A 64,955-nucleotide genomic window follows, 5' to 3' on the forward strand; every position below is an offset into this window, starting at 1 on the left:
TATTACCTCGTCAATGCCAGGTCTAGGTGCACGTCCTTCTTGTCCGGGAGCTCGAAACCCCTCACAAGTGCCGCTGACAAGGGTCCTCGCCGACCTGGAGCTCACAGCTTGGACCAGTCCAAGACCACCAAGGAGGTCGACGTCCGACACCGACGTCAGATCAGCTAGGACATCCTCTAGATCGGGATCTACTAGTCGAAGCGTAAGCTCCGCGTCAAGGAGGAGATGCGGTAGCGGCACAGCAAGCACGACACCAACACCAAGCCCAGGGACGAATGTCGTGTCCGTTGTTCGGCTTCGGTAACCACCGCGATGACAGAGACAGTGGTCCCATCAACCCCGAAGACCATTCCTACAAAGTCACCTAGACGAGTTCCACTTTATGCTGATCCTACGTCCCTCGGAGAACTTATATGCCTGCTTGAGTTTTCCAACGTAAAAACAAAGATTAGGTGATGATTAAGGAAAACTTGTATGTGTGTTCAAACAAGAGAGGAAAACATATTTTAGCTGGTAAGTCGGAGATTAGCCCCCTTGTGTGGCAAGAGGATCCTTCTAATTTTCTTGTGGCTGTGTTATCAAAGTGTTTTGCCAAAATAAAACCACCATGAAGGTTTTCCCTCAACAAAAAAAAAGAGAAAAACATGCACGTACGCACATTAGACTAGCAAAAGGGCCCGTGTGTTGCAATGAGAAAAAAACTCATAATCTCCAACGGCCATGACCACATTTTCTTGCATCACCGAGATACACTATCACTCTCAATTTGTGAAATCATGAATAATTTTTTAAATCATAAACATTTTTTTAAACTCGTTAACACTTTTCAAATTCGTGAACACTTTTACAATTTTTTGAATATTTTCAAAAATTTAGAAGAAAAAATGAATTCATGAATATTATATATTATTTTCAAATATTTTTTTAAAATCGTGAACATTGTTTTAAATAATATTCTTGAATCGGCAATTTCTAGAATTGATGAACCTATTTTTGGAAATTAGTGGAACAATTTTTGAAATTCACGAACATTTTATTTGATTTAACGAACATTTTTTGAAATGCATGATCATTTTTTGAATCAGCGAACACTTTATGAATAAATAAACTATTTTCGAAGACACAAACGGTTTTTGAAATTTTAGGATGTGTTTCCATTCCATGAACTTTTTTAAATGTGTGAAATTTTTTATCACTTATAGGTGGTACCGGTGGGTAATATTTGCAATTTTGGGTGCAATTTAGGTGATGTACCAACAGAAGCTATAACCCATTTATTATTAGATACAGACTAGTAAAAGGGCCCATGCATTACAATGGGAGAAAAATAATATCGTAATATCCAATGGCCATGACAGCATTTTGATGCATCACCGATAACACTTTGGCAAACATTTTGTTCAATTTCTTAATAACTTTAAATAAATGAACTTTTTGAAAAATCATTGATTTGTTTTATTTCCCAAACATTTGTTTTCAAAATGGCAAATTTTTTTAATATGCGGATATTTTTAAAAAATTATGAACATTTTTTGAATCCACAACTATTTTATGATTTATAGAATGTTTTATTTAAAATTTCCAAGTTTTTAATTTTCAGATATTTTTTGAAGTACCAAATTATTTAAAGTAACAAAAACGGAAAATAAAAAAAGAATTTTAAAAAAGGGCCCCCGGGACATGGGCATTCCCAAACGGACGCGTTGTGTCTTCTCCCAGCACGCAGAGGGAAGTATAGGAGGCCCCTACTGCATGGACTGCCTAGGCAGAGGATTCCCCTATGTGAAACATTTTTTATACTTATAGATGGCATTAGTGGATAATATTTTGCAACTTTGGGGGCAATGTTGGTGACATATCGTAAGAAGCAATAGCCCCTTTATTATTAGTTATATAGATTGGAGACCGGGTAGAGACAACCTCATAAAAACGAAAACATGTGTAAAAAAAGATTTAGTCTACATACCTAGGTCTCATAGCCTATTTAATCCAATCTTGAAAGTAGAGCCGGCGGCCATGGCGACCTTCTCCTAGAGATCCTCGGTCGCGTCAAGGATGTGGCTACTCTCTTCCGCTATGCCATTGTCGGTCCCTGCTTCCTCTGTCGCCACTGTCCAGAGGATGCGGGTGACTCATCGTCCTCCTACGTCAGCTTCTTCACCCAGGGAAATCGCCACGGGAAAGGGGACCCCGCGCCTTTTCCATGCCCGGAGCTATGGCCTTGTTGTTGTGTGCCTCCAAGTCGAAGCACACGGCACCCCCGGCTATCCGTACAAAACCATCTTTCAATTGGCATTATGCAACCTACTCGGCGGCACATGCGTCATGCTTCCTCCTCTAAAAGGGAGCCCAATCTTTTACGATCATGATTGTAATGGCTATGCCATTCTAACCAGCACGGGTTGTTGATCTAAAGATGATTGTCATCGTCAGTGCTACCGAGCAACTCATCTTTCTTCAAAGTGGTAATCATTAGCTATAACTGTGATGGCTCGAGGTATTGTCTCAATGACTGCTCGTCCAACAAAGAAAATTGGAGCATGGGTACCAATTGCTACAACAGTAATGCACAGTTGAACCACTGCGCATTGTTTAGCGATGCCATTGTGTGTTGTGGTGTGACACACTGGATATCTCATCATCATGGAGAATGGTGCCTTCATGTCATCAATCGAAATGCGCACACCGGCCAAGTCTCCTTGACGATGCGCCCTTTCAGGGTGAACTTCAACCCCACCAGTCATGCATTCCTTACTTCAGGCATCAACGGAATGCTATCAGTGCTCTGGATGCAAACGGGAGGTCCCCAACTAGAGATGTGGGAACAATGGGAGCACCCCAAAAACATGAGCGGTACTTCAAAATGGTTATGTACCGGAAAGATCGAGCTAAGACGACCCGGTAAGGACAATGAAGGAAAAGAACTGTGTGTCTTGATAAATAAGTGTGGCACAATGCTCATCAGCGACAACTTGTCCCGTGTTTACACAGTCGACCTTGAAACCGAGGCGATGGAGGAGCTGGTGGATTCACCTCACACACACTCCATGTGCCATTGGTATTCCATTCCCTTGGACATTGATTGGCACACGTTCTTCATTTCTCGGCTTACGAGGTATAGCTAACCATTCTCATATATATACATTTTTTGGTCTATTTGGCAATTTATGTTGGGTAAATTACCGTGCCAGAGGGTTGATGAACCGCGTTGTTCCGGTTCAACTCGTTCTTACAACATTGAATGTTTGGGTGTTAATCATGTTTTTTTTGTATTTCTTAGAGTCCCCACGTGTCCCCTCTCATCTACTAGTGGTGAGACATGCATCTCCACTGAGGAAGAGGCGCAAGGGCACCGTAAAGGGTAGTTACACGGTGGCATATAGAAGTAGTGGACGACATGGTCTACGGAACTAAATTCACCAAATGAAACACGCAAAACTCAAGAGTATATTTCTTTTGTACGATTTGCTATGTTTAGACTTGCATTTCCGAAATCATCAACTTTAGCTAACTTTTAATCCGTAGTTTATATACGGTGTTACGTGAGTCATTGGATGTTGAACAATTGCTTAAAAAGGGGACCAACATAAAAGCATTCCTGCCAACCTATAAGCGGATATACTCCAAATATATCTTTTATGCTTTGAGTATTTCGCTGCCAGTATTTCCCTAGACCTCAACCACCAGAAGCAGTTGCAGATCATCGATGTAGATACTTAGGTACTCTATTGAAATCTAGGAAAAGTTTCAAATAAGTGAACATTTTTCTCAAAATCTATAATTTTTTTGCAAATCTGTGAACGCTTGGGCCGGCCCAATAGGCACCTGAATGGGCGATGCTGTCGCCTAGTTGGGCCAAGGCCTAAGCATTTTCTTTATTTTTTATGTTTTCTTCTATCTTTTGGTTAATTATCTTTTTTCTATTTTCAAATTTATTATTCATTTTTAAACCTGTTCAAAAAAATTTAAAAATTGTTTGGAATACCAGAAAATGTTTTATCTATGTTCTGCAATTTCGTAAAATGTTCTTGTTTTTCAAAAAAAAAAGTTATCAAATTTAAAAATGTTTGCATTTCGATTTTTTTTAAAAGAAGTAAGTTGTTTGCAATATTTGTTCAATAATGGTATGAATTGTTGGGGTTTATGAACAATTTTGGAAAAAGTGTTCAAGTTTGTAAGATTTTCATACATAATTTGAAATTCCAAAATTGTTGACAAATTTCAAGAAATGGTCGGGACATAAGAAAATGTTCATGTTGATTGTTAATGACGGAAACTGCAAATAACACAGGCATACAAATTAGGAAAAACTACATGCTCACGGATGCACCGGTCTGGCATAGTCTGGCACACTCCTCTCAACTGGTGTTTTTTGGACAATGGATAAATGGCCCCAACTTCATAATGACAGCCTGACATGGATATATGAGGCATCCATGCTAGGTTTGAACGATATGTGACACCATATGCAGGTTGTGACGTCCGACCATTAATCTGCCTTTATATACGGTGTTAGTTGAATCGTCGGATATGGATGAATGGCTTAAAAAAGGGACAAGCATAAAAGTATTCCTGCTAACCAATAAGCAGATATACTTGCAAAATTTCCCTTTTATGGTTTTACTATTTCGCTGCTAGGATTTCCCTGGACCTCGGCCACCATAAGCCGCTGCACATCATCGATGTAGAATTTTAGGTACCCTATTGAAATTGTACAGTTTCATGGGAGCAATTATTTTTACACCGGAGTTTGTAATACGGTGTGAGGTGGAGATGTGGATTCACTGAACGGTGGTGATCTGAGGGACACCCTTGAGACTGGAGGACTGGTCAGGAAGAAGTGTTCGCTGGGACGGCGCTCTGTTTGCCTATGATGTGAAGTTTCTGAATGTTCTACCTGAAGTTTCTGAATTTTCGGCCGGACATACTCTGAAGAAAAGTTTGTGATAGAAAAAAAAACGACCACAGTGGGAGTCGAACCCACGACCTTCTGATCCGAAGTCAGACGCGCTAATCCACTGCGCTATGCGGTCATGATGTCAGCTGTACGTTCAAAGTCAATAAGTGCACAGAAATGTTTTTAGAAGTCTAATGGTTTTAGCGATCCCAAATGAGATATCTGAAACAAGAACGTACTGCTCCGGATCATAATCGTTCAAATACACATACACATGTCAAAGTGCAAATTCAGAATGCAAAAAGGGAACGAACAGTGCATTCTGAGGTCGATGCACAGCTTGCAAGAGGAAGAGTCCAAAGCATACATTTTGCTTGATATGCAGCACTCGTGGGCCAGGCTAACCCACCGGTTAGCTAACACAATTAACAAGCTTAGGCCGGCGGTTAGGTAGCAGTGTAATTTTTAGTGGTGTCTTTTGCTCTGTCAATTTTTATATATGTACCTCGAGCTGCTGATCGATCGATGGGTCCATGGATGGAGCTTTCCGAGTGATGGAGCTGTGTACGTGGTACCAGTGTAGTTTAGAGCAAACTAAAGTAGCCCGGTGTGCAAGTAGTAGTATATTTTTGGGCATGGACCTACTACCTGTATTGCCTTGATTTCCCTGATCCATCCATCTTATCGTATCAATTAATCATGACACCTCCACCCAAATCCACCAAAAATATCCTAGCTAGATAAATCCCTGTGAAAGGGAAACAAGTTTGTTTTTCTATATCACAGTAAGTTTTATAGATATTACGTTGACGTCGAATTGTTTTGAAGTTGTGGCCGTAAAATTCCATGGGATTCCGTATTAGCCTGATCGTATTTTGTTTATGTTAACACATGGAATTAGACTTTCTTCTTCTTGCTGCTCTTGAGGTACTGCATGGCTAGTGATGATTTAAATCATCTTTGAGGGTTTAGGTGTCTTGGCTTCTGCACCATGCAGCTGCTAGTGATCGATGGAGAGAATAATATATATACATATATATATCAAAAAATGTGATACATCTTATCTTTGCGGTTGATCAATCCATTCATCTAGAAAAATGTCCACAGGAGCAGAAATGCAGAATCAAAACATGAATGCACCACTCTCCAATAAATAAACAATGAAAAACATGCCAACACCAGGATAAGTTCGAAAACTCATGAAATTTGTTGGCAACTTGAATATGGCAAGTGGTTAGCAAATATACATTTGAACCGTAAGTTGTTAATCAATTGGTGTCTTTTGGCTTTTGCTATGTCTGTATTAGGTAGGAAACCGTGCGGAAGCTACTCATGGATGGAGCTTCCTGACCGACGAGTGTTGTTGTTTTCTGTACATTGGCAATCGCTTTGACAGCAAGGTAGTCATGTAGAGCCCCTCTCAGTGTGCATATACTACTACGTACAGTACTATCCAAAGGAGTAGTATATATATTTTGGTTTCGGACCTACTTTAGGCTTTGATTTTGCTGGTCGATGGATCGATCTTATCGTATCAATCATGACACCTCCACCCAACCCAACCAAAATCAATTAAGAAGCACGAATGAATTCCCTGCCGATCTCTCCGATAGGGAAATAAGTTGTTTTTCTCAATAATATATGCAAAGTTGACGTTGAATTAAGCTTGGTGGCCATGAAATTCTACGAATTCGTCATTTGTTTACTGGTACCTACCTTTGTCGTCAACTTGGAAGAAGAATTTCGTCCTTCACTGCCGCACGTCGATGTGCATGGCTAGCTAATGACGTGTCTTTGCTTTTTCGAGAAAGATGAGGTGTATGTGATAGTGGTGAGAAAGAACTCTGAGAAAGAGGATACTTATATAAGCATAATCCAAAACCAAAAATGTCATCTTAATCTGAGAAAGAGGATAGTTATCTTAATCTGTGGTCGATCGATCGGTCTCACTCCCAGCGGAACAGAATCAGAGCAGCTAGCACGGCTCTCCACTAAACAATTACAGTATAAGCAGGACGGCACCACCAGGATATGTTCGATTCTACACTTTCTTCCCCCACTCACCTTTAAGTTTCCCTTTTGTTTTCTCTCGATATTTTGGTTGCGTTCCTCCCTACGCGTGGCTGAATGCACCATCTAGCAGTAGTACTCGTATGCAGTATGTTTCGAAATTCAGACAAGAAAGCAGAGCAAGGTAAAAAATAAGTAGCAGTAGTAGTACTAGGAACTGTGGTACTCCAGTAATATATCTCAATTCAGAGTACAAGCATATGGGTGCACATGCATGCCAAGACAAGGAGCTTCAATGCCGTTTCTTTTCAAGGAAAAAAAAAGGAAGAAAATATGGAGCTATTGGCAGCCGTCCATCTCGCTCGTGGTTCTACTACGTACTTCGATCAAGTGATCCGCCATGGACGACCACTGGTTGGCGCGTTCAGAAGGAAGCTGAGGCCCGCGGGGGGCACGGCGTCGACGGCCAGAACTGGGCGGGCTTGACCTTGGAGACGCTGGTGAGCACCCCCAGCGGCGTCACGTCGCCGACCACCGTCACCTTCTTGCTCGGGATGTCGATGTCGAACGACGTCACGCCCTCCATCTTGGCGAGGTGCTTCTTCACCTTGCCCGCGCACCCCTTGCAGTGCAGCGACACCCGAAGCACAACCACCTGCGTCGTCCTCGCCGCCGCCGTCGTCGAGGACGACCGCGCCAGCGCCGCCGGCTTGTGCTGCTCCTCTTCTTGGACGGCCGTGATCTCCGACGACGACGAAGCAGAGGAGGACGTCCCCGACGACGAAGACTCTGCTTGGTGCCCAGTCGACGGCGGCGCCTCCTTGACAAAGGGAACCGGCAGGGAGCCGTCGACCGGGAACGCGTCGATGAAGGACGGCGGGTTCGGCTTCCCTTCGCCACCAGGGAACGCGTCGATGAAGGACGGCGGCGGAGGCGGCGGCAGCGCGAGGACGTCGAGGTCGTCGGACTGCAGGCGGGAGGAGTTGAGGAGGAACCTGGAGGAGGTGGCCGGGCTCACCAGCCTCTTCTCTGAAGATCTACTGCCACTGATACCGGCAGCAGCAGCGGTGGTGCTCTTCTTCTTCTTCTTGCTGCCGTGGCCGTGCTGCTGCTGCTGCTTGGGGTCGTCGGAGGACGCCGAGTCTTTGGTGGTGCTACTGGTGCTTGGCCTGGGCGGCTTGGAGGCGGAGGAGCGGTGCGGGTCGCGGAGGCGCGGCGAGTGGCGGTCGATGGCCCGGCCGCTGCTGCCGACGACGGCGCCGGTGCCAGTGGAGGCGATGATGTTGGTGGCGTCGGCGGAGGTGCAGGAGATGGAGATGGTGGGCAGGCCCAGCCGCTTGTGCACGCCCTTGAGAAGCAGAGACGCCATGGAACGAAGCAAGATGGCCGGTCTCTGGGTTGGGTTGGTGGTGCTGGTGCACAATGAGATGAAATGAATGATGATTCTCTTCTTCTCCGCGAGAAAGGAGCTTTTAAACTTGGGGCTTTGGAAGGAAGGAAGGAAGCGGCCAAAGCAAAAGCCAAAACCGCTGCCAACGAGTGTGCTCTGCTTCTTGGGTTGACGTGGGGCATGTACGTGGCGCAACTGCCGGTCCACGTGTGCGTGTAGCTCCAGCATATGCATGCATTTTTTTTAAAAAAAAGGTTATCCCGACCTCTGGGATTCATGCATTTTTTTTTAAAAAAAAGGTTATCCCGGCCTCTGGGATTGATAATGCTCGCATAGAGCTAAAAACATAGAAACGGATAGCCACAACCGACAAAATAAAGATAAATAGGTGACGAAACACCTATCCTATTACACGACCGTCATACAAATCGGTTAAAGATAGTCCTAACGGATAGACCGAGTAGCCATATGCTCCCTAGCATTCATGTGAGTGAGTAGCACATATGGATAAATGCAGTGGAGCATATGCATGCATGCTACGATCCAGCTGGACAGTTTCGGACCGTAGTGAGTGAGTGAGTCAGTGAGTGTGCTACTGGCCACTAGCTTCACCTACCGAGTGTACCTACCAGCCGGACAAGACCAGCAGACAGAGCTGTGCATCTGCATGCATACTGCTCACTGACATCATCAGTCGGCAGATACATGTCCTTTCTGGAATCAGCCCGTTACTTGGCGTAATTACCTCGATCGATCGTGTAATCAGCAGCAGGAGGGTCTAATCTGTACTTGCCGTAAATTTTGTTGATTAACGCGAACAAGCTCTGAAGCTGTCTGCACTAGTTTAAAGGCGACGCAGCTGAGATGGCATACACAAAGAGAGATTCGCTAAATCAGCAGAGAGATGAATTGATGCCCAAAACTAGCCGCTGCGACGGATCCCCAAAACTACCTTCAGTGTCAATGTTGTGTACTGCACATGTTCGTCACTAACCTTCAGTGTCAATGTTATGTATGGCATCCGATGTTCATGTTCAGATACGGCTGTTTGTATCATTGTATGTACTCTCCCGTGTTAAAATAAGTATCGTTAATTTAGTATAACTGTAAAGTTTAGTGTAGAATAATATCCGGGACTGCTTACCCTTCACTGTAAGCCTGAAAATTTAAGAAAATTGTGTGAATTGATTTCCTCAGGTTCGTACGTTCCTACTCCCTTCGTTTGGAATTACTTATCGTAGAAATGGATGTATCTAGATGTAGATACATCCATTTTCGAGACAAGTAATTCCGAACGGAGGGAGTACCAAGCAATTCAAACACAATTAGCACACTGCACACGCACACAAAGCCAAAGGAAGAGGCCCTGGAATAAAGACACACGTAGAGAGACCGAGAGCGAGACATCGATTTGTGCAGCTTCGTCGGGTTACTCCTCATCGCCATCCGTCCATCGATCAAAATCGTACAGAACAAGTCAGTCAGAAGAAGAATAGGAAGAAAGGGACCCGAATATATTCGACATTTGCTACAACAGCCGCCACTCCTTCTTCCTCCGTAGTCGGCCGGGAGAAGGAGAAAAGGACCTGAGAGGAGCACGATCAACTTTCCTCGTCGTCTGCTGTAAGAAACAACTACACATGTCATCATGTCACTGTCCGCCTTTTATTTTGTTGACATTTACACACGACCAGCGAGGAAGCAACGCAACGATCGATTTGGTGCAGATCACTCTTATATATTGACCGACTCACTGCTGTTGACTGGTTTGTCTAACGTTTTCGTTTTGTGAAATGCATGGATTGCATATTTGATTGTACCACTACAAATTGCGGCACTACTCATTAGTCGTCGTCGTAGTTGGTGTTCCGTTATTTTCATACTACTGAATAACTATTACAACTAATCATGACTTGTACCAAGCTCCATCGAACTTGCATTGCTTTTAACATTTCTTTTATTGAAAGGTGCCAAAAGGAAAGCTCGCATGAAACAAAGAAAAGTCGCACTAAACATGAACCACGTGTAATGCCGAGCTAGATGCATGCGTACCTGAAAATAGGCAGCGGCGGGAGACGGCTAGAAAGGAAGAATACACCAACAAATTCCAACGAAAGGTGAATTTATAGTGTTGCGATACATATATGTAGGTAGAACATGCTAAGCATAGTTGGCTGGCACAATGGTCTAATTGATACCTTAATTTGTGCGCCGCAACTAGCCGCTTCTTGTCCAATATGGAAGATAATAAGCCAATTACTGCATCAGTACCTAGGCCAATTTGGGCCACTTAATTAACTTTCTGGTGTAATCATGGCCGGCGGGCATGCATCCTCGTCCGGAGAAGCTGCACTGAAACAATGACACGCAGACGCAGGTGTACTGTCTCCTTAATTTCTGCATCTTTTGTGGACTAGTATAGCCTTTCCAGATGCAACTTTTTGAAAAGAAATTTTGATTAAGAGGGTGCTTGATACGTTTTAGTCCCGTGACTAAAAGCAGTGGGACTAAAACTTGCTAGCTAGCCTCATCCATGCTTGGATACAAATACTACTAAAGAGACTAAAATCAAGTTAATGAGCATTTATTATCCTTCAAACCCTCCAATCCAGAACTCATCTGTGTTAAAGAAGAGGAGTTAAATGAGGAGAGAGGGACTAATTCACATTTTAGTAGGGGTACCCCTGACTAAAAAATTTAGTCTCAAGACTAGTTTTAGCCCCTCTTTAGTTAGGGGTGCTTGGAACTTTAGTCTCTTAAAGAGACTATTTTTAGTCAGACTAAAATAAGTCCCTTGGATCCAAGCACCCTCTAACTTATATCTTCATGAGAAGCTGAAATTGGTTCAGAAGGTAAGTAAATTAAAGTGACTCATTATCATACGGAGAATGTTGAGAGAAGGGGTGGTGGTAAGAAAAGTGAAACATAAAACCTTACATTCTTTTTAGCTAGATATATAGATATAGATATAAAGAAGAGATTTTTTTTCCCTTGCATTTGTTGTGCTGCCAAAGTGTGCTTTCCTTACATTGTCAGATGGTGTTTATTCTTGACAATCTACTCACTACCAATTAGTACTGGCAGTATCGAATAATATTTTGGCTGCACTACGGAAACAACCATTAAAATCATTTACATCCAAAATGAAAACTGAAATATCTTCAGCACCATTTGGGTTATACATATTTTAAAATTCATCATCAAATAACCTTTGTAAACGGTACACCGAGATTAGAGTACATGTGTTATTCAGCGGACCCTTCCATTTTATAAGTATGTTAGGCACAATAAAAAGTTCTGCTATGGGAGTATCCTTGGTGCATGCAGTCCTAGTTCGATTAGTCAACTGAGAAACGGGCACGGGTATGCAAAGCATCCTGGAAAAACCCAGCGCGTTTCTAAAAAGCAAGCTATCACTCCTATCTCTTTTCGTGTGGTGATGAACCCTTCAGGAACATTTTTATGGAAGGAGCTTTTTCTCTCGCGTGTGTATGCATGTTTGTTTGGTCCACACACACACCACGCGGCATGTATACGTTTGGTAGAGGGAGCCACGACCACAATGGGCTCGAATAGAATCTGATGCTTCCTACCGGGGGCACTTTCTTTCATTATTGGTTTTGTCATACAATGTGCGCACTGCTTTTCCGTTTTCTTAAAGAAAACGTGCACATTGCTTTCTGAAATTATCTGGAGAGTTGGAGGGCACCTCATTGCTTTATTTTTATTTAATTTAACTCCTAATTAGTTTTTATTTTGCGGGGATCTCCTAGCTAGTTATGGATTGGTCGTCTTTTACAGGCATGTGGTTTCATTCATCCGATTTGAAAAACTGAAAACAACACGGGGAACAAAGAGCCCTTGTAAAACTAAGTGTTACTTCCATAGTTCCATTGATCCTCTCCGCCCTATTGATGGCGGAGAGGGCAGACGCCACGTCTCAATAGCACATCGTGGCAGTTAATGGCAATAGACCACGTGCCAACTTTCTGCTGCCATTAACGCAACGTTTTCCTGCCTCTCGCCACCTTTCTTGACACATTTCACCGGCCGGCGCCCGCGTCTATAAGAAGACCGTCGCCATGACCAAATTGCTCATCCTCTTTCCCTGCTCCATGCACTTCCATCGCAATTACCATGGCTGAATAGTTCACCTCCACTATGACTAAATAGCTCATCCTATTTACCCACAACCTCCACATCCCTTCCCATTGCCATTGCGTAATAGCTCACCGTGGCTATGCCTCTTTGCCTTCATAAGCGGCCATATTGGATGCCTATCTCGGAGGAGATTTCCACGAAGCAGGATCCCATCGACTTCTTGTGAGGTTATCCGTATCGGAATCCGAAAACTTGTGGCATCAGGTATGATTCTCATTGCGGCTTCAACCTGATCCTGCATCGCCAGTAGGGAGCTCACCCACATAGCTCTCTTGGGACACCACCTGCTCCCCTGCTGCATCGCGTAATGGAGCCTGTCAATGTTAAAACCGGCGGATCTCGGATAGGGGGTCTCGAACTGTGCGTCTAGGCGGATGGTAACAGGAGACAAGGGACACGATGTTTTACCCAGGTTTGGGCCCTCTTGATGAAGGTAAAACCCTACGTCCTGCTTGATTGATATTGATGATGTGGGTATTACAAGAGTAGATCTACCACGAGATCAAGAAGGCTAAACCCTAGAAGCTAGCCTATGGTATGATTGTTGTTATTGTCGTCGTCCTACGGACTAAAACCATCCGGTTTATATAGACACCGGAGAGGGCTAGGGTTACACAGAGTCGGTTACAATGGTAGGAGATCTACATATCTGCATCGCCAAGCTTGTCTTCCACGCCAAGGAAAGTCCCATCCGGACACAGGACGAAGTCTCCAATCTTGTATCTTCATAGTCTTGGAGTCCGGCCGATGATGATAGTTCGGCTATCCGGACACCCCCTAGTCCAGGACTCCCTCAGTAGCCCCTGAACCAGGCTTCAATGACGATGAGTCCGGCGCGTATATTGTCTTCGACATTGCAAGGCGGGTTCCTTCTCCGAATAATCTGTAGAAGATTGTGAACACCAGGATAGTGTCCGGCTCTGCAAAATAAATTCCACATTCCACCGTAGAGAGAATAATATTTACACAAATTCAATCTGCTGACTTATTTCGTGGCGCGATGTCACACCACAACCAAGCCTTTACTTGAATAGTTTTTATTATACCACCTTAGCGCTTTTAGCGAAGCGGTTTCCTTGGCACGTCTTGTCGAAGCAGAGATCGTGCTCCCCTTATTCCGGGATTCTCATCAATACGGACGTGGGTAACCCAACCGCGCCATTGATTGCGGCGCTTGGGAGAAAAACGAGTTTTACCAGGCCGGTGGGGACGCATAGTTTCGTCTGCCCATATATAAGGGGATAAGGATCCACCTTTTTACCTGCGCCTTCTTCCTCCTTTGCTTATCCATCTCCGCGCACTCGAGCTCCAGCGCCCAAGTCCGCACATCTCGCCTCGACCTTCTCCAGCCATGTCCGGAGCGGGAGGCAAGTGGATGGCCTCCTCCGTTACGGAGGGGCACATCGAGAGGCTGCGCGGCGCCGGATACCTGTCCAGCGACATCGCGCACCGGCTCCCCAACAAGGGGCAGCTCATCCCTAGCCCCAGGCCCCATGAGAGGGTGGTATTCCTTCCCCATTTCCTCCGCGGACTGGGCTTCCCACTTCACCCTTTGTCCGGGGGCTCATGTTATACTACGGCCTGGATTTCCATGATCTGGCCCCAAATTTCATCCTCAACATCTCGGTGTTTATCGTCGTGTGCGAGGCTTTCCTCTGCATCCAGCCCCACTTCGGCTTGTGGCTCAAGATCTTCAATGTCAAGCCGAAGGTCGTGAAGGGGAATCAAGCGGAATGCGGAGGCGCCATGGTGGGCAAGATACCCAACGTTACTTGGCTCGAGGGCGCCTTCGTGGAAACCATCAAGGGGTGGCAATCGGGGTGGTTCTACATCACCGAGCCGCATGACCCTAAATGGGTAGCGGCCCCCGAATTCAGATCTGGCATCCCCACATAGCTCACCTCTTGGAAGGAGAGTGGCCTGACTTGGGGCGATTCGGAGGAGCTGACCGGACTCCAAGACTGTATCCAGAAGCTGGTGGACAAGAAGCTCAAGCTTGTCAACGTCGTCCAGGTCATGCTCATCCGCCGGATCCTCCCGTGCCAACAACGGGCCTTTAAACTGTGGGAGTTCGATCCGGCTCAGCACCGAACCTTGAGCGGGCTCTTCGACACTAGGTACGAAGATGCCTGGAAGGTGCTTTTTAAGGGCGTTGAGGCCCCCGCATCCGCTACCGAAGATCGCGGATTCCGCTCGCAGCGTCAGGCTGACGAGGTAAATGATTTTACCCTTTACGGGATACTTGTTTTTCATAGTTTGACTCTATGCGGGATCTAAACTCCCTTTCCTTTGACAGGACTGGCTGAAGAAGGCCGAGCAGACTAACTGTCCGGCCCCCTTGCCAGAAGACCCAGTGGATGGCCACATGGCGGGGCTGTTGGTTCCGGCACCCCATGTGGTGCCGGAGAAGAAGGCCAAGAAGGTGTCCGATGACTCCGAGGCGGACTCCTCCCCCGAGGATGAGGAGAAGAAGAAAAGGGCCTCTCCCCCAGCGGGGGGAGGGAAGAAAAGGAGGACCTCCCCAACGAGGGAGGCCGAAGGGTCCAAGAAGGGAAGAACTCTTCCCCCGGACTGTTCTGCCAACGCCGGTGACGACGACGAGGATTGGCCTCCGAGGGCCAAGCCCCTGGCGAGATCGTAAGTATCCGGACTCCCGAATGACTTCATAATTTTTCTTTTTGCCACTTGGTGTCTTTCTAACGCCGCATACAACCCTGCAGTCGGCCCAAGGACGATCTTCCCGCTTCGTCGAGCGGGTCCTTGGGTTCGTCGGATGTGAACAGCACTTCACTTCCAACCGCCTATTCTCCCCGCGACGCTGACAACGTCGAGGTGGGATCCCAGAGAGGGACCCATCCGGAGGAGGAGGACCCGGAGGTAGCACAGGGCGACCTCCCGGACTTCGTGCCGGACTCCGCACCGGAACCTGCAGTGGTTCTGGAGTCCGGCAGGCGGCCCCTTCGCAAGAAGGGCAAGACCGTGGCGCCGGCGGCCTCCGTCCAACTGGAGGCGCCGGATAACTTGCTGGAGGCGCTCAACGGCGCTTCCATCGAGGAGGAACACCGCACTGTCATGAGTGCGGTGATTCAGAAGGTCCAGCTCACCAAAAGCGGGCTGACCGAAGCCTGCAGCAGCCTTCTATCAGGCTTTGAGGTAAGAATGTTAATATATGTAAAATAGTACCGCATAGACAGTAGCCCCTGATGCTCGGTTCGGTGTTCGGAAAGAAAAGCCGGACTGAGGATCTAAAAAGATGTACGCAGGAGTCATAAAAAATATGTCGATATGGGATTGCAAGCTACCCTGCTGATCTCTGCCGCCGCAAGTGCGGAGGTCAATGCTTTGAAGCAAAACCTCGAGCGGTCCGAGAACGAGCTTGGCCGTGCCAAGAAGCAACTCGAGGACAAAGAAGGTGAGTAGAACCTTATTAAAGTTGTACCTTACAGAAAAGGATTTGGTTGCAAAAAGAATGACAAGGATAATGTGGGTATTGCAGGGGCCACAAACGAGGTGGCGACCCTGAAGGAGGCAGTGTCCGTGGCCGAACGTAATGCGGCCGCGGAGCGCGCCGAGCGAGAGAAGCAGGAGGCGCGGGTGGCGGAGGTACGGCAAGAGCTCGAGGCTCTCGTGGAAAAACATGAGAGTTTGGAGCGTGACTCGAAGACTCGAGAGTCCGAGCTTGCATCGGCTCTTGAGAGTGCCAAGCCGCTAAGGCCGAAGCCTACAAGGCCCTCCAGGAAATCGAGGCGTTGAAGAAAATAGCGTCGGGTAAAGCATTTTTCATGCAAAGCAAGCATGTGGATGTGTATTACGTGTTACTTACCCGAATTCGGAGCTCTCCAGGAGCGTTCGCAGATCTGCCCCGCAGCGTGTCCGATGTTGCCGCTTTCTACAAGGCCGAGGGAGGGAGCTCGACAGAGAAGGTCTTCTGGTCTCAGTATGCTGAGGCCGGACATCAGGTTCCCCTTAGCGACCAGCTGAAGCAGCTGGTCGAGCTCCACAAGGTGGCCGAACAGGCCATGAAGGGCCTCATAGTTCGGCTGTGGCCCAATGAGGCCATGCCTGGGAGCTACTTCGGCCCGGTGCGGCAGCTGGTGGATGCGTGTCCATGGGTTGAGGTCATCAAGCGATCCGCCTGTATTGAAGGTGCCCGTTGGACCCTTGCCCGTGCTAAGGTGCACTGGGGCAAGATGGATGCTGAGAAGCTTGTGACGGACGCGCCACCGCCGGGCAAGGAGTATCGCACGCCCGAGATGTATTATAAGAGTGTCCTGAAGGGTGCCCGCACTATTGCGGGTGAGTGCTCCAATAATGTAATATTTGAGTAAACTCGCATTTTGTTATCCTGTGTGCAGAAAACTTTGTTCATATGCGCTAAGCAACGCTTGTTGATTTAAAATATTACCTTCTGTGCGGCTGTTTATCAAATCTGAGAGATGGCAAGTCGTCGGCTTCGGCCCCCATGCCACGAGTGCTGGGTGTTCGGTATAAATTTGAGCACTCTTGTTCCCATATTTGGGTCCATCTAGGGAGGCGCTCAACACGACGGACTAGGCAACCAGACTTATAATGCTTGAACACTCTCACTTAGCCATAGAATTCTATAATTTTAAATTTCGGCGAAGCCCCTAGTGTTCGGAAGGACGAATTCGGGGCACTATCCACGCCTGGGCCGGACAGAGCCGGTTCCTCGCTCTAAGCGGCATAAGTCTTTAGGGACTCGAAAAAACCTCTCGAACAGCGACCGGCTCTCGCCTCATCATGACGGTCAGTTTTAGCTTTCTCCACTGAGGCGTTAACCCAGCTCAACTGGGGCGCAATCGTAGTGGTTCTCCCAGTGCTACCTTAGCCGATACAACGGAACGTAAGGTACCAAAACATGGGAGCCGGGCAAACCCAACTATTGACCCAAGACATGATTCGAAGCTGATGCATATAATGCTATAAGTTCAGAGTGCCGCACTTGTGAAAGTGTTCGGACTTACCACACCATGATGTGGGGAACATAAGCCCCTGGTGTTTTTAGCCGTACCAAAGTGTACGGATGCAACATGTCGTAAATGAACATATGTATAAGAAAGAAATGCAATTATAAGCAAAAAGGTGCTGCATTATTTTATTCAAGAAGTACTGCTATGAATGCAGAATGATACAAATAGTGCGATAAGCAAGGGACGGGACTGTTAAACATGTCCCCCTCCAGGGGTAGGCTGCGGAGTGGTGTATAAAGCAGATTAAATTCTTGTAAGGGAGACCACCTGGATATTCGTCACAGCCTTTCTCCTTCCCTGGTTGTTGCATCGTGAGTTCGGCCGGTCTACTGCCGGACAGGGCCTCTGGTAAACGTAGTCCTGTGGGTAAGGAAAAAAAGAAAAAAAGAAATGACACACTTAGGAGCCCCTGATGTGGTTGAGCCGCATTCTGGGCCTGTCGTGGTCGTGCCCCTTCTCCTATGCCCATGGTATCTCCAGAGCGTAATGATGTACGCGAAGGACCAGTCTTGCAATCTTGCGAGGGCTGGGGTTTGGGTCGCATTGCTACGCGTGCTCGGAACGCGCCAGGTGGTCTTGTTGTAGGTTACTGCGGGCGCGTTTGACTGTGTCCGGTCGCTTAACGGCCGGACTCGAGAATTGCCTTAAGAGGCTACATTGTACTTCTGCTGCGAGAGCCGCTGTATGTTCCTCCGTTCGGAGGGAGCGCTCGGTGTTTCCGTTGACCGTGATGACTCCTCGAGGGCCTGCCATCTTGAGCTTGAGGTATGCGTAGTGCGGCTCTGCGTTGAACTTTGCAAACGCGGTCCGTCCGAGCAGAGCATGATAGCCGCTGCGGAACGGAATTATGTCGAAGATTAATTCCTCGCTTCGGAAGTTATCCGGGGATCCGAAGACCACTTCCAGTGTGACTGAGCCCGTACAATTGGCCTCTACACTTGGTATGACACCTTTGAAGGTCGTCTTTGTGGGTTTAATCCTTGAGGGGTCTATGCCCATCTTGCGCACTGTGTCCTGATAAAGCAGGTTCGTGCTGCTGCCGCCGCCCATCAGGACTCTGGTGAGGTGAAATCCATCGACGATTGGGTCTAAAACCAATGCGGCGAATCCTCAGTGGCGGATGCTGGTGGGGTGGTCCCTTCGATCAAAAGTGATCGAGCAGGAGGACCATGGGTTGAACTTCAGGGCGACTGGCTCCATCGCGTATACGTCCCTGAGTGCACGCTTCCGCTCCCTCTTGGGTATGTGGGTTGCGTATATCATATTCACCGTCCACACTTATGGGGGGAAACCCTTCTGTCCTCTGTTGTTCGGCGGTCGGGTCTCTTCTTCGTCATCGCTATGCAGCCCCTTGTCATTGTTTTCGGCGATTAGCTTGCCTGCCTGCTTGAATACCCAACAGTTCCTGTTGGTGTGGTTGGCTGGCTTTTCGGGGGTGTCGTGTATCTGGCACGAGCGATCGAGTATTCGGTCCAAATTGGACGGACCCGTAGTAGTTCTTTTGAATGGCTTCTTCCGCTAACCGGGTTTCGAGCCTCTGAATCCGGCGTTGACTGTCGTATCCTCATTATTGTCGCCGTTAATGCGGCGTTTATTCTTGTTGCGACGTGACCTGCCATTGCGATCCTTGGTATCCGGACTGCCGAAATTTTTGCTGAGGTTGTTGCTGCGAGCTAGGCAGCTGTCCTCTCCCGCACAAAAGCGGGTCATGAGTGATGTGAGGGCTGCCATGGATTTCGGCTTTTCCTGTCCCAGGTGCCGGGCAAGCCACTCGTCGCGGATGTTATGTTTGAAGGCTGCGAGGGCCTCCGCATCCGGACAGTCGATGATTTGATTTTTCTTAGTTAAGAACCGTGTCCAGAATTGTCTGACTGATTCGTCTGGCTGCTGAATTATGTGGCTTAGGTCGTCAGCGTCTGGTGGTCGCACATACGTGCCATGGAAGTTATCAAGGAATGCGGCTTCCAGGTCCTCCCAACATCCAATTGATTCTGCTGGCAAGCTGTTAAGCCAATGCCGAGCTGGTCCTTTAAGCTTGAGTGGGAGGCATTTGATGGCGTGAAGATCGTCACCGCGGGCCATGTGGATATGAAGGAGATAGTCTTTGATCCAAACCGCGGGGTCTGTTGTGCCGTCATAGGATTCGATATTCATGGGTTTAAACCCTTCGGAGATTTGATGATCCATAACTTCGTCTGTGAAGCATAGTGGGTGTGCGGCGCCTCTGTATTGGGCTATATCGCGACGAAGCTCCAACGAGCTTTGTCTATTGTGTTCGGCCCGGCCGGACTTACTGTGTCCGGCGCGACGGTTGTCGTCACGTATCATGGGGCGCCCAGGCGATCCGTAGATCGACCTTGATTGTCTTGCCTTATCCTCCAATATATCTCGCAAGTCCGGAGCATTCCCCTATGGCCTTGTGCTGCTCGAGCGGTGCCGGGGTACGGTTATAGTGAAGGGCCTAGAGGCCTCTCTGTCGCGGCCACGAGGTGGCCGGTCAGCCGTATTGTGCTCTGGTGATGCAGGTTTATATGCCTCCTCCTCTAATCAGGGGAGCAACTTGCGTTTGGGGTAGCTTTTGGAGGGGCGTTCGAGCTCATGCTCTTCGGCCGCCAGGACTTCTGTCCATCTGTCGGCTAGCAGATCCTGATCAGCTCTAAGCTGTTGCTGCTTTTTCTTGAGGCTGTTTGCCGTGGCCATAAGCCTGCTGTCTGTGTCAAAACCGGCGGATCTCGGATAGGGGTCCCGAACTGTGCGTTTAGGCGGATGGTAATAGGAGACAAGGGACACGATGTTTTACCCAGGTTCGGGCCCTCTTGATGGAGGTAAAACCCTACGTCCTGCTTGATTAATATTGATGATGTGTGTTACAAGAGGGGATCTACCACGAGATCAAGGAGGCTAAACCCTAGAAACTAGCCTATGGTATGATTGTTGTTCGTCCTATGGACTAAAGTCATCCGGTTTATATAGACACCGGAGAGGGCTAGGGTTACACAAAGTCGGTTACAATGGTAGGAGATCTACATATCCGTATCGCCAAGTTTGCCTTCCACGCCAAGGAAAGTCCCATCCGAACACGGGACGAAGTCTTCAATCTTATATTTTTATAGTCTTGGAGTCCGGCCGATGATGATAGTTCGGCTATCCGGACACCCCCTAGTCCAGGACTCCCTCACTAGGTCTGTATGTGATTATAGATACGAAAAAACATTACAACATACGACTACTAATTGTGCAGCACTCTTTGGAGTAGCTAACTAAATAGGAAACATGCTAGCTATCTAGGCCGGCGGTTAGTGTTGTTTTTTGTTATGTTTGTAGCGAAGTAGGAAACCGTGCGGAAGCTGCCGATGGATTGATGGATGGATGTATTGTTGTTGTTTTCTCTTTGGAGTACTATCTTATGAGTCGCTTTGACAGCAAGGTACTCCGTAGTTTAGAGCAGAGGAGCTTTTCGCGCGTGCATATACAACTATGCAAAGAAGGATTGCATATATATTTTTCGGGTTCTGAGTTTTTGACCTATCTTATCTGGGCTTGATTTTCCTGGTCGATGGACTCATCTTATATCATATCAGTCATGACCCCTCCACCCAAACCAACCAAAATCTGTTAACAAGAATGAACTCCCTATCGATCTCTGTGACAGGGAAACAAGTTGATTTCTTTAGCTGATGAGAGTAATATATGAAGAATGTTGACGTCCAAGCTTCCAATTGCTCTTTCACTGCTGCTGATGTACTACTACACGGCGGCTAATGATGGATATCAATCAACTTAAGAGGGATGAATATCTTGGCTTTTGCACTTGTGCTGCTGCTAGTGGTCGATGGAGAATAATAAGATATGTATAATCCAAAGAAAAATGTGATACTCGTAGTCATCTTTGTGAGACCCATCCATGTCGTCCACCGGAGTAGAATCAAAATGTTAGTACTAAACAATGACAAAATAAGTTCGATTCTACACTTTCTTCTCCACTCAACTTTAATTTCCCCCTTTGTTTTCTCTCGAATCTCCATTTTTTTTTTTGCGAGTATTTATGAATCTCGATGTTTTGGGTGCACGATCGATTACACAAGTTATATGCTTTGTATCGAAATTCAGACGAGAAAGCAGGCAAAGGTAAACAAAATATCAGTACAGTAACTGTAGCATATCACTACAGTAAATGTAGAAAATTCAGTGCCGTTTCTTTTCTTTCAATGAAAAAGAAAGGATGAAAGATAGAGCTGCAGCTAGCCTGACGTACGTACGTTGATGTCTAGCTATGCTCTGCTAATCATCATGCTGTGATTCAGAGAGAGCGGAGATCGCCGGCGCGTTCAGAAGGACGCGGAGGCGCGGGGCGGTTGCGGCGGCGACGGCCAGAACTGCGCGGGTTTGACCTTGGAGACGCTGGTGAGCACGCCCAGCGGCGTCACGTCGCCGACCACCGTCACCTTCTTGCTCGGGATGTCGATGTCGAACGACGTCACGCCCTCCATCTTGGCGAGGTGCTTCTTCACCTTGCCCGCGCACCCCTTGCAGTGCAGCGACACCCTCAAAACCACCACCTGCGTCGTTCTTCTCTCCGTGGTCGTGGACGACCGCGCCAGCACCGCCGCCTTCTGCTGCTCCTCTTCTTCTTGGAGGGCTGTGATCTCCGACGACGACGAAGCAGAGGAGGAGGACGAGGAGGTCTCTGCTTGCTGTACCGGCGACGGTGCCTCCTTCGCGAAGGAAAGAGGGAGCGAGGCGTTGCCGGGGGGGAACGCGTCGATGAAGGACGGCGGCTTCCCTTCGCCGCCGGGGAACACGTCGATGAACGACGGCGGCGGCGGCGGGGCAAGTGCGAGGACGTCGAGGTCGTCGGACTGCAGCCGGGAGGAGTTGAGGAGGAACCTGGACGACGTCGCCGGGCTTACCAGCCTCTTCTCTGAAGATTTAGTCCCAGCAGGAGCGGTGGTGCTCTTGTTCTTCTTCTTCTTGTTGTTGCCGTGGCCGCGCTGCTGCTTGGAGTCGCCGGAGGACGCCGAGTCTTTGGCGCTGGCGCTGGTGCTTGGCCTTGGCGGCTTGGAGGTGGAGGAGCGGTGTGGGTCGCGGAGGCGGGGCGAGTGGCGGTCGAGGGCCCGGCCGCTGCTGCTGCCGACGCCGTTGGTGGTGGTGGTTGAGGCGATGATGTTGGTGGCCTCGGCGGAGGAGCAGGAGATGGAGATGGACGGCAGGCCCAGGCGCTTGTGCACGCCTTTGAGAAGCAGAGACGCCATGGACTGTAATGGAGCAAGATGGCCGGCCGGATTACTCTGCGTCTCTGGGTTGGGTTGGGGTTGGGTTGGGTTGGTGGTGCACAATGAAATGAAATGAACGACGATTCTCTTCTTCTTCGGCTTGTATTGTATTTGTATGTGCCCACTGCCGCTCGCGTGCTTCAACTTTGGAAGGAAGGGAGGGGCCAAAGCCAAATCCAAAACTGCCACGGAGTACTCTGCTTGTGTTGACGTGGGCCACTAGACACGTGGCACAACTTCTTGACCACGTGTGCACACCATGTCAGAGTAAAGCTAGAAGTCACTCAGGTTTGTGAGTGAGTCGGTCATTGAGCTACTGGCTACGGTCATTGAGCTACTGGCTTTTACTACTTCACCTACCTACCCACCAAATAACTGGACAAGATCAGCAAGGACTGCATGCATGTTGCACACTGACTGACTGCAGATGCATGTCGTGGAATCAGCCCGTTAGTAACTCGAGTCCGTGCACGACCAGCATCGATCGATCGATCACACGAGCGACTACGGAGTGTAATCGACAATGTCAGTAACCACAGGCACCATTTTGTCGTGTAACATGGCCGGACAAGTACTTCAGATTGGTTTGTCTGTTTTATATACTGATGTAATGTCAAAAATGTTCTTATATTATGAGACGGATGAAGTAGTTTGCTTATGGTATAGGTCAGAGATAAGATGATGCGGCCTGCCTAGAGATTCGATGAAGCTGCCGCTACGTGGTGCCAAGTCTGCACATGGGCCTGCTGAATCAAATCATGAAAACGAGCGTCTGAGACAGATAGATCATGCAGCAAAGCTCAGTGTACTACAGATGTTCGTCTATGAGCATAAATAAACATACCACTAGTACATATTAGAAGGCATCCGATGGTCAGATATGTAAACATATACTCCCTTAGTCCTGTGAAATCTGAAATGTTTATATACAGAAATTTTATGAAAAATTATGTAGTGGAGTAAAAATGTATTGAAAAGGTGCAAGCCACCATCTCTCTCTTTTTTAACTATCCTACCTAAATGATCTAAGTGCGTGTAAAAATTAAGGAGACCATGTGTAGAATGCTATTGGTCTTGATTACCATGTGATAAGAAAGAAGCATTTTTTTCTATTTTAATGTGCATTGGGAAGATATGTACACTCTTTTGTGGACAGAATTTAAAGCCAACGTACACTTTTCACCGTACGGAGGAAGTATGCAAGTATATTCTAGTGTCATAGTTGATCGTAGAATGGAATTAACATCCATCCGTTCGCAAGCCTTTACCATACAACTAGCACACTGCGCACGCAAGTAGAGTTAGAGTCAGAGGAAGAGATCGTTCGTCGAGTAAGATTGCGAAAGGAAGTGAACGATTTATATCGTTTCGCCATCGCCATAAACCAGTCGATCGAAATCATACACATACGTGGGAGTGGGAAGAAGAGAGGGACCCGAATAAATTCCAGACATTTGGACCCACAGCCGCCACCCTTTTATCTACTCTTTTTCCCTTTCCTTTCTTTCTCACTTGCTCTAGCTGAGAGTAGGAGAAGAGGACCTGAGAGCGGAGGAGTATTCATGTGTACCTTTCGATCGGCTAACTTCCTTCGTCTCTGCAGCAAGTAACAGCTACATAAACTGATCCGTGTCCAGCAGCTCTTAGTTTTTCTTTTTGACGTTTACAGCACCAGCAAAGAACCATGATAATCCTGTTTACCACTCTTAATTAAACTTTGTCTTATTGACGACCGACTCACTGGCTGGTCTCAACTCCACTGAGTGGTATGTCTAGCTAGTAGTAGCAGCATTTGGTTCATAGAAATTCGTGTGTTAATGTTTGATTACCCGTGTAATAATCAAATTGCTGCACAAGTCGTGAGTAGTTGGTGTTCCGTTATTGTCATGCTCAATTACTACCACTACTACTCATGACTTGTACCTAGCTAGCTCCATCAAACTAGCATTGCATGAGCTGCTAGCGTTTTCTTTTTTAATTTCCTTTTTTTATTAAAAGGAGCGAAAAGAAAAACATGACGAAGCTGAGAAAATACGCACTTAACATGAAACGTGAAATGCCTAACTAGATGCCTACGTACCCGAAATTAGGCAGCGGCGGGAGAGGGCTAAAAGGGAATGATTAATACACAAGTAGTAAGAAAATTCAAGGAAAGGTGAGTAGTGTAGCGTAGGCAGTAGATGTAGTATTTGGGCACAATGGTCAAAATGATCCCTTATTTTGTGCACCACAACTAGCCACTTCTTGGCCAATAATGGAAGAAAGGCCAATGACTGCACCAATACCTAGGCCAATTTGGGCAAGCTTAATTTATTTTTTTGGTGTAATCATGGCCGGCCAGCATGCATCCTCGTCCGGAGAAGCTGCACTGATGAAACAAAGTGTGCCTTCCTCCCACGGTCCCATGCAGATTAGTCTTAACAGTAGTAGTGGTGTTAGACATAGCCATAATTTTTTGAGAAATAATATTTTAACTGGACTACGAAAACATATACATCAAAACTAAAAACTGAAATATATTCAGCGGCATTTCGGTAATGCAATATTTTAAAATTTATCATCAAATATCCTTGTTCAGCGGCCCCTCGGGTGCTCCATTCTATAAGTTTCTTGCGCACAATAAAAGCTAATGCCCAAAGTCCTGATTTGGAGGCATCCATCGTACTTACCTCCAAAGGTGCAGGAATCCCCCTGAAATGGCTCGACCAATCTTTTTTTTTTCATGGGGGCTCGACTAATCTTGTTTAGTGCTAGTAGCACGTACCCTTGGTGCATTCAGTCCAAATTTGAGTAGTCAACTGAGAAACGGGCACGGGTGTCTTTCTGAAAAGCAAGCTATCACTCCTGTCTTTCTCCATCTCCTCTTTCCCTTTTTCTCTCACGCGTGTGTGTATGGCTTCTTTCGTTTGGGAACATATTTTTGGAAGGAGCTGCAGCTTTGTGGTCGACCGTGGCATGTATGCATTTGGTAGAGAAAACCACGGCGACGATGGGCTTGAATAGAATCCGATACTTCCTACCGCGGGGCTTTCTTTCTTTGCTTTCTCATGCAATGCGCATATTGCCTTTTTTTCTCAAAAAAGTGCACATTGTTTTCTGAAAATTTCTGGAGAGATGGAGGCGCCAAAATGCTTTATTTGTTTATTAATTTATTTAATCAAAATAACTCTCAGCTAGTTAACTTTTTGCGGGGTTCACTAGCTAGTTTATTGTTTGATCGTCTTTCACGCACATGTGGTTTCATTCAACTGATCTGAAACCCCAACAACAACACGGGCAACAATGACCCCTTGTAAAACTAACAGTTACTTTCACAGCTCTGCCCACAAAAAAACACACACTAAAAGTACACCGTACACCACCTTTCACTTGTCGATACTCATCCATTCTTACTACATTGTAGTACTAAGAAAAACATGACAAATGTTCCGATGACTGAGCTAGGTTGTGGTTGTGCTGCTCCATAATCCAAAACAAAGACATCACATCAATGGATCAGCCCAATCGAAACAGGTAGTTCTCAAGGACCACACAATTCAATTGTACTATCACAGTTCCCAAATGCCAACCGGCAATAATGCATCTTATTCTTGTTTCATTTTGGCAGGTAGGGTAATGATATTTTATTCTTTGTCAGTTATTATTACTCGACAAAGCAAAATGACGACACCTTGATTTCTCGTGCCTCCACAATCAAATGAAACTACACGTAGTATGTAACTAAACAATAATGGCGTCGTGCATTGGTTGCTTGGTCTACATGGGGTGGTGGTGAGGGGAGGAGGATGAGGTGCATGCACAGGCGTCGACGACTGGGGCTTTGAGCTCTGCAGGATTGGGAAGGGATCCTCGAGTCCGAAGGGGACCCTAACACTTTACTCGCCCCACCAAAGTCAACAATAATGATGGTGCAATGGACAAGCACCACCACTATCACCGCCACCATGACCACGGACCTCGATATGATCCTTAACCGAAGTCTCCGCATCTTTTGCATGGAGTATATGTATACGAACATATCGGATCGACGGGGAGAACTGCATCCCCTGTCCAGTTACTGGATCGTCGTGCATTGGTTGCTTGGTCTACGTGATGCGGTGGTGAGCGGGAGGAGGATGAAGCACATGCAACGGCGTCGGCGACGAGGGTTTTGGGATCGGCGGAATTGGGAGGGATCCTCCAGATGGAAAGGGAACTCTTGCATCTTTTGCATTGAGTATATGTTTGCAAACATATTGGATCGACGGGTGAGAACTGCATCCCCTCACTAGTTAGCCTGTTTAAGTAGTAGTACATCAAACAAAGTGAGCTCACAAGGATTGCCAGTTAAGTGGCATTTAATACAATCGATTCATGTCAATTGCAACCTCGTCAATTCCTACCACGCCAGGTAATCTGAAATGGACGGAGTTGTAATTAACCTCGTTAACTGCCACACTACTGGAACTTGACAAGACCAGCAGAATAGTGCACGCACGCTGCACACTGACTTCACCAGTCGGCAAGATATAGATCGACCGTAAAAACAAAATGTTGTTGTGTAATGCGGACAAGCTGTACGAGCTGGATCTGTCTGCTTAAACTAGTAATAGTATTTACTAATTTACAGCCAAGAGATTCGACGATGATAGATGGTGCCAAATCTGCACATGCGCTTGTGCTCGGACCTAGAGAGAGAGAGAGAGAGAGAGATTCACTCAACAGATCGAAGCATGCTCTGAATCCTGCGACAAATCATTTAGCTACTTCAGTGCCGATGCTGATAATATCACCACCGCACATCTTTGTCTCTCGCCATAAATAAATGTACATACATAGAATCCAATTTTCAGACATGTATGTACGTATAATGCAGTGTAGAATGAAATTACTCCCTCTTTCCATCTATATAGGGCCTAATGTCTTTTTCTAAGACCGCCTTTGACTATTGATAAGATTAATAGTATATAAGATGTATAATGTGAAAATTATATCATTGGGAGCTCCTTTCACATACGAATTTGACGGTATGCTTTGTGTAACTTGCATATCATATATTATTGCTCTAACATTTGGTCAAAGTTTGCCTCGAAAAACGCATTAGACACTGTATAGATGGAAGGAGGGAATAGGAACAACCAATCCCTCTGTCTTTCTCCTTAGGCATTTTTATGTTCATCTTCTTCATCCATAAGACCGTTGTGCTGTCGGCGGCCCCAACCTTCCCTTAAACATCCTCGGAAATAAGATTTCTCTGATGAGCCCGTACCCCTATTCAGTGGCGGAGCTAGGCAAAAGGTTTAGGGGGGCTAAATGCAAATCATGAAAATCTGAGGGGGTCAACAACTATTTTTCTCTAAATCTGTGCCTCTTTAGAAAGAATATCTTCACAAATATTTCAAAGTTGCCCGACATGAACATAGCTCCGCCATTGCCCCTATTCAAACCACTCATGCCTCGGATTGACCTCCACTTATGACGTCATCGTCAGCCGGTGCCGCTGTCTTTAGCCTGAAAGTTTCACCGGATTCGACTAATCGTGAAATAAATTCTCAGTTACCTGAGAAATATCAAGGCGGATGAATTGAGAAAAAGGGTCTCCCCCGCTTTATATTATAAAGCACCACATCCAGCATAAAACAACAGAAAGAAAAGAGCAAGAACGGTAAAGATACAAGACACCGGAAGAACTTCTAACTCGGCTAACCCGGTCCTGCCTACGACACGACAAAGACAGGGAAGTAACCCGCAGCCAGAGGAGGCCACGCACTGTCAACTCCACCGAGGCTCAAACACTGTCGGTCCACAAGCCATCTCTACCCCCGAAGAAGGCCCCCTGCCCTCTCGCCCCAGACCGTAGGGCGCCACGCCGTCGGCAGGTAAAGCCGCTCACCCGAGCGGAAGGCCGGACCAACATGCCGCCATGGAGAGGACGCAAGCACGGCCGACTCACCTCGCACCGCCACACCCATACTTCATCACCGCCGTAGCCCAGACCAACGTCGACCAAAAGAAGCTGAGCAGGAGCACCACTGAGGAAGACAAGCCTCCACCTACGAAGCCTCGACCACCCATCCGCCGACCAAAGGCGGCGCCTTCAAGAAGGACAACAACGCCAGAGCGCCATCACCACCCAACCGGAGAGTTTAGGCTTTCACCCAGGTCGCGGAGGAAGAGGGTGGGGGACGGACCTCGATGCCGCCCCAACTGGAGACGCCGGAGCGCCGCCGGCACCGTGGACGCAGCCGCAGACCAAGGGTTTCCCCTGGTCCAAACCCACCAACCCTTCATCCCCAACCAGCCACGAGCCCCGGGCACACGGATGCCCGGCTCGCAGACCGGCGAGGTAAGAAGAGGCGCAGGGGAGGAGGTCGTCGCCGTCAGATCCGCTCCAAGGGGCCAACGCAGAGACCCCAGAGCCAGCTCCGTGCCCGCCGCCAGCCCGCTGCCCATGCAGCCAGACACGGCGGCCTTCCTCATCAGCCCTGGCCACCCACCGCAGGGGAGTTGGTGCGCCACCCGGCAGCGGCCGCTGCCGCAGATCCGGCGCGACATGAGCAGGAGGCCCCGCTCGCGCCCGCGCAAGCCCCGCCACCACAGGGCCCTCCGCACAGCCGCCAAGCGCCAGTCCCACCGCCGCCGCCCGCCACCGCGCCTTCTGCCAGCGTTGCGCCACCACCTTTCCTCGTCGGCCCGCGCCAGCCCTTGACAATGCAGGGGAAGAAACGTCCCGCCGCCGCCGACGTAGAAGGGCTTCGCCCCTCTGCGCGAGCCGGCGGCGACGAGAGGGAAGGCGGGGTGGGAGGGGGGCCGAAGGTTGGCGGCTAGGGTTTCCCCTTCGCGTCACTCGCGGGAGTGACCGGGAGGGGTGGGAGGGGTCGCACCTATCTCTCCTCCAAGGCGGACGAATTCACCATCCATCCATAGTAAATCAGTCTAGAACGAAGTAGGTTAAATTCATACATACCTAAATCAAATACAACTAGTAGCCTCCTTTTTGAAAATAAATAAATAATACAACTAGTAGCACACTGCGCGCGCGCAAACACGCATAGAGCCAGAGGAAAGGTCCTTTGTGAAATAAGTCACATAGAGAGAGCGAGAGACAAATATCGACTTGTACATCTTCACCGGCCTATTGCTCGTCGCTATCCATGCACCGAAATTGTATACTCTAAGAAGAATAAGAAGAAAGGGACCAGAGGAATGGATTTGAGACATTTGGAACCACAGCCGCCACCCTTTGTTACTTACTTCCTTTCTTTCTCACAGTTTTATTAACGTGTATACTCTCGGAAGAGAAGAAAAGGACCCGATAGGAGCGTGCATGTACCTTTCGGCCAACTCAGCTTCTTTTACGGTAAAAAGTTATAGCTACAAAAATCGGGGTGAGCTTTTCAGTTTGTTCACATTTACACCTGCACCAGCGAAGAACCAACAAAAAAATTTATACAATTTTTTATACAAGCTACCAATTTTTTATACAAAAAGAAGCTTCTTGCATGAAGCTAAGAAAAGACGCACTAAACATGAAACCATATGTAACGCCGAGCTAGTTGCATACCTGAAATTAGGCAGCGGTAGCGGCGGGAGAAAAGAATGCACTAGAAATGTTTTGAAGTGTTGCGGTAGAACATGCTACGCACAGCTGGCACAATGGTCAAATCGATCCCTTAATTTGTGCACCACAACAAGCTCTACCTCTTGCCCAATATGGAGTAACTAGATAATAAGCCAACTACGGCACGAATACCTAGGCTAATTTGGGTACCTTTTTGACTTTCTGGTGTAATCATGGCCGGCCGGCATTCATCCTCGTCCGGAGAAGCTGCACTGAAAGTCTGAAACAATGGGGTACCGTCCTCTTAATTTGTGCACCAGGTAGTAGTATAGCCTTTCCATTCATCTTTATGTTTTTCTTTCCTTGCATTGCTCCATTCAGGCTAATATTTTCTTTATGAAATGCTATCTGGCGACCATTCCCCAGGAGGAAATCTCCAGCGAACGCCCTCATAGCCACAGGATCATTTTCTGATGGTGTCAGTTTTTTGGATGAAACTTAATACTCCACGAATGAGTACTATCTATCTAGCATATGTGCTTTGCTATGTGGACCTTTACATGTTGTATTTTACATATTAAATATGTTACAATAAAAGCTAGCGGCCAAACTTCTGGTTTGGAGGCATCGATAATACTACTAGTATCATGAATCCCTCTCAAACGACTCCAGTAATCTTGGTTAGTGCTAGTAGTCCGAACCCTTGGTGCATGTTGTGAAAATTCAAGTCTACTTAGAAACGTACACGCAATGATAAAGCATCAAGTTAAAACGAGCAAAATACGCATGAAAATCTCAGCGTCTTTCCAAAAGCAAAGCGATCACTCGCATCTTTCTCCATCTCCTTTTCCCCCTTTTCTCTCGCGTGTACATGTGTATGTGCTGCTTTGATTTTGATTCGTGTGGAGATGGATTGTTTGGAATATTTCTTTGGAAGGACTGGCCAGCTTTGTTTGATCGACACACACCGCGGCACATATACAAGCATAGTCGGCAGTGGATGTTTGGTAGAGGGAGCCACAACGACGATGGGCTCGAATAGAATCCGATGCTTCCTTCTGGGGGCTTTCTTTCTTGGTTTGTCATATATGCACATTGCCTTTTTGTTTTTTCTTGTGTGCTGGAGGCACCCACAATGCTTTATTTATTTATAATTCATCTCGACATGAATCTATTCGGCCCAATTGAAACAGGCATTTCCAATGCCCACACATTTCAACGGTATCGCAGTTCGGAAACACGGACACACGGTCATGCATCTTATTTTTGTTCTTTTTGCCAGGTAGGGTTAACAATATCTTATTCTTGGTTGACAATTATTACTCTACGAAGTAAGAAGGCAGCACCTTAATCTCTGGTGCATCCATAATCAAAAGAGACTACTACACATAGAACATAACTAAACAGCAACGCCGCCGTGAGTTGGCTGCTCGGTCGACGGGGACCGGCGGCGAGGAGGCGCATGTACCGGCGCCGGCGGTGGGTGCTTGTGGGACGGTGGCATTGGGAAGGGCTCTGTCGGGATGGGTGGGAACCTCCGCTCCATTGTCGCCCCACGAGAATCAGCACCAACGGCGGTGCAGCGGACCAGCAGCACTGCTATCACCGCCATCGTGACGACCGACCTCGCCATGGTGGACAATCGGCCTCTATGCATCTTTTCCATGAAGTATAGGAGTATGTCTGAATGGCATCCCCTAGACAATTAGCCCGGTTTAAATAGTAGCAGCGCTAGTAAAGTGAGGTGATTAGTAATTGCTAATTAGGTTGTCATTTATTAGGTTCGATCCATATCCATTGCAAACTCATTAATTCTTACCTTTTTTAGTCAAATTCATCAATTCCAACCATGCTAGGTTATGTGAAGGTAAACGTTTCTAGCCGGGGCGCCGGCGGAAACGCTGCGCCAGACGCGCGCTGGCCACGTGATTTGTTTAGATCGCGTGCTTCGTAACCCACGCTCACACAGGCTAGGCCCTCTATCTTTTTCTGAAAAAAGTCCAAAATAAACATTTAATTTGTAGACGAAAGCTAAATTGACCGCTGAATTTTCAATCCCTGAAATGGACACATTAAATTTTTCGATCCCAGTCTATTTTGAGCCTTGAGTGCGTTCCCAAACAGGGATTATGGATGTGGCGGGTTTAATCCCGGGACTGTTCACTGCGGACACGATTGGGCCGGCCCAACAGGCGCGAAGCGAGATTTTCTTTTTCTTTTTCGTTTTTAGTCTATTATTTTTCTTTTTTCATAATATGTGGTGTAAAAAGACCGAAATCACTAGTTGAGGAGTACTCGTTGCAAAGATCACTCCAACTCCATGGTTGCGGCAAGTGGCGCACATGCAGCGCGCCACTTGTCGCAACCTGAGAGTTTTATCTTTTTCTGTAGATCCGTTTATTCAAAACGTTTTGTCTCTTAAACCGTACGTCCAAATTTCAAACCGCTTTCACCGTTGAATTCTCTCCAAAACTAGATCACATGTTGATAGATTTTCATGACTTTTCTGTCACGAAAAAAACCGGACGAAAAAACCGGACCACGAGCACGGGTTTTTTCCTTTCCGAAAGAGGCACGTCCGTGCCTCTCACGAAATCACAATTGTGCCTCTCACGGAAGCAAAACCGTGACTCTCACGAAAGGAAAAAAAGAAGGGGAAATGTGTTTTTTTTCGTTTCCAAGGAGGCACGGCCGTGACTCTCGCGAAAGCACAACCGTGCCTCTCGCGGAAGCAAAACCGTGACTCTCATGAAAGGAAAGAAAAATAGAAAACGTATTTTTTTCCGTTTCCGAGAGGCACGGCCGTGACTCTCGCAAAAGCACAAGCGTGCCTCTCGCGGAAGAAAAACCGTGACTCTCGCGAAAGAAACATAAACAGGAAAACACGTTTTTTTCCGTTTCCGAGAGGCACGGCCGTGACTCTCGCTAAAGCACAACCGTGCCTCTCGCGGAAGCAAAACCGTGACTCTACCGAAAGGAAAAAACAGAAAACACGTTATTTTTCCCGTTTCCGAGAGGCACGCGCGTGACTGTCGTGAAAAAAAACGTGCCTCTCGCGGAAGCAAAACCGTGACTCTCGCGAAAGGGAAAAAAAGAAAAGCATTTTTCCGCGCAAATTTTTTTTCCTTTTTTTTTACGAAAAGCTAAGGAAGACCGGTGAAAAACCAAAACATCGAAAAAAACTGGAAAACCCCGTTTAAAAAGCCGAAAACGCGTGCGTAAAAATAAAAATAAATTAAAATCCGGTGAAAAAAAACGTGCCTCTCGCGGAAGCAAAACCGTGACTCTCGCGAAAGGGAAAAAAGAAAAGCATTTTTCCGCGCAAATTTTTTTCGACCGGTGAAAAGCCAAAACATCGAAAAAAAACTGGAAAAACCCGTTTAAAAAGCCGAAAACGCATGGGTAAAAATAAAAATAAATTAAAATCCGGAGGGCGCGTCCAGAGCAAGACACGTGGTGAATGGCTGCTGATCGTTGCGAGCGTCCAAAAGGAGCGTCCCGAGGGATCGAACTTGAGACCTGGCAATACTTAACTCCTCATGCAAGCCACTACAACAGCCCGCACTCATTGATTTATTGGGATGCTCGAAACATTTAACACACGCCGCAACATCGACATTAGGAAAAACATTTTTAAAGTCAAACAAATACGAAAAATGTAAATAATTTCTGAAATCTCTGGAAAATAATTAAAGCGCGACTAGTTTTAAAAATTCTGAATATTTTTTAAAAAATAGAACAACATTTTAAAAACAGAATCAATTTGAAAAAGGGTACATTGTTTGAAACATAAACAATTTTGAACCTGAACAAAATGTTAAACAGTAAAAACTTTTTGAAAATTTTAAAATGCGACCAACTTTTGAAACCTGAACAGGTGACTTAGAAAAATGCTGAATAATTTTTTTAAAATGAACAACTTTTTGAAAACAGAATCAGTTTTGAAAAATTGAATACTTTTTGAAACTTAATGTTTTTCAAAAATTTGAACAGAATTTAAAACCTGAACAAAAATTTAAAGTCCGAAAACTTTTTGATTTTTTAAATGGGAGAACCTTTTAAACAATGTTAAAAATGTTCGTACGGTTTTAGAAAATGTTGAACGTGTATTTAGAAAAACGTTATTGTGTATTCAAAAAAATGTGAAAACATGTATTTTAAAAAATATACAAAAAATATTTGAAATATGTCAATAGTGTGCCAAAAAATATTGCATATGTGTGTTAAAAATGTACTTTGTGTGCTGAGAAAAAATAGACGTGTGTACAATTTTTTATAGTTAAAACCGGTAAAGAAACAAAAAGGAAAGAAGAAACAAACAATACAAAAAAAAATCAGGAAATAAAAAATATAGGGAAGTAAAAAAGAAAGCCGAAGAAAATCAATGAAAAATAAAAAACAAAAGAAAAACAAGTTAAAATCAGAGCAGTGCCAGCGTGTGAGCGACTGCTCTAATGGGCCGGCCTGATTTCACTTGCTACGTCAGTGAATACCAGTGAACTACTCTCTAGGTACAAAATAGACCGGGATCGAAAAGTTCGGTGTGCTGATTTCAGGGATTGAAAGTTCAGGGTTTGTTTTAGCTTTTGTCTACAAGTTTAAGGTTTGTTTTAGACTTTTTCCATCTTTTTTAACACAACCTTATCTCTTCACGAAGTTGCCATCTCTGTTCCTTCTTCTTCCTTGTAGGCTTGTAGCAACACATTTTTCTTCAGCTTGCCTAAACCAGTGCTGCCACCGGCGAAGCGCGGCCGCAACCAAGCCCCCGCCGACCCTCCACCATGGACGAGTGGAGACACTGGCGTCGAAGCTTGCCGGCTCATCACCGCTGATGCAGCAAATCGTAGCCACCGTTCTAGCTTGGCGTAGTGACTGCTGCAGCTTGCCGCAACCATGGTCCCAAACGCCATGGTGACCATCGCAGCTCTGCGCACTGACCATTGCAGCTCTCGGTGCGTTGTAGCTTTTCCATTTGCAGGTTGTAGCGTATTTGTCAGTGGTTTGCATCTCCCCTGGTAGTTGGTTGTAGCCGTCTACCTTCACCGGCCACAAATTTCACCGTCGCTTATAATTCAGAGATTCGTGTGTGCTCTTACTGGGCACCTCGCTGCTATCTTCAGAAAAGAGGAATTGCCTTGAGATTGTGGAAGCCGTCGCCAGTCCAGATGGAGATCTTGCTCAGCGTGTAGCTCTCATCCAACTTGAAATCCATGTAGAGAGTAACAAGCTCGCCCTAACAACAAATTCAGAACAGAAAAAGGATCCCACACATAGAAGATTAGATATGTATTTCGAATGGATGCCCTCGTCTAGCTGGTTCTTGTCATTCGACTTCGCCTGCGCTGCACAAATACATAGCAAGGAAAAAAATAGCGCGCTATAGCGTTTCTGAAAACTAAATGCTACGCTATGCAGATTTCACTCGCTACGGCGCTATTCGCGCTAAATACGGCGATTGCGCGCTATAGCGCGTATCGGCGCTATTTTTTCGACGGTGTTTTTTTTCAGACGAATTTTTCATCAGCCCACTATATTTTTGGGCCTTCTGGCCCAGTAACCAAGCATATCTCCAGCCGAGCGAACCCTAACCAACCTACCGAGCGAGCCCTTCCCAAATCGAACGAGGCGACGGTGGCAGCTGCGGCCGCCGGTGCTTCGCCCGTCTCCTCCAGCAACGGTCGGCCGCCTCCTCGGGTCGCCGTCGCCTCCTCGGGTCTTCGTTGCCTCCTCTAATCCTCTTGCTCGGGTCGTTGTCGCCATGTCAGCAAGTTCATCTGATTCTGATTGAGCTGCTGCATCATTGTTGGCTGGCTCCTAAAGTTCTAAGTCCTTATTTCTGCTATTCTGGACCTTGCTTGTTGGCTATTTAATTTATCTGTCTACTTTGTTTGTCTGAAATCTGAATGTATGAACTCTGAACAGTGCTATATGCCTATATCTGGACCGTGCTTTGTTATCTGAACAATGTTTTAGCCTTGGTTTTAGCTGCTGAAATATGTCATTTGTGTTGATATATCTGTCATTTGTATGCTATATGTTGAAATCTGAATAATGTTTTGTGAAATGCTATTTTGCAAAATAGCGCGCTATTAGCATGCTATTTCATTTATAGCGTTTTTTTGAAGGCTGCGCTATTTTTTTCCTTGATTTTAAGTCTAAAAGCATGCCCAGATTCAACCGAACTAATCAATGGACATTATATAATCACATGTAAAAGCGTGCTGTGAGAAACAAGCACCGTATATAATAACCTGCAAACATTTTTCACTTTCTCTCTCTCGCTCATTACTCCACGGAAGAAGAACAAATACTATTCGATGCATCTTGCATGTAGAAACTGCTCTAGCTAGTCTATTGGTGTTGTACTAAGATTCTGTGTCATGTCACGCTGCCTGTTGTGGGCTTTATTAAGTTAAAGCCAAACGCCCCTGGCATCTTTGTTCTAAAAAAAAGAAACTGCTCTAGTTTATTGAAGACTCGATGCACAATAGTTTACACATGATTAGGCTCCTAATTAACTACTTTAGTAACTATTTGGTTTATCAAAGACTCGATGAAAGAAATTATGCACCATCCAAACAAAATTGAGCGGAAGGCAGCGGAAGATCGTTTACTCGTCGTGGTTACCTGCAGATATACATTCTTCTAAAACTGGATGACCAGGTGTGGCTGCACACTGTCTGACCTGAGAAATATAAAATGCGCCAACGATGAGGGTGCCCCTGCAGTTTGTAAGATCAGCGATGATCAAAGAAGAAAAGCTATACCATGTGTTGGGGTGGAATGAGATAATGACAGGGTCAACTAATCCAACATTTATCTGTTTCAAGAAGAAAAGGGTAAACCATTTTCAATATACCACTGAAGTTTGTCTACATTACATTCAGATTGATGTGAATATGAAGTCACAACAGATTGGACAGTTTGTCTCTAACCTCTTCTTCCGACATTCATAAATCGAAAAGAAAAAAAAATCTGAATCAGCCTAGAAAAGCAAGGAACCACGCCTGCAAAATCGATTCCTATGCAAAGACGAAAATCCTAGAACTTGACATGGCCAGCATATGATTCACCGCAGCTCGATGCCTATAGCACACGGGAGCAGGTATGGGCGCACGCACGAGGGAGAGCAGAGCGCAGAGAATTACCTAGGCCGGAGTGGAAGAGGTGTCTGGCCACCGGAGGCGCAGGAGGAGACATGGAGGGAGCGCAGGGCAGAATAGCAACCGCGCCGGTACCCGCCTCCATCGGACCGCTGGCCGTGATCTGCGCTACCAGAGGTGGAGCGGACGTGAACGCTGCGGATCCACCGCCATGGTTTCTCTGCCCAGCCTAGAGAAGAAGGGTCAGGGAACCCGAGGTGGAGCGGCCGCTGTTCGCAGACCACGGCGTCTGCCAGGCAGAACAATTGATCTCAGACGTTCATCGGATTGTTACCCCACTGATGTAATATGAGCAGTAGGATGCATTTAATTTGACTTAATCCGAGGGTCCTGATTACTCTGTGTATAGTTTACTGTGTGGTTTTAGGGGAGTTTATGTTTGCTCTTTTAATAGTAGTATAGATAGAAATGACACACCTCCTTCCCTCCATAGTTGGATTGACTATCTCACACTCGCATGTTTGTTTCACTCCAACATCTCACCCAAATTGTATACACATAGCCAATAACTTGGTTTTGAGACAAGCTAGCTAGTGTGAATTACTGGGATACCTACTATATATTCCAGCACTACATGCTTCCATCTATATATACCATAGCTAGCTCACTTGCTACTAGTATTTGCTTCTGGAGGAAGATGTATATATACCAGGCAAATGCATGCTCGCAACCGATATGCATGTATGTTGTCATGATTCTATTGTTGCACCCGACCAGCATGCAATTTGTTTGTGATATATCTAATCCCTCACCTAGATCATCTGATAGGCATGTATGTAATCAGCGGCAAGCGAGGGAGATGACCCAAAAGCCGGCCCAAAGGGGTCGCGGTCGCTTGAACAATTGTTTGCGTCGAGCTCCTGCACCAAAACAGGCAAGTGGAGTTCCATTCACCGATCTCAAGCAAAACATTTTCCCCGGGTTTTTTGGGGAGTTCTGGCTATCACACAGTATCCTTTCTTGGCCATTATTTCATTAGTGTTGTTGTACAATGCAAGAGGAGGAGGACGTTAACACAAATATCAACAGAGGCAGCTAGCTTGGTTTCTCTAGGGCATATGGGGCTCTAATTCAAATTTTTTTAAGAATTGGGTTATAGTTCCTTAAATCGGCTAATCACTGGCCAAGGTGCGGTGCGGTGCTTCCCTTCAACCACACCATAGCATGCGATGTGCAATGGTGCTTCCCCGGTCACCCGACGCGCTCAACCATGGCACCGCCCGTCACCAACTAAACCACACCGGAGCAACTCCAACCCATCCACACCTCATTGACTGGTGCGCGCTACATCCTTTCTGCTTGGCTGGTGCTCTCGACATTGAGGACAACCTCCACTAAGCTCGGAGGCAACATTGCCAACCACCAGAAACCTCACCGTCTCATCGACCTTCCGGGATTCCTCTTTGGCTACCTCAGTGGATCCGTCTCTTGCCCTCCTTCCCGTTGTTGACCACTAGCTGTTCGATAGAGATGAATACGTTCGATTGTTGAGGATTTCTAATTGGCGCCCCCGTTAAACCTTGTCAAGCTCTGCCACTGATTGGATACATGCCAGATCATTAGGTGTGTTTGGCTTTTGTTGCCAAATAGGATGGGCAGCCAGCAGGGATTAAATTGTGAAAATTGTTTGACGTCGTCACGTGTATTAAAAAATGATAAATGGATTGGCGTGATTTTTGGGGTCAGATCCGGAAATAAGATTGAAGGGGCCAGTGGACAAATTAAGTCTAAAAAGGGGTGATTTAGTAAAAAAACACGGCCATAGGAGGGCCCCCTTCCATGAGTAGCTTTGTTCTTTCTCTTCACCATTTGTCTATGGATGGATTCCATGATTGTAATGGCATACCCCTCTCCCTTCGTTGCTGCATCGACTCTTTCACACTACCCGTACTTTTGTTTTGCTACAACATCTCGTAAAATTAATTGTGCTTAGCCAATTACTAGAATGTCTACTAATCCAGGACTAGAGGTAGAGCGATATTCAGTATTTGTCCATGTTCACTTTATATGGTGCATGCATGCAGAACGTAGAAAATAAAACGCATGCATGCACAGCATGTACTCCCTCCGTTCCTAAATACTTGTCTTTCTAGGCATTTCAACAAGAGACTACATACGGAGCAAAATGAATGAATCTACACTCTAAAATATGTCTACATACATTCGTATGTAGTAGTCATTTGAAATGTCTAGAAAGACAAATATTTAGGAACAAAGGGAGTATGACTCTTTCGCTCGAAACAGCCCGGTTGCTGTGTGCCGATGGGCCCGGCCTGAATGCCGCGGATCAATGTTCTGTAGTAAAGATCAAAAGAAGGTTGTTTCAAGTACCTGAAAGATATAATTTGGAAAAGAATCCAAGGTTGGATGGAGAAGAGTTTATCTGCCGGTGGTAAGGAAGTTATAATTAAGTCGGTTGTTCAATCAATCTTTACTTATTCCATGGCTTGCTTTAAGTTGCCTAGAGGTCTATGTGAGCACATTAATGGCCCAATCCGAAAGTTTTGGTGGGGTAGCAAGAATGGAGAAAGGAAGACGGCATGGGTGTCTTGGAAAACAATGACAAAACCAAAGTTCATATGAGGGCTTGGCTTTCGCGATATCGAGCTTTTTAACCTTTCTCTCCTTGCTCGCCAAGCATGGAGATTGTTACAGGAACCGGAGTCACCTAGTGCCCGAGTTCTAAAAGCAAGGTATTACCCCAACGATCATCTTATGGACGCTACATTGGGGTCAGCTCCATCACAAATGTGGAGATCCATACTAGAATGAAGAGACACTCTAGCTTTGGGATTAATTAAGAGCATTGGGTCTAGTTCAAGTACACATATATGGGAAGAGAATTGGCTCCCAAGAGACTACACGCTCAGACCTTCATCCACATTTGCAAGGCAAATGTAGATGGTGGAATGCGACACTGATAAGGGACAAGGACGGTAACTATCTAGGTTCATCAGCTGTAGTTTTTGATGGACTAGTTGATCCGACTATTTTGGAGGCGCATGCTTGCTGCGAGGCCATTGCTCTGACACAAGATTTGAACATTCGGCATTTGGTTGTTGCCTCGGACTGTCTCAAGGTCCTCACAAACATAAGGGAGCTTCACCTTCATAGGCACAGGTCCTGAACGATATTAAACTTTGTACTAGTAACTTTGCTTTCATAGATTTCCGATTTGAGTTTAGAGAAAATAAATTGAAGCCCACTCTCTAGCAAAAGGAGTTGCGTCTCTGGAGGTGGGTCGCCATCTGTGGCTTAGGGGTTCTGCCGGATATTGCTTGTATTCCGCTCATTATGATTTCTGAATAAACCCCTAAAAAAAGCTATTCATTATGCTTTCCAAAAAAAAGAAAGCGAGCACAACAGTCTAAGAAACGTCTATATATGTAGCTAGCTACGTACTGCAGGTACACAAGCCCAGAAATGTACGGTGTGCATGGATGTTCTCTCTGCAGATCGACTATCTAGAAATTAAATACATCGAAGTGTAAAACCATACCCGTAACGATACTATCTACTCCCTCCGTTCGGAATTACTTGTCGTAGAAATGGATGTATCTAGACGTATTTTAGTTCTAGATACAACCATTTCCGAGACAAGTAATTCCGAACGGAGGGAGTAGTACTCCCTCCATCCCATAATGTAAGATAGAAGTTTGAAGAGCATATCACTTTAATGATCTTCAGCTCCTCAACCTGCCTATGCAACTCCCCGTCGCTACTGCTTCTGGTGCTTTGCGGAAGCAGCAAAATGCGATGGTCTTCGACGACCCGTCCCTGCTTCTGGATGCTCTGCTGTGGCAAAACCGCATCTAACAGCGTTAATGTCTTCCCCTTTAACCCTGTTGTATTCTGCCTACTATATCGCCTGGCCAATTTTCAATGAAAATTCAGGCGACGATCCCACCCTCACACTACGACCATTAATATTTGAGGAAAAAAAGGAACACTGCATTGCAAAGATAAATAATTAAGTAGCGGCTAGAATAATGGATGGGAGGAGCTCCACTGAATATTAATAATTTCAAAAGAGTATCATGAATACTAATTGACCACGATCATACCAATCTCCTGGTTATAAATACATCTACGAATTCAATAGCTGCATTCCAATTTAACTATCCTCTCGATTCACGATCTAGAAACAAAAGCTAAGCTCCTAGCATGCCGGAGACGGATGTACTTCTCATCTAGTTGGGGGCGAAGAAGATCTCGGAGTCGAGCCTCTTGGAGCGGAACAGCTTCTCCATCTCCGGGGTGGTGTTGAATGCCGTCTCTAGCACTGCCGGCGAAATTGCCTTCCACACCGACGTCTTCCCTGCCAAGTGGCTAAAGATTGGGCTGCATTTGTTTGACAGAATAACACAACTTTAGTTAACCAGATTGATGAGAGTATAATGGAAATGTATGGGAAAGTAAAATGCAACATGCGGTGAGATTACAATAATTCTACAAACATAATTTTGTATACCTCCGTTCAAATTATATGGACACTACACCCTATAGAAAGTATATATGACAGTAGGAGTTCAGTTTTAGTATTTGTTTCCCTATATCGCTATAGGCAACAAAACTACAATTCGAAAAGATACCTTGCAATGTTGAGAATATGGAATATCCAAAATTATTGAATAAAATTGAAAGCAATCTTGCTAAATTTCAGTCCACTGAGAAATTTACAATTTCAGTCCACTGAGAAATTTACAAAACTAAATTTGCATATGCATTCAGATCTTATACTATATGCATGTTTATATTCGTGACACCTAACATTAGATCCGTGCAAAATATACCGTGAAAATTGTGCTTTAGTGCTATTTTAGAAAGAGTGATATTTTGTAGAACTGAACCAAAATATAGCAAACAGAAATAATGCATCAGATCAGAGATACACATGCATGCTTGAAGAGTTTTAAGCAGAAGCGAGTTTAGTCTAGGTCTAGATCCTGTGACTTGTACGTAGCAAGAGAAAGAGCATATGTATATCTTGTAGTACGTACTTGGGAGTGGTGATGATGGAGAACCACTCCATGCCGGTGTCGTCGGCGATCTTGGAGACGACGAAGAACCTTGGCACGATGAAGAGGCACCCTGCCTCCGCACGGGTCTCGAGCACGCGGGTGCCGTCGATGCCAACCACCTGGACGCGACCGCCGCCGCGCACGATGTAGGTGACCTGGTACGCCGAGTCGCACGAGAAGCCCGGCGAGCACATGGAGCGGCCGCCGATCCTCACCAGGTCGGCGCCCAGCCCGACCTCCTTCACCAGCGGCAGGTTGGCCGTGTTGAGCACCACAACGCAGCCGCCGCCCGGGATGTCCACATCCAGCGGCGCCTCAAGGCAGTTGAGCACCACGCCCTCCCGGTCCTCGGCGCGCGGCTCCGGCATCTTGTGCCCGGCGGCGATCTTCACGACGCCGGAGCCAGGCTGGGTGGAGACGATTTTGGCGGCAGCGTCCTGGTCGAGATCCCAGGCGCGCGCGACGAACTCGGTGGAGAAGCCGGTGAAGATGCCGGAGGCGCCGGTGAGCTGGAAGTTGGTGAAGCGGCCGGGGGTGTGGCCCTTAGAGGTGTCGCCGAGGAAGAGCACGACGAGCTCGGCGGAGGAGCCCTCGGCGTTGTGCCACCAGGTGACGGCGCCGAAGGGGAGCGCGAGGGCGTCGCCCTCCTTGACGGGGATGACCTTCTCCTTGGCCGCCTCCGGGAGGACGAGGCCGCAGGCGCCGGCGCCCTGGAGCACGTAGGAGACCTTGGCGGAGTCGGAGTAGCTGGGGAGGGCGAGGCCGCCGGCGGCGAGGTGCAGCTTGGCGGCGCCGATGGAGGCCGCGCCGAGCATGGGCAGGTCGGCGGGGGACCAGTCGTAGTAGGCGCCGCCGTCGCTGCCGTAGGCCTTGGCCGGCTTCTTGGGGGAAAGGTCCATGGACATGACCTCGGCGTTGGAGCTGCGCTGCACCATTGTTGCTGTGGAGACGATGAGATTGTGGTACGTGCGTGGGGGAGAAGGACGTGAATGAGATGCGATGGAGGAGGTGGAAGGGTGCGTATTTATAGGTGCGTCACCTGATGGTTGGATAATGATTAGCGATGGGAATAGTTCTTCTTGCGGAGAGATTAACGATCAGTTTGTTGGAGCTAACGACTCCAACTGATGAGGCCTGATTTGATCCCATCTTAGATCTTATCATCCCGTTGAATAGGAACTGAACGACTTCGCCATGATCGGATATGCATGCATGCAGGAACGGGTTTTGGATTTTCTTTCTTTTTTTCGGGGATTTAGGATTATCTACTGGAGTACTAGATTTCTTTTTGCTTTTCTTATAAATACTAGATTTTTATTTTGTTTTTTTAAGAAATACTAGAAATTTTTTTAGACACAGTTTTTTTTTTGAGAAGTAGGTTTCTGCATGTGCCCGCTTCACTATTCATGGGCCGAGCCTGGTAGTTGTGTTGTCTATATGGGCTTTGGGTTGCCAGCTGTTTAGACAAATACTAGCAAAGTGGACATATCTTTAAAAAAAGCCAAGTGCCCGTGCAATGCAACGGATCCAAAATAGACACATGTTCACAAACTTGATAAATATACACACACATCTACATATATTTTACCTGCCCTCAAAAAAAAAATCAAGATACATTCTGCCTCTAAGAAACTTAGATATATTCTAGATCTTTTTATGACTATATATATTATAATTTTTATGTTAAAAAACAATATAAAAACCCTAACTTTTTCTATTACCTATTAATGTGTATTTTTTGTGAGGGCTATTAATGTGTGTCTAACTGTACTGTAATATTTTTGAATATTATGGGATTAGAGAAACTCACATGCTTTCTCATTCTATTTGCGAGGAGCTGGATGACAAGAAACTCCCGTGTCCAGTTTTGCAAGCGGACAACCTGTGAAACATATTTGTAACAATTCTAAGAAAAATATTAGTTTCTACTTAAAATTGCCACTTAACTTTTTTTTTTTGCAGGGGAAAATTATCCCTTGACATTAAGCTTTACTTTTAATATACCTGTACTCATTATTTGCAACAATGAGTATGAATATGTATAAACTATTACTGATTGAGACACTCCTACATGCTACATGCGGTCATACTTCTTTCTCTCGCTTCGATGGGTTTTCCCCTGATGAAACTGTGTGCGATACATTAGTCACAAATGGTGTGGTAATAACACCGTCATCAATAATACGAACTGTTGCGACGCCAAATTCCACCTGTTCGGGCACTTGGGGGCTCCGACGGAAGGAAAAGTGGCACGTGGACCACCACTGTCATGCGAGAAATGTGTTTTCCCCGCCTAGATTCGACCCACACGTGGCAGAACGCCACTTCCCCCTTCGCTGCCATGCCGGTACCGGCGCCATCCCCCCTACTCACAACCGCTGCCCCGCCACTTGAAAGGCCATTCCCACGCCTGAAAGGCAGGGTTTCGCCGTGACAGCCTTCATCCCGCTCCTGGCCGAGCTTTCCAGGGCTCCGACCACGCAGGCGAGGATACTGACGGCTACCCGCCCACTACACCCGCTAGGTGTTCGACAATTTGTCTGTTTGGCGATGGACTCTGACGACGAGGAGCCGTTCGCGGCTCTGATGGAGGAGGAAGCCGAGGTCGACACCAACGACGAAGAGCACCTCATGATCCTCACCGCTCTGGCAAGCCTGTTCGCAAAGAATGCGAAGCCGCGGCGAGTTTGCTCGGCGCAGGGCGGCCGCAAGAGCAAGCAGAGGCATCAAATGGAGGGCTATTGCTTGCTCTACGCCGACTACTTCGCTGACGGTCCACTACACGACGAGAAAGTGCTCGGCGCTGTTATCGGGTGAGTCGGGAGCTCTTCCTCAAGATTGTGAATGTCATCCGGGAGTTCGACAGTTATTTCATTTGCAAGAAGGATTGTACCGGCACAGTTGGATTCTCCTCACTCCAGAAGTGCACGGCAATTATGAGGATGCTTGCATACGGATCTCCCGGTGATATACAGGATGACTATGGACGCATGGCCGAGTCCACCACCGTTGAGTGTTTGTACAAGTTCTGCAGGGCAGTGGTGGAAGTGTTTGGACCACAATACTTGCAATCACCCAATGCTGAAGGCACTGCTCGGATCCTAGCATAGAATGAAGCAAAAGGATTTCCTGGGATGCTTGAAAGCATCGACTGCATGCACTGGGCATGAAAAAATTGTTCATTTGCTTGGCAGGGGATGTACAAAGGCGCGAAAGGAGCTTGCAGTGTGGTACTTGAGGCAGTGGCTACACAGGACCTCTGGATTTATCACTCCTTCTTTGGTATGCCAGGAACTCACAATGACATCTGTTGGAAATATGCCCTAGAGGCAATAATAAAAGTATTATTATTATATTTCCTTGTTCATGATAATTGTCTTTTATTCATGCTATAACTGTATTATCCGGAAATCGTAATACACGTGTGAATACATAGACCACAATATGTCCCTAGTGAGCCTCTAGTTGACTAGCTCGTTGTGATCAACAGATAGTCATGGTTTCCTGGCTATGGACATTGGATGTCGTTGATAACGGGATCACATCATTAGGAGAATGATGTGATGGACAAGACCCAATCCTAAGCCTAGCACAAAGATCGTGTAGTTCGTATGCTAAAGCTTTTCTAAATGTCAAGTATCTTTTCCTTAGACCATGAGATTGTGCAACTCCCGGATACCGTAGGAATGCTTTGGGTGTACCAAATGTCACAACGTAACTGGGTGGCTATAAAGGTGCATTACAGGTATCTCCGAAAGTGTCTGTTGGGTTGGCATGAATCGAGACCGGGATTTGTCACTCCGTGTAAGCGGAGAGGTATCTCTGGGCCCACTCGGTAGGACATCATCATATGCGCAATGTGACCAAGGAGTTGATCACGGGATGATGTGTTACGGAACGAGTAAAGTGACTTGCTGGTAACGAGATTGAACAAGGTATTGGATACCGACGATCGAACCTCGGGCAAGTAAAATACCGCTAGACAAAGGGAATTGTATACGGGATCGATTGAGTCCTTGACATCGTGGTTCATCCGATGAGATCATCGTGGAACACGTGGGAGCCATCATGGGTATCCAGATCCCGCTGTTGGTTATTGACCGGAGAACGTCTCGGTCATGTCTACATGTCTCCCGAACCCGTAGGGTCTACACACTTAAGGTTCGATGACGCTAGGGTTATAAAGGAAGCTTGTATGTGGTAACCGAATGTTGTTCGGAGTCCCGGATGAGATCCCGGACGTCACGAGGAGTTCCGGAATGGTCCGGAGGTAAAGATTTATATATAGGAAGTCCTGTTTCGGCTATCGGGACAAGTTTCGGGGTCATCGGTATTGTACCGGGACCACCGGAAGGGTCCCGGGGGCCCACCGGGTGGGGCCACCTGCCCCGGGGGGGCCACATGGGCTGTAGGGGGTGCGCCTTGGCCTACATGGGCCAAGGGCACCAGCCCCAAGAGGCCCATGCGCCTAGGGAACCCTAGAGGGAAGAGTCCTCAAGGGGGAAGGCACCTCCGAGGTGCCTTGGGGAGGATGGACTCCTCCCCCCCCTCTTGGCCGCCGCACCAGATGCCATCTGGAGGTTGGCCGCCGCCCCTTGGGGTGGGAAACCCTAAAGGGGGCGCAGCCCTCCCCTTCCCCTATATATATGAGGCCTAGGGGCTGCCCATAACACGCGATTTGATCTCTCTTGGTGCAGCCCTGCCCCTCTCCCTCCTCCTCTTCTCCCATGGTGCTTGGCGAAGCCCTGCGGGATTGCCACGCTCCTCCACCACCACCATGCCGTTGTGCTGCTGCTGGATAGAGTCTTCCTCAACCTCTCCCTCTCTCCTTGCTGGATCAAGGCGTGGGAGACGTCACCGGGCTGTACGTGTGTTGAATGCGGAGGTGCCGTCCGTTCGGCACTTGATCATCGGTGATCTGAATCACGACGAGTACGACTCCATCAACCCCGTTCACTTGAACGCTTCCGCTTAGCGATCTACAAGGGTATGTAGATGCGTTCCTCTTTCTACTCGTTGCTGGTCTCTCCATAGATAGATCTTGGTGACGCGTAGGAAAATTTTGAATTTCTGCTACGTTCCCCAACAGTGGTATCATGAGCTAGGTCTATTGCGTAGATTCTTTGCACGAGTAGAACACAAAGTAGTTGTGGGCGTTAATGTTGTTCAATATGCTTACCGTTACTAGTCCAATCTTGTTTCGACGGTATTGTGGGATGAAGCGGCCCGGACCGACCTTACACGTACTCTTACGTGAGACAGGTTCCACCGATTGACATGCACTTGGTGCATAAGGTGGCTAGCGGGTGCCAGTCTCTCCCACTTTAGTCGGAACGGGTTCGATGAAAAGGGTCCTTATGAAGGGTAAATAGCAATTGGCATATCACGTTGTGGTATTGCGTAGGTAAGAAACGTTCTTGCTAGAAACCCATAGCAGCCACGTAAAACATGCAAACAACAATTAGAGGACGTCTAACTTGTTTTTGCAGGGTATGCTATGTGATGTGATATGGCCAAAAGGATGTGATGAATGATATATGTGATGTATGAGATTGATCATGTTCTTGTAATAGGATTCACGACTTGCATGTCGATGAGTATGACAACCGGCAGGAGCCATAGGAGTTGTCTTTATTTTTTGTATGACCTGCGTGTCATTGAAGAACGCCATGTAACTTACTTTACTTTATTGCTAAACGCGTTAGCCATAGAAGTAGAAGTAGTCGTTGGCGTGACAACTTCATGAAGACACGATGATGGAGATCATGATGATGGAGATCATGGTGTCAAGCCGGTGACAAGATGATCATGGAGCCCCGAAGATGAAGATCAATGGAGCTATATGATATTGGCCATATCATGTCACAACTGTATAATTGCATGTGATGTTTATTATGTTTATGCATCTTGTTTACTTAGGACGACGGTAGTAAATAAGATGATCCCTTACAAAAATTTCAAGAAGTGTTCTCCCCTAACTGTGCACCGTTGCTACAGTTCGTCGCTTCTAAGCACCACGTGATGATCGGGTGTGATGGATTCTTACGTTCACATACAACGGGTGTAAGACAGTTTTACACAGCGAAAACACTTAGGGTTAACTTGACGAGCCTAGCATGTACAGACATGGCCTCGGAACACGGAGACCGAAAGGTCGAGCATGAGTCGTATAGTAGATACGATCAACATGAAGATGTTCACCGACGTTAACTAGTTCGTCTCACGTGATGATCGGACACGGCCTAGTTGACTCGGATCATGTAATCACTTAGATGACCAGAGGGATGTCTATCTAAGTGGGAGTTCATAAGATGAACTTAATTATCCTGAACATAGTCAAAAGACCTTTTGCAAATTATGTCGTAGTTCACGCTATAGTTCTACTATTTTAGTTATGTTCCTAGAGGAAATATAGTTGAAAGTTGATAGTAGCGATTATGCGATCAGTAGAAAGCTTATGTCCTTAATGCACTGCTCAGTGTGCTGAACCCCAAACGTCGTTTGTGGATGTTTCGAACATCGAACATACACATTTTGATAACTACGTGATAGTTCAGTTAAACGGTTTAGAGTTGAGGCACCAAAGATGTTTTCGAAACGTCGCGGAACATATGAGATGTTTCGAGGGCTAAAATTGGGATTTCAGGCTCGTGCCCACGTCAAGAGGTATAAGACCTCCAACGATTTTCTTAGCCTGCAAACTAAGGGAGAAAAGCTCAATCGTTGAGCTTGTGCTCAGATTGTCTGAGTGCAACAATCACTTGAATCCAGTGGGAGTTAATCTTCCAGATGAGATAGTGATGTTTCCCCAAAGTCATTGCCACCGAGCTGCTAGAGCTTCGTGATGAACTATAACATATCAGGGATAGATATGATGATCCTTGAGATATTCGTGATGTTTGACACCGCGAAAGTAGAAATCAAGAAGGAGCATCAATTGTTGATGGTTGGTGAAACCACTAGTTTTCAAGAAGGGCAAGGGAACAAAGGGATACTTCATGAAACGGCAATTCAGCTGCTGCTCTAGTGAAGAAACCCAAGGTTGAACCCAAACCCGAGACTAAGTGCTTCTATAATAAGGGGAACAACCACTGGAGCAGCATTACCCTAGATACTTGGTAGATGAGAAGGCTGGCAAGGTCGATAGAAGTATATTGGATATACATTATTTTAATGTGTACTTTACTAGTACTCCTAGTAGCACCAGGGTATTAAGATACCGGTTCAGTTGCTAAGTGTTAGTAACTCGAAATAAAAAGCTACGGAATAAAACGGAGACTAGCTAAAGGTGAGCTGACGATATGTGTTGGAAGTGTTTCCAAGGTTGATGTGATCAAACATCGCACGCTCCCTCTACCACCGAGATTGGTGTTTGCGTTGAGCATAGACATGATTGGATTATGTCTATCGCAATACGGTTATTCATTTAAGGAGAATAATGGTTACTCTATTTATTTGAATAATACCTTCGATGGTCTTGCACCTAAATAAATGGTTTATTGAATCTCGATCGTAGTGATACACATTTTCATGCCAAAAGATATAAGATAGTAATGATAGTACCACTTACTTATGGCACTGCTGTGTAAGTCATATTGGTATAAAACGCATGAAGAAGCTCCATGTTGATGGATCTTTGGACTCACTCGTTTTTGAAAAGTTTGAGACATGCGAACCATGCCTATTGGTGTATATGCATGAAGAAACTCCATGCAAATGGACCGTTCGGACTCACTTGATTTTGAATCACTTGAGATATGCAAATCATACCACATAGGCAAGATGACTGAAAAGCCTCGGTTTCAATAAGATGGAACAAGATAGCAACTTGTTGGAAGTAACACATTTTGATGTGTGCAGTCCAATAAGTGCTGAGGCATGCAGTAAATATCGTTATGTTCTTACTTCACAGATGATTCGAGTAGATGTTGAGTATATTTACTTGATGAAACACAAGTCTGAATTATTGAATGGTTCAAGTAATTTCAGAGTGAAGTAGCAGATCATTGTGACAAGAGGATAAAATGTCTATGATATGATCATAGAGATGAATATCTGAGTTACGAGTTTTGGCACACAATTAAGACATTGTGGAAATTGTTTCGCAATTAATACCGCCTGGAACATCATAATGTGATGGTGTGTCCGAACATCATAGTTGCACCCTATTGGATATGGTGCGTACCATGATGTCTCTTATCAAATTACCACTATCGTTCATGGGTTATGCATTAGAGACAACCACATTCACTTTAAATAGGGCACCACGTAATTCCGTTGAGATGACACCGTATGAATTATGGTTTAGAGAAACCTAAGTTGTCGTTTCTTAAAAGTTTGGGGCTGCGACGCTTATATGAAAAAGTTTCAGGTTGATAAGCTCGAACCCAATGCGGATAAAATGCATCTTCATAGGAAACCCAAAACAGTTGGGTATACCTCCTAATTCAGATCCGAAAGCAATATGGATTGTTTCTTGAATCGGGTCCTTTCTCGAGGAAAGGTTTCTCTCGAAAGAGTTGAGTGGGAGGATGGTGGAGACTTGATGAGGTTATTGAACCGTCTCTTCAACTAGTGTGTGGCAGGGCACAGGAAGTTGTTCCTGTGGCACCTACACCAATTGAAGTGGAAGCTTATGATATTGATCATGAAACTTCGGATCAAGTCACTACCAAACCTCGTAGGACGACAAGGACACGTACTACTTCAGAGTGGTAAGGTGATCCTGTCTTGAAGGTCATGTTGCTAGACAACAATGAACCTACGAGCTATGGAGAAGCGATGGTGGGCCCGAATTCCGACAAATGGTTAGAAGCCATGAAATCCGAGAGAGGATCCATGTATGAAAACAAAGTGTAGACTTTGGCAGAACGGCTCGATGGTCGTAGGGCTAATGAGTACAGATGGATTTCAAAAGGAAGACGGACAATGATGGTAAATGTCACCATTAAGAAAGCTCGACTTGTTGTTAAGATGTTTTCCGACAAGTTCAAGGAGTTGACTACGATGAGATTTTCTCACTTGTAGCGATGCTAAGAGTCTGTTGGAATTATATTAGCGATTACTGCATTATTTATGAAATCTTGCAGATAGGATGTCAAAACATTGTTTCCTCGACGATTTTAATGAGGAAAGGTTGTATGTGATACAACCGGAAGGTTTTGTCAATCCCGAAAGATGCTAATAAGTATGCAAAGCTCCAGCGATCCTTCTGAGGACTGGAGTGAGCATCTCGGAGTTGGAATGTATGCTTTGATGATGATCAAAGATTTTGGGTGTGTACAGAGTTTATGAGAAACTTGTATTTCCAAAGAAGTGAGTGGGAGCACTATATAATTTCTGATGAGTATATGTTGTTGACATATTGATGATCAGAGATGATGTAGAATTTCTAGAAAGCATATAGGGTTATTTTGAAAGTGTTTTTCAATGGAAAGCCTGGATTAAGCTACTTGAACATTGAGCATCAAGATCTATAAGGATAGATCAAAATGCTTAATAATACTTTCAAATGAGCACATACCTTGACATGATCTTGAAGGTGTTCAAGATGGACCAGTCAAAGAAGGAGTTCTTGCCTGAGTTGTAAGGTACGAAGTTAAGACTTAAAGCTCGACCACGGCAGAATAGAGAGAAAGGACGAAGGTCATCCCCTATGCTTAAGACGTAGGCTCTTCAGTATGCTATGCTGTGTACCGCACCTGAAGTGTGCCTTGCCATGAGTCAGTCAAGGGGTACAAGAGTGATCCATGAATGGATCACAGGACAGCGGTCAAAGTTATCCTTAGTAACTCGTGGACTAAGGAATTTTCTCGATTATGGAGGTGGTAAAAGAGTTCGTCGTAAAGGGTTACGTCGATGCAAGCTTGACACCTATCCGGATAGCTCTGAGTAGAGATACCGGATACATATAATGGAGCAACAATTTAGAATAGCTCCAAGTAGAACAGTTATTTGGAATAGCTCCAAATAGAGCGTGGTAGCTGCATCTAGGAGATGACATAGAGATTTGTAAAACACACACGGATCTGAAAGGTTCAGACCCGTTGACTAAAACCTCTCTCACAAGCAACATGATCAAACTTAAAACTCATTGAGTATTAATCACATAGTGATGTGAACTAGACTACTGATTCTAGTAAACTCTTGGGTATTAGTCACATGGCGATGTGACCTGTGAGTGTTAATCACATGGCGATGTGAACTAGATTATTGACTCTAGTGCAAGTGGGAGACTGTTGGAAATATGCCCTAGAGGCAATAATAAAAGTATTATTATTATATTTCCTTGTTCATGATAATTGTCTTTTATTCATGCTATAACTGTATTATCCGGAAATCGTAATACACGTGTGAATACATAGACCACAATATGTCCCTAGTGAGCCTCTAGTTGACTAGCTCGTTGTGATCAACAGATAGTCATGGTTTCCTGGCTATGGACATTGGATGTCGTTGATAACGGGATCACATCATTAGGAGAATGATGTGATGGACAAGACCCAATTCTAAGCCTAGCACAAAGATCGTGTAGTTCGTATGCTAAAGCTTTTCTAAATGTCAAGTATCTTTTCCTTAGACCATGAGATTGTGCAACTCCCGGATACCGTAGGAATGCTTTGGGTGTACCAAACGTCACAACGTAACTGGGTGGCTATAAAGGTGCATTACAGGTATCTCCGAAAGTGTCTGTTGGGTTGGCACGAATCGAGACTGGGATTTGTCACTCCGTGTAAGCGGAGAGGTATCTCTGGGCCCACTCGGTAGGACATCATCATATGCGCAATGTGACCAAGGAGTTGATCACGGGATGATGTGTTACGGAACGAGTAAAGTGACTTGCCGGTAACGAGATTGAACAAGGTATTGGATACCGACGATCGAACCTCGGGCAAGTAAAATACCGCTAGACAAAGGGAATTGTATACGGGATCGATTGAGTCCTTGACATCGTGGTTCATCCGATGAGATCATCGTGGAACATGTGGGAGCCATCATGGGTATCCAGATCCCGCTGTTGGTTATTGACCGGAGAACGTCTCGGTCATGTCTACATGTCTCCCGAACCCGTAGGGTCTACACACTTAAGGTTCGATGACGCTAGGGTTATAAAGGAAGCTTGTATGTGGTAACCGAATGTTGTTCGGAGTCCCGGATGAGATCCCGGACATCACGAGGAGTTCCGGAATGGTCCGGAGGTAAAGATATATATATATAGGAAGTCCTGTTTCGGCTATCGGGACAAGTTTCGGGGTCATCGGTATTGTACCGGGACCACCGGAAGGGTCCCGGGGGCCCACCGGGTGGGGCCACCTGCCCCGGGGGGCCAGATGGGCTGTAGGGGGTGCGCCTTGGCCTACATGGGCCAAGGGCACCAGCCCCAAGAGGCCCATGCGCCTAGGGAACCCTAGAGGGAAGAGTCCTCAAGGGGGAAGGCACCTCCGAGGTGCCTTGGGGAGGATGGACTCCTCCCCCCCCTCTTGGCCGCCGCACCAGATGCCATCTGGAGGTTGGCCGCCGCCCCTTGGGGTGGGAAACCCTAAAGGGGGCGCAGCCCTCCCCTTCCCCTATATATATGAGGCCTAGGGGCTGCCCATAACACGCGATTTGATCTCTCTTGGTGCAGCCCTGCCCCTCTCCCTCCTCCTCTTCTCCCATGGTGCTTGGCGAAGCCTTGCGGGATTGCCACGCTCCTCCACCACCACCATGCCGTTGTGCTGCTGCTGGATAGAGTCTTCCTCAACCTCTCCCTCTCTCCTTGCTGGATCAAGGCGTGGGAGACGTCACCGGGCTGTACGTGTGTTGAACGCGGAGGTGCCGTCCGTTCGGCACTTGATCATCGGTGATCTGAATCACGACGAGTACGACTCCATCAACCCCGTTCACTTGAACGCTTCCGCTTAGCGATCTACAAGGGTATGTAGATGCGTTCCTCTTTCTACTCGTTGCTGGTCTCTCCACAGATAGATCTTGGTGACGCGTAGGAAAATTTTGAATTTCTGCTATGTTCCCCAACAACATCAACATCCTGAAGTGCTCGAATGTTTTTGCCAAGCTTGTTGAAGGTCATGCTCCTCCGGTGAACTTCGAGGTCAGTGGGAGCCACTACAACAAGGGATACTACCTAGGAGATGGCATCTATCCAAGATTGTCAACATTTGTGAAGACTATCTCAAACTCTGTGCCAGGAGGCAAGAACTCCTACTTTGCTAAGTGTTAGGAGGCTTGCAGGCAGGATGTCCACCGGGCATTTGGTGTGCTCCAATCTCGATTTGTTATTGTCTGGTACCCCGCTCTGACCTGATCAAGATCTTAGATGCGGGAGATGATAAATTGCTAGCTGTGTCATCTTGCACAACATGATCATCGAGAGCGAGTATGAAGAGCCAGTGTTTGACACTGAATCATATTTCTGACAGGGTCCTTGTCGGGGATATACCCCGCGGTATAAACCGCCGGATGTATGACCCGGCTAGAGTTTGGCGATTCACTGGCAACCCACTTGGACATGGCGGTTTACGGTTCATTCGTAATCCGGCAGGCGGGTCAGAGGAGCGACAAGACCAGGTGGCCCAACGGGCGGTTTATGGAAGGCCGGATCACGCTATGGTGGGCCGGTTTAAGAGAAAAGGCGTGAGGAATATTTACTTTACAAGGAAGACCCGGACTTGTATCCGGTTTGTATTAGAAGGGAGACTAGTCCTAATCCTAATAGGACTCCACATGTAACTCGCCCCTTCAACATATATAAGGAGGGGCAGGGCTCCCCAAGGAGGAGAGAACGATCAATAATTTAGGGCTAGACACAATTAGAGGAGAGCCGGATTGCCGGCGACTCCCTCATGATGATAATGGGACCTAGCCTCAAACAGCATGTAGGGTTTTTACCGGATGATGTTTCCTGGGGCCCGAACCTGTCTAAATCCCTGTCTTGTATCGCGTCTCTCGATTCCGCTCAACCCCTCTCAAGCTACCACATAGATGCGTTGGCCTCGCGACAAATCCACGACAGTTGGCGCCCACCGTGGGGCTTGCGCATGCTGGTGTTGAGTCCTTGGAAGGATCTTTTCTAGGGTTCGAGAATCTCGTAATTTTCTGGCGGAAGAAGAGCCGGTGCAAAAGTCGCTGCCGTGGTCGTTCTTCCTAGTCTAATCTAGTCGGCCGTCGTCAGCCATGGGTGGATTTGCTTTTCTATCAGCATCGGTGTCAGCCTTGTCTAAAGATCAAGCTCCGAAGTTTCGTTACGATGTTTCACACGCCACCGCAAAGCGGATCCAGTCGGCATCTACACACGCGTTCTTGGACGGTCTGCAATCGGTACTTCTCTAAGATCTCCTGTAAACCGGTTTCAGATTTACCTCGTGAGGAGCAAAGGAAAAAGCCGCAAGCCCGATACAATTCAACCGGGGAAGTATTGATCAATTTTTGTACTCCACGTCGAACCTGCAATTCTCTTCAAAGCAGCGCCGGTCTAAGGAAAGCCTAGTTCAATATGATTAAACAATGGCCGGGTCTCAGGCCGGGTCAACCGGCAGCTGCACGCAGCTGCACGTACTTGTACTGTTTACTTCAAAGTTTGGAGGAATTTCTACCTGCTATACGTCAAAAATCCATCAGCAACGGTCACTGCTCCACGTACTATCGTCCAAACCCAAAGCGATCAGAGACAGCTGACAGGCGTCCTATGTCATCGGCCAGTACAAATTGCGATTGGGACAGCTGCTTGCGGCCGCGAGATCGCCAGATTGATCTGCATGAATTAAAGTTTCTGATAATCAATCCGAAACCCAAAGCCTGATGGATTTCCAAATTGTTTCACGTGAAGGATCTCTCAACTAGTACAACCATTACACACGCACGAACTCCAAGGAAGGATTAAGTATAAAAGGCAAGCCCCAACATTGATTTGGACTCAGAGAACTTTCTACGGGGTCCAGGAGTAGTGTTAGTACGGAGACAACCGGGGAAGGATGTGGGACATGGACTCGGTTTTCGCCTCGCCGGTCTGACGCACCGTCCCGTCTCTGTTTTGCCGATCTCTGCAGGCTCCGCCCCAAGCCGCCCTCGTTGCACGGCCTCGCTGCCGTAGGGTGTCTCCACTATGAGCCGGCCACGGCCGCTTTGCTTCAAAGCTGCCGCCGCGGTCCCCACCTCACCGACTCGCCCCGAGCCGGCCTGTTCCGAGTCGCCCTCGACTCCAACCCTCCCTCAGCCGCTGTTGTGCCTCAAACTACCAAGTCGCCTGCTGCCGCGTAATTACTGGAACGGAGGGAGTAGTTGAAAGTACTACTGCTGCCGCTGGCATAGTTAAAAAAAAGAAGAAAAGGTTGAGAGAAGGCCGCGACCCGGAAACGGATAGACGTGACCACGGAGTTGCTGTCATTAAAACCAAGTACTGTTACTCTCCTTCCCAGATGGAAATCAAAAGGAAGGAAAAAGAAAGTTAAGAGAAGGCTACGTGAGGCAACAACCACATCAGATCAGATAGAAGCTAATAATTAGTGTTTACGTACAGGTCATCTGCCGTTCACAAAACATCAGGTGATATCCATCTAAGTTTATCTTATTAACACTTATTGTTTTTTGTCAAAAAACAATTATTCTGCCCTGTAACATTTTTACACAGGGCAATTGTTTATGCCATTATACCACGGATGCACGCATATTACGGTCCGGTTTACATCAACACGAGCGGCTGACTCTCCCATCCGCACGGCTTACCGCGCCTGCGGTCGACTCACCCGTCCACGCGGCTTACCGCGCCTGCGATTGACTCGCCCGTCAGCACCAGCTTATAGCGCCGCGGTTATCCGGACGAGTCAGGTGATATCCATCTAAGTTTATTTTTCTTAGCACATTGTTTTTATCAAAGAACAATTACTTGGTCTATGCTATTTCTTCACAGGACCATTATTCCACACAAAAAGGTGTTGCAAAAGGGGTGTGAGCAGATATTATTTTTTGCACTAGCGCTCATCCTGCGCAGGTTGCTACCCCCGCTACATCAACACATGCGATTGACTTATTGTTCGCCCCTGCGGTCGATTCTCCCGCCCGCACCGGTTTATAACGCCGCGGTCGACTCGCTGTCCGCGCCGGCTTACAAACTTCACCCGACTCACCCGTCTGCACTGGATGTTTCAATGGGCAGGCGCACCAGTCGCCGCTACTACATTTTGGTTAACTTCAAACAGCCAATTGGAAGGAACCATTGGCCGAGTTGCTGACACGGCTCATACGGGATCATTTATAACCCACCGCAGTCACCTCAACCTTCTATGGATTCACATCGTGCTATCAACACCAATGATATACAAGTTATGCCGGTTTATATCACGGTCAAATATGGAGAGCCTCAAGCTAACTCCTCGAGTCACCTTTGAGACTTGGGGGCTACGATGACATAACTCAACAAATCTTGCCAGTTTCAGCAAATTTAAGAACCCCGGGACGATGGAGGGAAAGATAACCCGGTCCCGGAGGCTACTATTATTCGAAGGCCGTCAGAAAATTTCCGGCTTAGAAAGTATATGACAGTTACAAAGTCCCGGCTCAATGAAGAGGTTCCGGATCATCAGAAAGGATTCCGGTTTACAATCCGGTTCAAGGGGAATTTGTCTCGCACGAAGCTTTGAAGCTCTCAAATCCGGTTTACAATGTCCGGTTCAAAAAGGAACTAATTTCTCGCAAGTTCGAGTTGAAAGGCCGTCAGAAAATTTCCGGCTGAAAATGAAGATTCCGGTTTGCAAACCTGTTTAAGGGACGTCTGTTCTCCCACAAAGCTTTGAAGCTCTCACTATCCGGTTCAAGATCCCGGTTCAAGAAGAATTCATCTCTTGCAAAAAATTTAAAAATTACCGAAGAGGCCCTGCTGCCATGATGCGCGGTTCAAACATGGGTATCCTGCCTTCTTGGCCTAACATATTATTGATCACATGGGGGCTTCTGCTTCATAAAGCGGGGTCTCTGTCTTTCTCATCATGCGAGGTTACACGGAGTGGTTCTGTTTAAAGCGGCCTCCGGTTTATCCCTTGACATTTGTTTTTTATATATCACTGGGGGCCTTGGTCGTGTCCGAACCAACGAACACCCTTTGATAGGCGACAGCCACGAGATCATTTGGGGACATGGTCAAGTCTGAACTAGTCACGCCTCTTGGTCGGCCTAAGGCCAGAAAATCACTTGGGGGCATGGTCGAACCCGAACCATTGTCACGCCTCTTGATCTGGCATATATGCCACGAGTCATTTGGGGACCTGGCTGACTTGAATCATTGTCACTCCTATTGGGGGCCTTGATCCTGTCCGACCATGGTAATACCATCTGAACAGCTCAGTATAGCATATTTTTGCAAATGGTTTTTATCATTGCCTTTGCTTCCATGTTGTTTTCATGGTTTGTTCGTTCTTTGCTTTTGTTGGATTTCTTTTATGTCAACAAGCATATTTTTTCCGGTTCAGCCAATGATTTTTGATTCCCCTTTAATCCGGAGGCCATCTGCCCGGTTGATTTTCTGTTGCCATCCTATTATGGAGTAAACCGGTGTTTATCCACCCGGCTTGACTTTCAATTACAAGTTGTCAATACAGGATCAAGTTATAATCCGGAGACTATCAGCCCGGTCTGGTTTAACTATGAGTCGCCAGTATTGTATATGGTTAAACCGGTGTTTATCACAACCCGGTACGGTTTATCATCAACCGGCACAGTATGAAAGGAGTTATCATTACTCAAGATTGGGGTTATCACTCTTACTACAAAAAATTGGTAAACCAATGATGTGATTCAATATCACAGGTATGATATATTTCATTGATTATTCTTAAATGCAGCCTTGGTTATAAACCTGGGTTATATGTTGGGCATTATGACCCGTCCGGCGGTAAACCGCCAGGACACTTTATAACTTGTTGTATGCAGGGACAGGTTGAATAAAGCATGATGATAAATTATCCGGTGTTTATTAAACCGGCCTGGCTTTAAGACGATAAGTCGCCAGTATATGATGGGAAACTATCCGGAGTTTATTAAACCGGCCTGGCTTTTGAATATAAGTCACCAGTATATATTTGGATTGTGACATTAGAATCATGCGCTTATAAATCATTGGGTTATATTATTCAAATAGCCGAACTTGGCTGAATTTTCATTATGATATTGAATGAATATGGTTTTCATACCGGATTATATTATCTTGAATAGCCAACATGGCTGGATTTTTATTAATAACCGATATTATTGAGGTTTTGAAAGTCGCTTTAGCGCACTGGATATTATTTTATCAAAGGATATGGTTTATTCTACAATTGACGGAATAGTCCCGAGTCGCTGCAGGCTTACGACCCGGCACTTGGGGGCTACATTATTCAAATTGAGGTTATATGCAAGTCTCATGTCGCTGCAAGCATGCACCATGACACTTGGGGGCTAATGCAAAGTCATTCTTTGTTCATCTTATTGAAGACCCGACTCATCACATTATAATGAGCCGGCCCTTGGGGGCTACCAATTGCTCCTATCAACAGTTTAAGGTACAAAGCTTTTTATCCATTATATTGCAAGGTCCACTGCTCAGTTGGTAAAGCACAAGACTCTTAACCTTGTGGACGTGGATTCAAGCCCCATGATGGGGGTTACATCATATGATGTTATTTTCATTGAAGTATATACCAAGTCTCAGCTCAATATTATCTTACTGAGCCAGCCCTTGAGGGCTACACGTTGCTGTTCAAAGTTTACAAGATTATATTTACAAAGTCCCTGCTTATTATTGCATAATGACCCGACCCTTGGGGGCTACACTGGTTGAAGTTTTTATGAGCATCATGCAATTGCAAGTCCCATGTTGCTGCAAGCATGACAACCCGGCACTTGGGGGCTACATATGGGGAATACTCAATTCTGACTAGTGATTGAGATGAACAACCTGGATTTCTTCAAAATTGTGATATTTATATTGAAGCAAAGTCTTAAGCCACCACTTTGTTCTGCTCAAGATTTGGGGGCTACAGGTATTATATTATTATCGAAGAACTATTTTCAAATTCTCTGTTTTGAGAAAATTGGATTAACCCGGCGTCACCAATCATTATGACCCTGTATCTGTAACCCAGCGTCATCAATAATCATGAACCGGTGTTGGCAACAATCATGACCCGGAATTATCAGTTTTTATAACCAGACAATGGTGGTAGTCATAAACCGGCAAGTTTTACATCTTCAAGCCGGCTGGATATCAGTTGAATATTTCAGAGACTAATATTTTTGTCAAGTCAAAGCATGGAAGGCCGATTCAAATGGATTCTTTATTTACAAATATCTTCTGCAAGCAAATTGATTATGAAGATGGTTATTAACTTGGAAGGAAGAAATGACAAGGATTTAAGGATGATCAAGTGCCGGCTTACAAGTATATTTAAACCGGAGCACAACCCGACAAATTTGTTCTTGTTGCAGATCAGTTTAACATGGATGAATCCAAATTAAACTGGGGGCTAATGTCGGGGATATACCCCGCGGTATAAACCGCCGGATGTATGACCCGGCTAGAGTTTGGCGATTCACTGGCAACCCACTTGGACATGGCGGTTTACGGTTCATTCGTAATCCGGCAGGCGGGTCAAAGGAGCGACAAGACCCGGTGGCCCAACGGGCGGTTTATGGAAGGCCGGATCACGCTATGGTGGGCCCGTTTAAGAGAAAAGGCGTGAGGAATATTTACTTTACAAGGAAGACCCGAACTTGTATCCGGTTTGTATTAGAAGGGAGACTAGTCCTAATCCTAATAGGACTCCACATGTAACTCGCCCCTTCAACATATATAAGGAGGGGCAGGGCTCCCCAAGGAGGAGAGAACGATCAATAATTTAGGGCTAGACACAATTAGAGGAGAGCCGGATTGCCGGCGACTCCCTCATGATGATAATGGGACCTAGCCTCAAACAACATGTAGGGTTTTTACCGGATTATGTTTCCCGGGGCCCGAAGCTGTCTAAATCCCTGTTTTGTATCGCGTCTCTCGATTCCGCTCAACCCCTCTCAAGCTACCACATAGATGCGTTGGCCTCGCGACTAAGTCCTGACACTAAAGACATCTGCCGTGACAAATCCACGACAGTCCTTTTGCAGCTGTTGATCACCGGGTACTGGTAGTAACAGTTGTACGAGATGCTGGGACATCGCTTGAGGTCGTTGGCCTGCATCAACGCTGGGCAACGTGGTGGCCATCCAGGGCCTCGACGAGCACGTAATGAAGACGGCCACGTTGTCGTCAACGAGGAGCTGCTGGCCCTTCACGAGCATGGCGTTCCAGGTCTCTTCAGTTCTGAAGGTCGCAATCGAGCCACCAATGTGGCTGATCTTACATCATTTTGTGAAGGGCTCAGGCTCCTTGACCTGGCGGGCCCGTAGGTTGAGCTCACTGTGTCATACAATGGCGGGCATGTCCTTGCCGTAGCCGGGAAGGTTCATCTGGAGCATTATATGAAGAGCTTGCGGAAGAGATTTGCAAAAGTTGGGCTTCGAGTCTTGGTCCCACTCAGGGAGACCATCCAAGGAGAAGGTGGTGTTGGTCTAATGCGGATCTTAATGAGTCCGCCGGAGTTTGTCGGGATGACCGCTCAAGGTGGCAAATTTGATGTGAGAGTTAGAGTCATCAGGCTTCCCGATGCTCTGGTCAAGGTTCACGACGAAAATGAAGAGTTGCTTTATCAAACTATCAAGGGACAAACACCAAGAAGAAACGATGTCGTGAGTTCACAATGTTCTCATGATGATTCACTAGCGGCGGAGCTTAGGCAACAAATGATCAGTGCTATAGATAGCGAACTAGAAGCAATTTCTGCACATGTGGATGAAATCAAGCTCTACCGACATCGGAAGACACTGCTTGGATACTTACACAAAATCTGGGCCCTAGGCCCTTCACATGTCAGTCTGAATCTCCTCCTCACTCCTGAGTCCTGATATGGAATCAAACTGCGGTAAGATGGCCAGCCAATATGGAAAGGAAGATGCTCTTGTGCGCGGTGCACGTCACGTCTCGGAGAAATTGGGGTTTGTGGGTGTGCCCCATTTAGAAACTTGCAATGGCATTGGTGAGACTGGACAATCCACAGCTTCTCCTGATCATGAGGCACTGAGGAGTAGCATCGTCTCACGATTTCGTTGCGGCGGTCGGATTTAATGTTTCCGGCAACCGGTGGCTGCGCCAAGCCATGAATTGGTCGGGGAGCACCCTGCGCAGCCCTTGGCAAAGCCCCAGCGCCGCATGCAGGTACTGGCTCGTCCTGTAGCCGACGTTGCCGGTTTGCCGGCAACGATCCGGCCGGCCGGCGCCCGGGCTCGGCGCTGGTGCAGCGGCTCGCCGGCTCGCCGATGAGCCTGATACAGTGCGACGACTGCAAGCGGACAGTGCTCCGGCTAAGTTCTAGCATGCCAAACCACCCCGGATGGGTATTCTTCAAATGCAAAAACGACGGGGTATGTTGTTGTTTGAATTCGGCTTTGTCAACCTATTCGGTGCAATTTCGATAGCTGATCGTCATGTTTGTAGGAAGATGGATGCTCATTTTGGTTTTGGGAAGGAGAATGCATTGATTTATTGTTAGAAAGAAACTTAACAGATGTTCGTGCACTGCTTTGTAGAATTGAGGCTAATGATGCGGCTGCATGTGCAATAGAGAAGACACTAGAGGGAAAGCAACGTCTACTTCTTTAGGATCAAAGAAGAAGAATGTAGAATGCAAGATCAAGAATCAGCAGATCAACAATGAAGGCATGGAGAAGATATTGGTCCAACTAGTAGGAGCATTTATGAAAGTTGGATATCTTCTAAAATGCATAATTGTGGTTCTTATTTTCTTTGGTCTTACTATTCTTACAAAGATTTGATGAATTACTATTTATCCAATGCCGTTGAAGAAAATAAAATAGCAAAGAAGTGTGTTTTCATGCCTGTAATTGAAATGCAAATTACTGATTTGCGGGCCGGCGCGAGCGGCGGCCGAGCAGACCCCGCAAATCCGGTTTTACCTGAACTGTAAACACATTTTGTAAACACATTTTGCGGGTCGCTATTATACGGGGTCTGCTAGAGATGCTCTTACCACTTCCGTCTTGAAAAAGTGCTATGATGATTCCTTACACTTAGAGATTATCAGCGATGGTGCTTATCCCCGTGCCATCTGCAAACAAAGTGAAGCTACTGGGTACTTACCCTCGGGTTGGCAGATCCATCATCTACGTGCACCATGAAGACGTTGACGTTGTCGTCCATATGGTAGGCCAGGTCCCTCACCATTCTTGCCCTGATGTTCAACCCCCTCATCAAGCTCCTCTAGCGGCACCTTCGCCACCTTGCCAAGGGCGGCGTGCATCAACTTCAGTTCCTTGACGCCTTTCCTCATGCGCTTGTCCAGGGTGGGCTCACCTGCGACATTCTGTCAGTGGTTTTGGCCGTTGATATACTAGGAAGGCTCTCACAGTGTGTTACTCGTTGGCTATTGCAAAGGAGAAGATGTGAAACTGGGTCGAGAGAAATGATGTGCTTTTGTTATGGAGAGGGGCGGAGCTAGGATTGGGCCAAGCCCCGGGCCCCAGGATGCTACAGTGCACGACAGTGTTGCTACAGTATCTGAGACGCTACAGTGAAGACTGTGATTATTCTTCACTCGATGCAAAAAAGAACACACGATGTGGCTTGACTGGGACTTGGAAGGCTTAGCTTTTCAGAACGCTCGTCGATTTTCTTTTTTTTTTAAACTTGCCATTTCAATTTGTTAACTTTTATTTTTACTTCATTGAGTATGTAGAAGTATATATATTGGGATTTCAATTGTAGTGAGTAAATATTATGACTCCTCATAGGTTGCGTCTTTAAGGCAGGTTGTAGTGGAAGTATGATGCATGCCAACTAGACAATTGTGGTGAGGTGACCTAGAATTAAATGAAGAAAAAGAAAGTTGAGTAACATAGTATGATATAATATCATAATAACTCTTATACTAATATGTGTCATGCATGGCAATAAATAAGACTACCTATGATATTAATATATGATAATATGCACTAGCATATAATATCACACACTAGTATCATATACATGATACTAGTATATGATACTCACCCGGTAATTGCCTTTGGCTCCTAGGTGCATATGCACCCATTGTCGAAATCCAAATTCCGAGAAGTTAAAAAATTCGAAACAAAAATCCCGCGTGTATATCCGGACATTTTATGTGCGTTCACAAGGTTTCAGTGAAAAACGACGTTTTTTGTGGCTTGTGTAAAAAAGATAAAGAAATGCCTCGTGAATAGTTAGAATGAAGCATCAGAAATTGTCTTTTTTACACAAGCCACAAAAAACGTCGTTTTTCACCGAAACCTTGTGAACGCACATAAAATGTCCGGATATACACGCGGGATTTTTGTTTCGAATTTTTCAACTTCTAGGAATTTGGATTTCGACAATGGGTGCATATGCACCTAGGAGCCAAAACGCCACTCTCT

At 46.4% G+C, this 64,955-nt stretch overlaps 3 protein-coding genes and 1 non-coding gene across 4 annotated transcripts; all 4 read right to left on the minus strand.

Moving 5' to 3' along the window:
* Positions 1-4,959: 4,959 nt before the first annotated feature.
* TRNAR-UCG lies at positions 4,960-5,033 on the minus strand. Its single transcript has one exon. It is a non-coding gene; the product is annotated as a tRNA-Arg (tRNA).
* Positions 5,034-7,099: 2,066 nt separating this feature from the next.
* On the minus strand, positions 7,100-8,368 carry LOC119278950 (protein SODIUM POTASSIUM ROOT DEFECTIVE 1-like). The gene has a single exon (XM_037560349.1). The coding sequence runs from the start codon at positions 8,274-8,276 to the stop codon at positions 7,332-7,334; it is 945 nt and encodes a 314-aa protein (XP_037416246.1). The 5' UTR covers positions 8,277-8,368; the 3' UTR covers positions 7,100-7,331.
* A 13,089-nt stretch (positions 8,369-21,457) lies between these two features.
* On the minus strand, positions 21,458-22,789 carry LOC119278951 (protein SODIUM POTASSIUM ROOT DEFECTIVE 3-like). The gene has a single exon (XM_037560350.1). The coding sequence runs from the start codon at positions 22,699-22,701 to the stop codon at positions 21,778-21,780; it is 924 nt and encodes a 307-aa protein (XP_037416247.1). The 5' UTR covers positions 22,702-22,789; the 3' UTR covers positions 21,458-21,777.
* An 18,611-nt stretch (positions 22,790-41,400) lies between these two features.
* On the minus strand, positions 41,401-43,455 carry LOC119282676 (11S globulin seed storage protein 2-like). Its single transcript, XM_037562815.1, has 2 exons — positions 42,426-43,455; positions 41,401-41,766 (listed from the first exon to the last, which is right to left on the minus strand). Exons 1-2 carry the CDS (start codon positions 43,379-43,381, stop codon positions 41,616-41,618), a joined length of 1,107 nt encoding a protein of 368 aa, XP_037418712.1. The 5' UTR covers positions 43,382-43,455; the 3' UTR covers positions 41,401-41,615.
* Between the last annotated feature and the right edge of the window lie 21,500 nt (positions 43,456-64,955).

The sequence above is a fragment of the Triticum dicoccoides genome, chromosome 3B (genome assembly GCF_002162155.2).
Source record: "Triticum dicoccoides isolate Atlit2015 ecotype Zavitan chromosome 3B, WEW_v2.0, whole genome shotgun sequence".
Lineage (NCBI taxonomy): Eukaryota > Viridiplantae > Streptophyta > Magnoliopsida > Poales > Poaceae > Triticum > Triticum dicoccoides.

Bases quoted from the DNA above. Each gene is read 5' to 3' on its own strand.
- LOC119278950 (XM_037560349.1), bottom strand. From the start codon at position 8,276: ATGGCGTCTCTGCTTCTCAAGGGCGTGCACAAGCGGCTGGGCCTGCCC.
- LOC119278951 (XM_037560350.1), bottom strand. From the start codon at position 22,701: ATGGCGTCTCTGCTTCTCAAAGGCGTGCACAAGCGCCTGGGCCTGCCG.
- LOC119282676 (XM_037562815.1), bottom strand. From the start codon at position 43,381: ATGGTGCAGCGCAGCTCCAACGCCGAGGTCATGTCCATGGACCTTTCC. The intron at 41,767-42,425 runs GTACGTACTACA...AAACAAATGCAG, and splicing joins TCCATCATCACCACTCCCAA to CCCAATCTTTAGCCACTTGG.